General features: G+C 39.1%; 3 protein-coding genes across 5 annotated transcripts; 2 read left to right on the top strand and 1 right to left on the bottom strand.

Moving 5' to 3' along the window:
- The first annotated feature begins 19010 nt into the window (after nucleotides 1-19010).
- On the top strand, nucleotides 19011-25817 carry LOC131253012 (receptor kinase-like protein Xa21). Of its 2 annotated transcripts, none has more exons than XM_058253833.1 (2): nucleotides 19011-22474; nucleotides 25107-25817. In XM_058253833.1, the coding sequence occupies exons 1-2, from the start codon at nucleotides 22372-22374 to the stop codon at nucleotides 25541-25543; spliced, it is 540 nt and encodes a 179-aa protein (XP_058109816.1). In that variant the 5' UTR covers nucleotides 19011-22371; the 3' UTR covers nucleotides 25544-25817. Both variants share the same exon structure in this region; 1 of them encodes a protein (XP_058109816.1).
- Nucleotides 25818-34712: 8895 nt separating this feature from the next.
- On the top strand, nucleotides 34713-42242 carry LOC131253010 (psbP-like protein 1, chloroplastic). Of its 2 annotated transcripts, none has more exons than XM_058253831.1 (8): nucleotides 34713-34857; nucleotides 34945-35023; nucleotides 37793-37873; nucleotides 38063-38145; nucleotides 38766-38888; nucleotides 39033-39104; nucleotides 40822-40918; nucleotides 41941-42242. In XM_058253831.1, exons 1-8 carry the CDS (start codon nucleotides 34792-34794, stop codon nucleotides 42051-42053), a joined length of 714 nt encoding a protein of 237 aa, XP_058109814.1. In that variant the 5' UTR covers nucleotides 34713-34791; the 3' UTR covers nucleotides 42054-42242. The 2 variants fall into 2 exon arrangements, with proteins under 2 accessions (XP_058109814.1, XP_058109813.1); XM_058253830.1 differs by having other exon boundaries at nucleotides 34719-34857; nucleotides 34933-35023.
- A 1036-nt stretch (nucleotides 42243-43278) lies between these two features.
- Nucleotides 43279-56574, bottom strand: LOC131253011 (large ribosomal subunit protein uL23-like). The gene is made up of 4 exons (XM_058253832.1): nucleotides 56461-56574; nucleotides 54035-54078; nucleotides 44789-45155; nucleotides 43279-43554 (listed from the first exon to the last, which is right to left on the bottom strand). The coding sequence occupies exons 2-4, from the start codon at nucleotides 54051-54053 to the stop codon at nucleotides 43470-43472; spliced, it is 471 nt and encodes a 156-aa protein (XP_058109815.1). The 5' UTR covers nucleotides 54054-54078; nucleotides 56461-56574; the 3' UTR covers nucleotides 43279-43469.
- Between the last annotated feature and the right edge of the window lie 15515 nt (nucleotides 56575-72089).

The raw sequence follows: 72089 nt of genomic DNA, 5'->3' as shown, positions 1-72089 counted from the left end.
GGCGTGGATTAGACCCATACTTCAAGGTGGGGCCTATATAAGTGGCCCACCCCAAAGCTTTGAACCAAGCTAATATTTTTGTAGTTTGCACGTTAGTGCACCACGCTGTCAGTTCATACTTCACGATGTGGCCACGTCTAGTGTCCTTGGACGCTGGACGATTTGAATACAACAATTCTAAGGTAGGCCCTACCTACAGGCATGCTGCCTAGGTGGGCCACCAAATGGTTGGATGGTGTGGATAAGACATACATTAAAGTGGGGTCCATCCAAGTGGGCCACATGGCCACATCATCACACACAAAGAAAAATGAAAGAGAGAGAGGGACACGTGTGATGGAGGGCTCCGCCACTATGAGCCCTCCCTTGCATTCAATCATACATCAAGTGGGTCCCTTTACATATGGGCCCACCAAATCACAAATCAACAGTGGAGATTCCTTCTCCACCAAAATGGAAGGTCTATATGACCTTATTTATGCAAGAAAGATAAACATCATGATGGGGTCCATGGAGAATGGCCCCATCATGGAATGATCATGAGAATCAAGGTGGGCCATCGACCATACTTAGGGTCCAAAGTGAGATCCATACCATCAATCGGTAGGCCTTACTTGGCCCATCATCAAAGCATTAAATCTAGGCCTATAAAACACCCACCTTTGATCATAGACCTTTTCTTCCATCAATGCATCCTATGCTCTAAGGGATGCATTTCAATGGTGGAGATGGTCTTTGCATGGTGGGATTGAGTGGTAGGAAGGTGGGCCACACTAACTTCTCCTCTCCCCCATGAAAATGCTGGACGTTGGTTGCTTAGAGAATGAGAGAGAGAGAGATGAGAGAGAGAGGGTTGTAAGAGAGTGATGGGTGAGTGATGGGGAGTGATGGGTGGAGAGAGAGAGAGTTGACTTTGGGGATGGGAGTTGTACTTAGGGATGGGTGTGAGTGATGGGAGTGATGTGTACTTGATTGAATGATTAATGGGATTGATGTGATGGATTCTCTCGAGATTTGCAACGCGCGGCGTTTTTCTCAAACTGAACGCGGGCTCACATCTCCTGCCCTGGGTATCGCCTCAGTGTTCGAGACGTGGCATAGGAACCGCGGTGACGGCGTGGTCACAGGGATACAAGTCTCGGGTCGAGCCAACTCTAATATACGGGACACGAAGCAGGATCATGCGCAAACGCCGATAATAGATCGCGGGTCGCCAGAATTCGACCGGGAGAACCGCGGAAGCATATAGAACGGTACGGGCTAGGATACGGGTCTCACAACTCAAGAAGTCATTTGACTAGGAGCACGTCGACTGACCGACCTACTCGATAAGGATGACCTCCATTCTCAAAGGGAAAAAGGTGCTCGGTACACTACTGTTATTCTACTATCTATTATGCTTGTGCATTCTACAATAAAAGAACTTCCCCAGGTCAGGGAAATAACTTTTCTTTTAAATGATTTCTCAAATATTCAAATTACACGATCTACTACGAGAGCTTCCCTTAGTGCAAGGGAAGAAAGTCTTCCACTATGAATTCTACTATGAAAGAACCTCCCTATGATAAGGGAGGAGAATTTCTTTCAAAATCCTACTATCCGAGCTGTACGATCGACCAAAAGGACTTCCCTAAATGAAAGAGAAGAAAGTTCTTAATGCTTGCCCTACCACCACGTCTACTATCTCGAGGCCGACCTATTAATTCTATAATGCACAGCCTACTACTATATGATCGACTAGAAGGCTACATGATCGACTATTGTATCTACTAAATCATCATACACGACCACCCACACATAAAGGTAATAACATCGAGGAACATACATGGAACGAGCTGACCTTCTCATGCATTAGTTCAAAAGTTACTTCTCAAGCTCATAAAGTATAGAACTCGAAAGTAGGGAGGCTATTGTTATAGGTAAAATGAGACTAAAACAAACGTATAAGACAGATGAGCCGAGCAGCCAAACTCGATGACTATGGATTGCTTGAGGGCCGAAAAATCACCCTGACCTTTTGTGCCGACCAATGACTTTAGAGGTTGGTCTTATTCGCTGACGTCAGGAGATGACCTCGACCTCAGGTACCTTAGAGGTCAGACACAGATACTGACCTCGGCCTCTGGTACCAACCTCGACCTCGGATATCGGCCTCACATACCAACCTCCACCTCGACTTCAGATATTGACATCGGCCTCAGATATCAACCACTAGGTTGGAATAAAAATACCCTTATAATATATAAAGATAAAATTATCCTCCAAGATCTTCGCCGAGGATCACGCTGATCGAGTTAATGATCAAGGGTATTCTTGAAGATAGAGTACGACTCTAATACGGTACCTCCAGTTAGCAAATCAACTTGGATACGATACTCTCTAGAAAGCCTATAAATACACCCCCTGTCATGGGTAAAGGTACACAACTATCCTAATTCTGTTATGTCTACTGTGAGTTCATATCATGACTTAGGTATCAGATGGTTCCCGGCCTTAACTGACACCCCTAATGTCTTCTCTTGTTATTCATTAAATCATAGGTACTCCGGCTAGCACAAGTTGATGCATGATCAACCAAATTTCAACATCAAACATGTGCCTTACATCAATGCTCTCCATCCATTTTGATAACTCATTTTAAGGAATGATCCTAGAAATGAAGCAGATCCAAATCTCAAATGGACCACACCACATGATACATTAAAAATTTCTTGTGGGCCAACAAAGCTTTGGATGAAGCTTATATTTATGTGGTCCCTTCATGGGCTTTGTGAACTTATCAATAGTTTGGATGGCAACAAACATTCCGGTGGCCTCTAAGAAGTTTTTAACGGTGAGTATTCAATCACCATCGGTTCCTGTGGTATGTTCCACCTAAGATTTAGATCTGCTTCATTATTGGGATCATGCCTAAAATGATATGTGGAAATCTATGAACAGCGTGGATATAAGAAACATACATCACAGGGGGTCCTCATAGTCAGATCCCGATAAGCTACATCTGACTTTTACAAGCGATAAAGGTCAGTCGGTTCTCATCATTGGACCTAGGCAATCCAAGCTGGGGCCCACTAAATGTACGATTTAAATGTATAATAAGAGGGCTCTTCAAAAAAGCATTAAGAAAAGGTACTGTATGTCTTTGACTGGAGGCAAGTAGCTTTTTTAGAAAAAATTACAAAGAGCTACCAAATTAATATGAAATTTAATTTGTGTATCTTAAAAATGTTTTCAAACATCTACCCCATTAATCAGTATTATTGTCATCCCATTGCCAGCAAATGGGTCGACTGCTTGGTTGGGCCCCACCATAATGTTTATATAAAATCTATCCTGATCACTAAGTGTGTCACCTCATATTAGGCAAAGGGTCCAAAAATAACTTCCATATATAATTCAGGTCGACCACGTGATTGGAAATAGTTTATAGGGCAATGATTACCCTCCAAATTATTTCCCTTGATATGGCCTACCTGAATCATGGATGGGCCTGAATTTTAGGCCCTAGACTCAAATATTTGCATGGCATCTAATGTTGGAGTGTATTTCATATAATCATCATTGTGGGCGTAATAAAAATAAGGCGGGCTTCTGTCTTCCAACTGTTTTCTTTGGTGTGGCTCACTTGAATCACGAGTCATCTTAATTTTTTGAATTTGGGCCTAAACTAGGCTTATGCATATAATGGTTGAAGTAGATGTTACATTAACATCATGGTATAGTCTTGTGCATCTCTTAGTAACTGGACAATGAGTATTAAGAGAAAAAAAACACTTACATGGGACTCCACACTTGATTATAACATGACCCATAATGATGGGTATGTAAGATCTACTCTAACCATTAAATATCTAGTACCATATGAGGCCCATGGGTAAAAACTCAAGCTCGATGGGCCACATTTAAGGAAATAGTTGGGAGAAGGACATCCACCTCTGATTTTTAAGGGTACACCATGATAATTATATGAAATCCGCTCTAATCTAGGGTTGTCAATGGCCCAGCCTGCTTCATTGGGTGTAACGCCCCGTAAATCGGCACCTAAGTAAATAGACTCCGATCTCGAATTCCCAAGTGTTAGCTTAATAAAATGCGCATGAGTCTTCATTCAGATTCACATAAGAGTAACGCAAGTTAACTTAGCAGATACAAAGCGAGGTAGAGATAGCGAAAAATCTAAAAATATAGGGCTAAAAGTCAAAAATACAATTCCATTGGTGGTGATTGCCCAAAATAGGGATTATACAAGGCACAACGAACATACAACAAAATTTATACATAAAGCATGCCCGATCATGGACTCTAACAAATACATACATAAAATAAAAATAAAAGCAAAGTCTTTTAGCTTCGCTTAACGCTCCTAATACATCATGGCGAAAAGCATAAGTCAATTCAAGCCTACTCGCCGAAGGCCTCAATAGAACCTACATCAATAACAATGCCTGATTGGTGTTTTAAAACACCGTCCTAGGTGAGAGTGTGTAGCTAACTCAGTGGTTCCATTAGTTCTAAGTTACACATGTTATCAACCCAGTTGGCGCAGGTAATGATAAAACAAGAAAATAAATATTTCCTAAATACTCTTGTTAAATGCATGAATGAGATTATGTAATGATGCATGCACCTTTTAATCCAACAGTCCCTTACACACAACTTCAACACCTATTTCACAAAAGCCAACACTCCCTCATCACACGACTCCAACGCCAAATCGCCACGTCCTATTTAATGCAATGTAATTGATGCGTATGTTAGCCGAGTAATTATTAAGTTCTATTCATCCAGCATATTGACGAATTTAGGATATCGATATTATATCACGAGTCCTTATCCGGATCACGTGACTCGTTGCCTCACATAGTGTAACGTCTTGGAAAAATCTGTACAAAAGCCTGAGTACCACCTCAGGCAGAAATCCCTAAAGATTGTATACTATGGAAATTAAACAAAAATTAATTAAGTACTAAACTAAATTAATTGGTGAATTAGCTTGAACCACTATCTATACAAACTGCAAGACCTAAAACCATTAAAATCACTAACTCAACATTACTTGAAAACTTCGAAGAAATTTCAAAACCCAGTTACTCTCGGTAGCACATTGAAACTCCGTATCAGACCTGAACCGCGCGTTGAAAGTCTGATTACCGCAAAACTATAAAGTTATGACCGTCTTATTGGGTTTGACAACCATCATGGGAATCGAGCCCAAATAGTATCCAGAAACGCACAACTTGAGCCTGGAGCGAAGTGTGTGAGAAATGCGAATATCTTTAAAAAATGAACTCAAACTCAAGTGAATTGGACCATTCACTTGCGGGCGAAATTGAGAACTTCAGACCGTTAGTTTCTGACCCAACTACACCCATGGATCAGAAAAATTTCCCTTTACCTATTGGTATACCTATGGCCTTGATCGAGTAATGATGACCGTTGATCTAATGCAGGTCCTTCACGGCCGATCAGTTTGTCAGATCGCACCATAAACACAGCCCTGACATAGATCCATTGTCAAGAAACTTGCTCCATGACTTAGTGAGAAATGGACCTTCCTAAGGGCCCTACTTGTCCAAAACAGGCTCCCTTTGGCTATAACCTAAGTATACCATGGCCCTAGGGCCATTTACATCACTTCTGAGCCTATATAAGGCCTTTAAACCACCCCACCCCTCTCTCATACGAATTTCTCAAACCCTAGGTGAGAGAAGAGAGAAAAGAGGAGAAAAGAGTAAGGAGCAGAGAGAGAGATCAGGAGATCGTTGTTGGGATTCTTTCCCACAACTGCATACGCCGTTTCACCTCCCCACCATCGCTACACCATCAATTCTAGCTACGATTTGGGTAAGGAATCCTAACCTTAATCTTGTTTTAGGAATCCAAATAGAAGAATTACCGAAATAGCTAACCTATTTCAATGTTTAGGTATCGTTGTTCTGTATTCGGGTGCGCAGGATTCGAACCGAGTTCGAAACGAGGAATCTGACAAAAGGTGTGGACTATAAACGTTTAGGTTATGGTTTTTAAGGCTTTCAATGTCAGCAATGATTTATGTCTGACTTGATTGCTGTCATATGATCTTAGTTACGATATATTCGATAAACTATACATGTGTGTGAACTATGTGAATATAAAATGCATTTCATATGTTTGTTGAAATGTTTGAATGAAGGTGAAATTATGATTTATGCTTTCCATGACTATTAACCTAGAATACATGTTTGTTGTATGTACAACAGCTCCTTTGTGAAAGGACCTGCTATAATATATTCCATAACTAATTTAGTTTATGTATATAGTATTATGTAGTCTAAGTGTTTGATAAAATGTCTGAATGAGAAGTTGTTTGATAAAACATTTCCAATAAGGTGTTGAGATGGGAGTCTCAACTACCTTATCTATATTTATAGTTTCCTTCATATAATGTAAATTGCTGCTATGTGATTTATGGATGAATGCATATGTATAATAACTTGTCCATTGTGTTTGATAAAATGCTCAAATGGGAATTATTCTTAAATTGTTCATTAAATGCTGTTATGATTAACATATGTGATTACCTCTTGCATTTGAGTATGATTGGGACTATTACGCAGTCCAAGCAATCGGTAACGGTTCCCGATTAAGTGGCCGAACTAGTTTCATCACGCTAAATACGTTCGATGAATCTGAGCTGTGCGGTGATTGTCAACAGTGGTTAGGCCACGCGGAGTGCTTACGTGCTCTATGTTGATCAATTTAATGTGTGCTCGTACCAATCGTACTTGTCAAATAACCCGATTAGCCTATTATATGTTTACTATGTATAGACACTGCTGCTTGAATTTAAGGTACCACTTACCAATGTAAAGCCCGTTTAACCATGATACCAAGATCCGCTACGACTCATGAGCCGGACATGGTAGTGTATGCGACACCGTGGTTTAGCTGTCAGCCTACGTTGGGGTGACGAGCCTCCTCGTAGTGACCAGTGAGTAACCCAAAACTTGTGACCTAAAATGGTGGTGTATGGGACATCGTATTCGAGTTGTCGGCCTATGTTTAGGTGACGAGCCTTCCGTAGTGACCTCGAGTATAAATTAGGCCTACGCTGAGGTGACGAGCCTCCCCGTAGCGACCTCGAGTATAAACTCTTGAACTTACCTATCCACTGTTTTCATCAGGGGTGATGCCCTACAACTTGCCTATCGTATGTGATTAAGTAGGATTGACGACCCTAGATGGATCCCTGTTTGGGTAAATGATAAAAAGGGAGGTACCTTAGCTTCTCGAATCTACTGTATGAATAAACCTAATAAATTACTTGGCTAAAACGATCATGCACCGCATTGCATGTGCTTTGGCAAGGAAGCGCACTTTTTGAGAGTTTGCCATGCACGATTATAAGATGAAGTCGCTAAGGGAGTGCAGGCAAAGGCATGCATCATTACAACATACCATCCCCGCATTAACAAGAACACTTAGGATATGATTGTTATAATGCCTTATTATTACTGCTTGACTGAATTGATAACATGTTAACGTTTGCCTTATAGTACCATTGAATTGATCACTCACTCCCACTCTGGGACGATGTTTTAAAACACTAACCGGACTCTGATTTAGATGTAGGTTACGATGAGGCTTTCGCGACGAAGCTAGATTTCATTGATGAGGAGGAGGAGTTCTCCTACATTCAGCTCTCAAGCAGGTCTGTGTAGACCTAGAGCTGCGTCGTCGGGATTACAGGGATATTGGATTAGTGGAACATTCACATTTTGTCATTTTGTATATTTTGAAATAAATTATGTATATATTCAGCCTGATAACACGTTCATACTCTGGAGGTTATAAAACACGTATATACTTTATATATTTAGTTCAGTCTTCCGCTTGCTTATTTACATTAACTCTGGAGTATGATATGCTGATTTAGTGTAATCCCACTCATGTTTAATGCACTAATATGGACAACATTTAAACATCATTATCGATGTTGCATAAGTGACGCGTTGGAACTCGGGAGTTAAGCTTTGCTCGACCCTCGATTTTCGGAGTGTTACATGTAGCGGCTCCTTACCAGTGTTCCTTGATCCAACTTTAGGTATTACTCGTTTATCTCACCAATCAACAATTTTAAAGGTACGATGTAATACTCAAAGGTATGAGGATCAATCCAGTATGGGTCGTTACCCAAAAATTGAGTATAATCACTTAGTTTTGAGGTACGGGATTGTCACATAAAACCAAACCACTATAAAAGAAAGGGCTCGTCACCCAATTCTAATGATGCCCGAGTCATTCGAACGGTACTCTGACACGCAACCATTGGCCGAGTAATTTGACAGGGGCCATTCGAACAATAGTCTATCACCTCTATTAGTGCTCGCCACTCCAGTATAGGCCGACAACTTAGATATAGTGTCTTATACCACCATGCCCAGCTCATAAGTCTTAGGGGAATCGTATTGCACTAACGGTTATGAATGGACCATCCATTGAGAATGAGGTATCCTATATTCAATTTGATCATGTCATACATTGTGAACATATATGATCAGTTGGCTAGTAAACTAATTTGATTGACCTTGGAGAACCCCGGTGTAACTGGCATTGGGTACAAGCATCTCGTGTAGTCAGCTACTGTCGGTCATGCGTGTTCACTCGGGTCGATCAAACAAGCCTAAGGTGGCCGCCCTAACTCAAGCCACCCCTTGATTTGGGCGATTTACCGACTGACCCAACATTGTAGAAATCCTAAGTATCGCTATGAACTAAACACTACATCATGCAATTATAACATACATACTACTACGCAACGACCTAAGCATTTCATTGAACATGTAAGCATCAACATGGTACTGCATCCAGTAAAGGATTAAATCAAACATATGAACATGTATAAGGTAACATAACCACCTAAGCATTTAATCAAGCATGTGAGCATCGATAAAGCAACAAATTCCACCACTCAGACATTTCATCAAACATGTGAACATCTATATCCAACCAATAACATATATTATAGACAAATCAAAATGTTAATATATTAGCATACACAAATTCATCTACAAGCATCTAATCATTAACTAAGACCCTCAAGGGTCGATAAAAAGTAACCTAGATATAATGGTCCGCACCTTATGACGTTTCGCCCAATTCATGACGCTCATAGGGTCAGAGTTTTGAGAAAATTGTTGAAAGACCTAAGTAGCATACAAGCTTGTGAGATTATGGACAAACAAATATTAAAATCCTATATTACAAGTGAGATTCAATACTTACCTCCATTTATTGTCGGGAAAGCTCCGACAATGGCTCTTGTTATGGCGAGGCGACTAAAGAGGGGATGAAAGGGCGGAGGTGCACCAACACCCACACCCTAAGCTCTCTCTCTTCTCCTTTCTCCTTTTTTTTTCTCTAGGGCATGAAATTAGTATAGGAGGAGGGGGTGCCCAAATAAGGGCCTTATATAGTGCCAGAAGTGATGCAAATGGCCTCATTGGCCATTGTTTCATTTATTGGCCCTGGAGGGGGTTGTTTCTAATCAATGGGATCCACTGAGAGGCGTTTAGGTCAATCTAAGCCATGGAATGAGTGTCCCAATAAACGATCTATGTTTGGACACAACCCTTCCATAATTGGACGTGTCGATTAACCGGGAAGGCCCTAACTTAGATCGATGGTCATCAATGATCAATCAGGGCTATAGCTATACAAATGTGTAGGGAAATATCTTTAGTCTGTATCCCGATATGTCCTTGAATCGATGTTCCGAAAGTCACAACTTCGTGAAAGAACAAAGTGACTAGTTTCACTTAAGTTCCAGATTTAAACCTAGGGGATTCGCGCGTTTAAAGCACTTATATTCTAGCCCAAGTTGAGTAATTTTAGGCATTATCTTGGTTTACCACCCTCGATGGGCATCAAGCCCAGTGAGACAAACATTATTCTATAGTTTTGGGTTTAATGGGCAACTAACGAGTGGTTTAAAGCTTATTCGGATAATTGGAGCATTTTTTGAATGAATTAGGTATCGAGATTTCTTGTGCGCAATTATTAAGATTTGGATTAGTTAAGTTTATAATGTGACCAATTTATAATTAGCAAAAATGGCGATTTGATCCTAATAATCCCAAACCATTGGTTATTAGGCTAAATACCGGATTATTTTGATTTGTTAATTAAGATCTGACCCCTATTTGTTTCGGCTTTTGGTAGATCTTTATTTAGTTACGGTTGTCTCAATTAGTTAGTGATAGCACGGCTAGATTTAGGCCCCATGTGAACAAATCACGAGGCTAAACTCGATGTTTAAGTGATTGGTCGGATTCGTTGGCTTCCTGCGGTTGATTAATCAGATTTGTGCAGTTCTTTATTCGTACCACCCGCATGTAAGCTAACATTGAGTGTTAATGGTCAATAAGTGACAACAAAAGTTAATTATAATGAAAATTTTCAAGGGTTTTTAGAAATACAAAATAGCGAAAATCTAGGACGTTACATTGAGCTTGGGCCGAAATATCAAGCCTACTAACTTAGGGGTCGTTTGGATACCACCAAATAAGTTACTTTTTCTACTTACAACTAGTATTCAAATTATCGCCGATATTATCAAAATATCTCTAATATTATTTTTACCTCTAGTTCAGCAATACCGATAACGTTGGTAACGATACCGATAACGCTGATAGTATCAGAAATTCCAAGTATTAGCAATGTATCGCCAGCGTATCAATATCGCTAATGTAATCGTCAATATTTTCAACTATGTAAATTTTAAGTGTTGCTTGTATTGCTAATGCATCAATATCACCAATATTTTTAACTATGTAAATTCAAGGTAATGCTTGTATCATAAGTGTATCGATGATATTTTAATAATATCGGTAACTTATTGGTATCATCAAAATTTTGTTTATTATAAAAAAATTTATTTCATTTTTTTCATGGGCACATGGTTTTATGTGGTGTTCAATTTGTGATTGATAATATTAATAATATCTCAATATTATCGATATCGCAACATGCACAATATTGAGACCACAATCTTTCGTTTCCTTTCTAATTGTTGATGATTTCTTGATGAAATAGCATGTATTGTTGATATTTAACAATATCGATGGATGTTTGGATGGTTAAATAAGCTGGATGGAATGGTTGGTCTGATTTCTTACAACAACACATGCTTTTAAGTCCCAATTAAATGAAAACTTGTTATGTATGCATTCTTTTTACAATTTTGTTAATTTCTAAATATGAAAATATGTACATTTTAACATCTCCTGAAGTTTTGCTGAAAATTTCACTTTTTCCCCATGTTTCCCCGCATTTCTAGTTATTAATGATATTATCGGCGATATCGGTATTGTTTCCATATCCCTGGCTAGCGAAACTTGTTGCGGTATTGATACTTTGAACACTACTTAAAACAATAGATAAGTAACTTATTTCAGATAAGTTTGGTTTATGATTAGTTATAAGTAACTTTTTTACTTGAAAGTACTAAATCACTTTAGTTAATTTTTTAAGATTTTCTACTTTTCATGAGTTGCTGAGGAGAGGCATCGGGAGAGATGAAAGAGTGGATAAGCTGATAAGTAGGTTGTTTACCAAACTTACTTATCTACTTAATAAGTAAAAACTAAGATAAGTTACTTGTGGCATAAATAACTTATCTTAAGCAACTTATGATTCAAATGGGCCCTTAGTTATCCAAAAGTCCATCAACCTGGCCAAGCCATTTATATTTAAAAATTAAAAATTAAAATTTTCCCTCTTTTAAAACCATCTTTAATGCTTCTCTCTCTCTCTCTCCATTAATGACTCTCTCTTCTCTCTCTCCTTCCCTCTGATCCAAAAGCATTGTAAGATCTCTCCATCTCTTCGCACATACACCACCCTCCATCCACACATGTGCCAGCTCAACCGGTCACATGGGATGTCATGCCCTTTCCTCTTCAATCTATGTTCTTCTCTTTTTTCCTTCGACTGTTAGGGTTTCTTGGGAGGAAGACGAAGAAAAGCATTGATGGGTTCTTTTACTATTAACGTTTCTTACGAAGAAGATAGAGAAAAAGAGGAAAAGAAGCTTTAATGGTTATTAGGAGGAAGATAAAGAAGAAGTGGAAGGGGTAGAAGGTGTGACATAATGAGAAATGGTATGTTTGTTAGGTATGTAAATCCTATTATGAAAACCCATCTAAGCCAGGTTCGAGATGGACTTTTTGGGCCAATCACAAGCCCAGGTCGAGTTTGGGCTTAGATTGAAAATTGTGGGTCAGGTTTGGACAGAGCTTCGCCTGGCCCTAGTCTGGCACATTAACACCCCACTCCAATCATTAGATTTCCTAAAAACATTTAAGCATGTGTCCCAAAAATCATACCCATCCGTGATTCATATGGGACACGATAATGGAAACAGTTTGGAGGGCAAGCATTGCCTTGTACACTATTTCCAATTATATGGTCCACCTAAATCATAAATGGTGCTGATTTTTAGGTTCTTTGCCTAACGTAGGGTGACGAACCTAGTAGTTGGGGGGATTTTACGTGAACATCATGTTGTAGCGGTGGAGATACACCTTCCTGGTGCTGATGTCTCCTAATGGGAGGCATCTCTCCCTTCTTTTCTTGTCTCTTTCTATCTCCCCCCTCTCTCATTCATACGTCCATGCATACAACCATGTACATGATGTGAAGCATGTTTCCTTAGGTTTTAGAGATTGCTCTCTCCATTGGTATAGTTTATATATAATGAGGGTCATTGGTAGAGAGAGTTGTTTTATTCTATTAATTCATTTTCTAGAGTATTCCTTGGCGTGAGATTTTTATATGAGTTTCTAATAAAGGAAAAAATATTTATGTTGTTGCCCTGTAGAGTAAACATATTATTGAACCACATAAATCATTATGCCTATTGTCTCTCATATTTTATTTAGTCATTTGACCTTTCGCTTGGTCTTTTCTTTTGTGTTTTGGCTTCGCCTACATTAATCACGTTCTAATTTATTCTCACCTAAGGGAGTGAATTGACAACTAAACTGATAAATGAAGTAGCTTTTTAAAAACTATTTTAGAAGAAGTATTAGAATATAAGTCTCGTATTAATTAGGTTAGTTTTTTAAAAATTTCGTCTTTTAATTTGGATTCCAACGTCCATAGCCACTCCCTTTCAAGTAAATGGACAGAGATTGGGTACTACACTCATTTGTTCAGTGCTCTGGGGCTCTGAGGGGCCATCATGATGTATAAGTTTTATTTGGTCTATTTTTCCATATCATTTTAGGCCACAAACCAAAAAATAGCCACATCCAAGGCTCTAGTGGGAATTGAATGCCTATTGTTGAAACCTTTCTAGGGCTACTCCCAAAAGTTTTGGATGAAGCTGATATTTGTGTTTTCCCTTCATCCATATCTACCTAACCTTATGAACAAGTTGAACAATAAATAAACAGCAAGGTGGGCCCTAGGAAGGTTTTATCCGGGACGTTGTTATAATCACTGTTGTTTCTATGGTGTGGCCCAGCTAGGGATGCCAAGGGGGCTGGACGTGGATTGCGTCCTACCCCCGCCCGGACAGTAATTCGTCCGGGCAGGGCTCTGTGGGGCACGCCGTGATGTAAGTGTTTTATCCATGCTATTAATCGCTTTTCTCAAACCATTTTAAGGTATGTATCAAAAATTGAAGCAGGTCCACAACTGCAGTGGACCACACCAGTGGAAGCTGCAGTGATAATGACACCAACCGTTGAAACCTTTCTAAGGGCCACCATGATGTTTTTTTTATTATCCAACCTATTAATATGGTCATGTAGACGTGGATGAAGTTAAAAAACAAATATTAGCTTGATCCGAAACCTCTCCAGCTCCCAAGAAGTTTTTTATGGTGGACATTAAATCCCCACTTTGTGGTCCACTCAAGCCCTGTACCTTACTTAGTGTTTGGTTCATACTTGAATGATATAAGAAAAGAGATTAACAGCTTGCATAAAACACTTATATTACAGTGGGCCCCACGGAGCCTTGCCCGGACAGATTACCGTCCGGCCGGGGGTAGGATTGTCCGGCCGGGGGTAGGACGCAATCCGCGTCCAAGGGGGCTACCAATCCGTGTCCTTAGCAAAAGCCAATCTTTTTTGCTTTGACCAATTCCATTAATCACCGGCAGAAACCAGATACTAGGGCTCCCTTTTATGGAAGGCATAATACGAGGAGAGAGGACCTTATAAACAAATGGCATGATGAGGCCCAAATTGTACAAGAACAACACTCCATCATTCATCCATTTGGAGTTTCAACTCTGAGGTGTGGGGTTCAAGATCACAGCCCACCATTAGGTACTGATAGACCAACCAAACTCTTGATTTCCAAATCAGCAAATTTCAATTTCTAGGGCACATTTATCAAGAGCGGGTTGGTGCGGCCCTAGCCTCACCTAAGACGATGAGGGCCTTAATGTAGGCCCACCTTGATATATTTATTTTATATTTATAATGCCTATCAGTTTTGTCATATCATTTTAGGGCATGCTTGATTTTTTTGAGTAGAGGTAAATGAACGGGAAATGGGCAATATTTATTTCCCCGTGTAATTACTGTGCAGTTCTCGATGGTTAATTTGACTCTTACTTTTTCTAACGCTAAAGTTGAGGATGCTGCTAAATAAATGTGGGGCCCACCATGATGTATGTAGATTATCCACACCGTTCATCCATCATGCCTAACGATTTTAGGGCATGAGCCAAAAAATGAGATGGATTCAAAGTTCAAGTGGACCACACCATAGTAAAAATGGTCTCACCGTTTACTTTGGTGTGGGCCACCTGAATATTAGATTTGTGTCATTCTTCGGCTCATGCGTCAAAATATTTTGGTGAAATGGATGGACAACGCGGATATGTTGTATGCATGATGATGTGGCCCAAAAATTTATGTCAGTCATTTTGAACTGTTTTTCTAAGCACGAATACGATCGTAATTTCAAACATGTGAAATTGTAATAATTGACTATTTATGGGGTATTTACACTGAATTTGGGCCCTTAGGGCATAAGCCCGAAATTGAAGAAGAATATTCAAATATCATGGAACCATATCATAGGAAACATTGAGGATTGAACACCCTTTCATTAAAAACTTTTGTGGCCCATTAATGGTCAAACTATTTTTTATGGTAAGGTCCACCTGAGATTTGGATATGCTTCATTTTTTAAGGTCATGCCCTAACATGTACATGGACGATATGGGGTGCGGCCTCCATGGATCCCTGGTTGCATTGAGGTGGCTAGCTCCGGCCCATAGGGCCTACCTTGATGTATGTGCCTTACATCCACATTGTCCATTCATTTTGAAAAATCATGTTAGATGATCCCAAATACCAAGCGATCCACATCACAAGTGGACCACACTACAAGAAAAAGTGATTATTAACCTTTAAAAACTTATCGTGGGCCATAAAAGTTTGCAATCAGGCTGATATTTGTTTGGTGCCTTCATATAAGATCTTTGTAACCCTATCAATAGATTGGATAGCAAATAAACATTCCAGTGGCCTCTAAAAAGCTCTTAATGGTGGGTAATCAATCACCAGTGGTTTGGTCCACCAAATATTTGGATCTACCTTATTTATTGGGTGCATGGCCTAAAATGAGCTGTCAAAAACATCCTGGTTGTAAGGAACATACATCACAGTGGCCCCCACAGTCAGAGGGATTCACTCACAAGGGGATCCACCGAAGTTGCTCCGGACGGCAAGGATATAGAATACATTCATCGAGGTGGGCCCCACACTAAGGCTGCATCTAATGGGGTGAGGATTGGCTGTGATATAGCTACTGGATGGTCATCTATGGCCACACTATGATGTAGGTATTTTATCACCGGTCCATAGTTTTTCTAGATCATTTTAAGACATGAACCCAAAAATAAGCAGATCATCCTTAGAAACTTCCTAAGGGTCACCAAGTTTTAGATGAAGGTGGCATTTGTGTTTTCTGTTGTGACCTAATAAAAAAAGGTTGGATTGAAAATAAACATCAGTGGTCCTTATAAAGTTTTTAATGGTGGACATTCAATTACTACTATTTTCTTTTGATGTGGTCCACTTTATATATAGATTTGCCTCATTTTTGAGCTCATACCCTAAAATGATATGAAAATATAGATGGACAGCCTTAAAAAAATATATATCACATTGGGTCCGTCCTGTAGCCAGTGTAAGTAGGAAATCCGGTTCTCATAAAATTGTATTTAGTCCCATGCAGTATTTATGTGGATTTTGAAATCCACTACACATGTGGGCCTCACATTGATGCATGCGTTTATCCATGCCGTCCATCCATATACATTATTTACACGTGACATTTTGGTTATATATGTGTACAAGTGAATGACATCCATCGTAAATTTGTTCAGTGGATCACAATTTCATGGTCGAACACAATTTTGTTTCAATCAGGTGTTTTTTTTTTCTCAAATATGGGATTGGATGGCTACAATATAATGGTATTTTCATACATATAATCATTGTGTAATAATGTCATTAATTCCATTTAATACAATTTAATACCATTCAACTACACTGACCAAACACACCCTAAGGGTCACAAAGTTTTAGATGAAGGTGTTATTTGTGTTTTCCCTTGTGGCCTAATAAAAAGGGTTGGATGGAAAATAAACATAAGTAGACGTTATAAAGTTTTCAACGGTGGACATTCAATCACTCTTATTTACTTGTGGTGTGGTTCACTTTTGATAGAGATCTGCTTCATTCTTGGGCTCATACCCTAAAACTAGGTGCAAATATAGATGGACGGCGTGAAAATTTAAAAAAAAATAAAAAAATCACATTGGATCTGTCCAGTAGCCAGTGTCGGTAGGAAATCTGCGTCCCACCTAATCCGCTCCCACATTTATCTTCTCGAGCTTTTCTGCATTCACCAATTCCATGAGCGGTTTAGGGCATTTTAACCATTTCGACCTCTCTCTTCCATGGACGTTCCAAGGTTGTTGTGATCTGCTGCTAACTCCTCCAACGAAACGGATCGGCTTGCTTTTCTCCATTTCAAAAATCCGATTATCATAAAGATGGACTCCGATTTCCTAACAGAGGGTCAGATTTGCTTGAAGAAGCTGCAAGCGGAACAAACGGCCCATCTCTTCGTGAATCGTCCCGTGGGAGCTGTTTTCTGTGACAATGATTATCGAATGTCTGGTGATCCTATGAAGATGACGGCGATTACATGTGACTCTATGACAGTGGAAGAAGTGGAGAATATGGTTTCAGGATCTCAACGAATGGAGAGGATTGTTCCTTTATCAGATATTTGAGGTGGAGCAAAGCAAGGCGATCGCAAAAATGTAGCAGATCCAAATCTTAGGGCCTGTTTGGATGCCTGTAACTTTTCTAAAATGTAACAAAGTTACAGGTGACTTTGTTACAATTGGTGTTTGGGGGAGGAAAGTCACAGGTAACTTTCTCTCAACCTGTGACTTTCTTACAGGAGAAAGAGGCGAAAATCTTACAGGCGCTTGAGTCGTTTTTCAAGTTACCTGTATCTTTGATACAGGTAACGGTTGAAAATTTTGAAATGAAAATCGTTGGGAAGAATCGCACATGCATTGAAGAAGCGTCCCTCTCTCAAGTCTCCTTCTCCCTCTCTCAGTCTACTTCTCCCTCTCCCATCGAGCTTCCGCAAGGTAGGAAACCCCTTTTCTCTCTTTTTCCTTTCTTTCCGTTTTTTTTATTTTTTTTATTTTTTATTTTTTTTATTTTTTGCTTCTGCGTTGACGGACGCAGCTTAGTGAGGTGGCGTGGATAATGGCTGATGATCTGTGGGGCCCACCATATTGTATTTGTTTTATCCATGCCGTCCATCCATTCTTTTGGATCGTTTTAGGGCTTGATTCCAAAAACGAGGGATATCTAAATCTCAGGTGGACCACACCACCGAAAACAATAATGATTGAAAGTCCACCATTAAAAAACTACTAGGGCCCACTGTAATGTTTGTTTCACATCCAAGCTGTTGATTAGGTCATAAAGACCTGGATGAAGGGAACAAAACAAATATCAGTTTGATCGAAAACATTGGTGGCCCACCAAAAGTTTTTAATGTTGGGTTTTCAATCAACATTGTTTCCAGTGATGTGGTCCACCCGAAATTTTGATGTACCTTATTTTTGGGCTGATGACTTAAAATGATATGGAATAATGGATAGATGGTGTGGATGAAACAAATACATCATAGTGGGCCCACATAACACATCACATAGCCTTCATGGCTTACTTATAGTGATAGCATCGTTTAAAAAAATTGCAAATCAAGTCACTGCTGGTTTATGGTTATACTTGTTGTATTTGGCTGGTCTCCTTTGTTAATGAAATCATTACCCTGAGCTTTGCTAATCCCACACATGCAGCCATACATGCCAACTTGTCATGTATGGGAGAACCAGGCCGTGCATCAAGCGGGCGCCCTTGTGTAGATGTATTGGCCCAAACATAGGCCATTTTTCTCGGCAGATGGATTGTTTCAGTGGTCCACGTTCAGTGTACAAGTTGGCCTTCTAATAACTGGACCATTCTAATTTTATGGGTTAGTCATGGGACACAGTGGACCCATCTGATGGTCAGCTAGGATGTCAAAAACACTTGTAGCTCAAGTTTTTTGTCCACATTACTAGCATTTTGAAAACATGGGCCCACTTTTATGGCCCACCTGTTGATTAGTTTAGCCTAAGAATCGGCCAAACTATTCATTTACATGGGCTTAATAAAATGGAATAATTTTATCCTATCTTTTTTATGTGTCAATTTGATTTTTCAACGATTCCCTATTTCAACTCTATCTAGTGTGAATATCCAACTTATTACCTGTAACAAAGTTACAGGTTATCCAAACATAAAAAGAAAGTTACTGTAAGTAAGTTACAACTTACCAAAGAGGATTACCTGTAACTTACTTAGGTAAGTTACATGTAACTTTCTTACAACTTAAAAAAGTTACAGGCATCCAAACAGGCCCTTAGGTGCACGTGGTGAAGTTCTAGGACATGATTCCAAAAATGAAGCAGATCCAAATCTCAGGTCGACCACAAAACAGGAAATATTTGTTTTTGTTTTTGTTTTTTTTTGTTTTTCCTTTTATCCATGTCTGTGTAACCTTATCAAATGGCAGATAAACATTATGGTGGGCCCCAGGAAGTTTTCAATGGTGAGCATTCAATGATCAGCTTCATTTGGGGGACGCGGATTAGCTACTGAAAGGTTGAGTAGGCAGATTCGCTACTGAAGTTACGTAATCAAGTTCTATGAGCCTTACTATGATATATGTGTTGTATCCACACCATCCATTCATTTGAAGAGATCATTTTAGATCATGAGCCAAAGAATGAGATAGATCCAAAGCTCAAGTGAACCCCACCACAGAAAACAGTGGGGGCAGTGACACCCACCGTTGAAACCTTCCTAGGGCCCACCATGATGTTTATTTGAGATCCAATCTGTTAATAAGTAAATACAGACATGGACGAAGGTAAAACACAATTATCAGCTTGATCGAAAACTTCTGAGGCCCCCAAGCAGTTTTTTTATTGTAGGCGTTCAATCCCTACTGTTTTCTATGGTGGGGTCCACTTGAGCTTTGAATCTTTCTCATTTTTCGTCTCATGCCCTAAAATGATCTGTTAAAATGGATGGACAGTATGGATATAACACATACATCATGGTGGGGCTCACAGAACTTGGTGATGCCACTTCAGTAGCAAGATGCCAAGATGGGTACTGACCTTGTCAATAGCTAATTCGCGTCCCATTTGGGGCTCGTACCATAATGAGCTGGCAAAACGGATGGACATCATGGATATACAATAAATACATCAAGGTGGGCCACAAGGTCAGAGCCTCACCGTGTTGGGTGAGGCCGGGACCACACCTAACCCTGTCCACCAGGTGAGTTCAATCAATTGGTAAGCTTAAAGGTTCTTATCATAAGTGGAAATGAATTGTCAGGTAGGATTCCACTCTCGCTGTACAATCTCTCGTCTATTAATGCTTTCGACGCGGAGAGAACAAGATGCATTGAAAATCTTCCAACTAACATAGGCCTCACTCTTCTTTATCTCCAAACATTTTTTGCCGGAGGAAACCTAGACCAGTTTCATTATCCAATGCTTCGCGACTTGCATATATTTCCCTTGCAGCCAATCATTGGGCCTGTTTAGTTTTCCTATTACAATGGTAAATGGCGGTAAATGGGTGATCATTATTTACTCTTGTAATTGTGTGGTGACATCATTTACATTTGACTGCAATTATGATTTTGCTATATTATTTATTTCAACCACGGATCACTGTAAAAATGATAGTTTTATAATGTGAAAATATAATGATTATAATTTACTTTACCTACTTCCTTTGCAAGTGTAACTTGACTCTCGGTGTACAGGCCATAATTCTTGTTTAAACAAACACCTGAAAATGATAATGCTGGCGTATTTACTTTGCATTTTATAAAAAATTGGAAACCAAACAGGTCCTTAGCAGATCCGTGCCTATGAATTTTGGAAGCTTGAAGGGCCTCACCAGGCTATATTTGGGTGGCAATCAACTTGGAATTGGGAAAGCTCGTAACTTGAGTTTTCTCAATTCGTTGACCAATTGCGGTAACTTACAAGAATTGGATGTAAGCAATAATAGTCTCAGCAGTGCATTGCCCGACTCCATGGCTAATCTTTTGACTCAACTGAGCTTCCTATAATAACAGGTACTATTCCCATTGGTGTTGGGAAGCTTAACAAGGTGAAGGTACTTTGCTTGGGGTGAAATGAATTATTAGGGCAAATTCCATCTTCCTAGGGCAACATTTCCCGATTGTACAGACTTAGGGCCTGTTTCTTCACCAATTACTACAGTAATGTGAAGGAAATCTGCAATGATTACAAATTACTTTACCTGTGTCTCCTGAAACATCTGCATTTGACTGTCCATTCCCGTGTTTGGTTTATTGGTGGCAAGATTGTAATGATGACATTTTTGCATTAGTTTGATGTCAAATCATCACCAAAATACATTGATGTTGCTGTTTGGTTTCGAGATTTTCACGGTAATGCTATGAGTAGTACAATGATTACAAATTCCTTGTCTCCCGAACGCATCATCATTGGACCAATGATTCTCGTGTTTGGTTTGTTGGTGGTAAAATCATAATGACGACACATTTCAATTACATTATTGAGGTAATTGGCGAAACAAACAAGCACCTAGTTTATTTAGAAACAATCTATCGGGAGCATACCTTATTGTCTTGGAAATTGTACATGCATGCAGTTCATAAGCTTCAATATTAATAATCTTAGTGGTAGCTTACCCAAACAACTTTTCAGCTTTCTCTCTATAATTGAAGTTTATGTTGGAAAAAAAATAAAAAACTCTTTTACCGGTAATCTGCCATTAGAAGCCAGTTACTTGAAAACTCTCTCAGTATTGATTGTTTCGGATAACAAATTGTCAGGCAAAATTCCAAGCTGGCTAGGCAATTGTCTCAGCCTAGGGTATCTCCAGTTGGATGGGAACTTCTTTCAAGGATCAATTCCTCCGATGTTTAGCACTATAAGAGGCCTTGTATACTTAGATCTTTCACACAACAACTTGTCTGGAAAGATTCCACAATACTTGAAGAACCTTTCTTTGAGGTATCTTGATCCATCTTTCAATAATTTAGAGGGCGAGTTACCAAAACAAGGGATCTTTAGAAATGCCAGTGAAGTTTCAGTACTTGGAAATCGTAAGCTTTGTGGGAGTATTCAAGAATTGCAATTGCCAGCATGCTCTAGCCAAGATTCCAAGAAATGGGTGATGTCTCTTGATTCAAAAGTAAAAATCTCAGTAATTGGTGTTGTCATGTGTCTTATTGCATTATCATGTTTCTTTACTGCTATTTATTGGGTAAGAAAATCAAGAAGGAAATCTTTTTCTTTTCCTTCTGTGTTGGATCCTTGCATGAACTTGTCATATGCAGAGCTCTTTAAAGCGACAAATGGCTTCTCTTTTGCAAATTTGATTGGCACTGCAAAATTTGGTTTTGTATATAATGGAACATTAGATCGAGATAGAACTGTTATTGCAGTGAAAGTCAACCTTCAACAACAAGGAGCTCTGAGGAGCTTCATGGCCGAATGCAAAGCCCTGAGAAACATTAAGCATCAAAATCTTAACTTGTTGCTCAAGTATTCATTTTAATGGAAACGAGTTCAAGGCTTTAGTTTTTTAGTACATGCCCAATGGAAGTCTATTGATGTGACTTTTGCACTGGATTATCTGCATCACCAATTGCCAAACACTAGTCGTTCATCGCGATTTAAAACCGAGCAACATTCTCCTTGATAATGACATGATTGCTCATGTGGGTGACTTTGGGTTAACGAGGTTCTTATCTGAAGTTGCTCAAGCTAGCTCTGTTGGCGTGAAGGGATCTACTGGGAACATCACTCAAGGTAACAATTTCATCTATTTTCTTTTCTTTTATTTTTTAAAGTATGTCTTTTGAAGTTGTCAACTGTTTCCAAGTGGTTTTCTAGCCCCCCACACACCTTGTGCCAAACTTGAGTGAGTGGAACATGGTATCGAACCATGTGGTAGATTCATGTTGTGGTCATTTGCGAAGTGAGGCTGTTCCACTCATTGTGACAGTTTACAAAAAGTACTTATTCAAATTACATATCAAGCCTGCTTTATGAGTAGTGGGCTGCCTGACTTTCGCAGATCGTCTTCTTCAGGGACCTGTCACATCTCCAAAAACTTGCCATGTTAGCACTGTTTTGTACCTGGGATAGCAAACTTCTTATTTTAAATACTTGGGACGCTGATGAGGCATCAATTAGCATAGTTATCAATTAACTTAGTCAACATATATTTAAAGGAGAAATGTTCATATTCCGTTGTTTATACGGAGCATCTAAGAGAACAGATTATTAGTATCGCTAGCTTATCTGAAGATACTTCCATGGGAATGCTATCCCAAATCAACTACCCTTAAACGCTCATGGTGTGTGGTGGGAGATTCCCACCCACCCCCGAACTGAATTCCATTTTCTATTCCGACCCGGCATCCCTCCCCAACTCAACCTTGCCGCAGGACAGATATATCCGTGAGGAAAAGCCTACCCAACCGGAGGGTGCTGCCCCTTCAGGCAAAGCCCCCGGAGGAGATCGAAGATATAGTAGCAGAGCATTGGAAAAGGGGAATAAAACCGGGTAATCGGAAAAAGAATCTACCCAAGCGGAGGAACCAGGATTTGGGATTGACCCCGAGTTTGCTTTGGAATGAAAAGGGCCCGAGGGGTCGGGTTCGCCAGTCAAATCCCATGATCCTTCCACATCGCATGTGAACTTTCACATGCGGTGCTTTCTTTCTCACCAATGACCTTTCAAATCTCATAAATGTATTAATTGTGTAAAACCTGAGCCATTCAAACAGCTAAACATCACTCGGGTGAATCAAATTGGAACATTGAGATGTTAGGTGAGCCACGACCGTACTGAGTCAAACAATTCGAATGTTCATTAATTTCGACAGTTCAGGCTGCCTAATGAGTGGATCATCCTAAGGGCCTGTTTGGGCAGTGGGATTAGAAGGGATTAGGTGGGATGGGATTCAAAAAAACATAATTATTACCCATGGCAGGGATTGTCCCTGTTGCCATGGGATAAGATTAATGCCCTGCTTTGTTGATAATACGGTGGTACATTGAATGGATATACCCACCATCATTTGAAATTATTGAGAATAACACACGTGTTATATCTAAACTGTTCATTTGTTTTGTAACCTCATTTTATGGCATGGGCCTAAAAATGAGGTAGATCCAAAACTTATGTGGCCCCAAAGAAGTTTTCAACGGTAAGTATTCAATCCCGTTGCTTTCTATAGTGGGTTCCACTTGAGCATTAGATTTACCTGATTTTTTGGCCTATGCTCTAAAATAATCTTGATAAATGGGTGGACGGTGTGGATATAGCCCACACATCATGGTGGGGCCTACAACAACTTGCTCACATTGAGGGAAATTAGCACGGGACCAAATAAAATTCCATTTAATGTAATTCCAGGCTTTTCCCTTCTTCCCAGACACTGAGTCAAACAATTCGAATGTTCATTAATTTCGACAGTTCAGGCTGCCTAATGAGTGGATCATCCTAGCTTTTGTCCCTTGTTATCTTTATGGTGCGTCCCACCTTCCTCGCGGTGGATTTTCTACATAGGTAATGCATTGGTAGGAAAAAAAAAAAGTGTTGTATGTAAAAGTTCATATAAAACATTAAATTTCTATACTTACAGATGTATGGATTATCAGATTGATGGATGGATTCTCTTGGTGGCACATGTACAACAATAGTAGACTATGCCATTGTAGCACGCATTCACAGAATCAGAGCCATCCATCCACTGAGACCCATTTCAAATATGCACTGGGTTAACATCATGCTTCTGGGTTGAATTGGTATACCCATGTACATTGATCAGCTACATGTACATTGAATATCAAACATTATTCATATAGCTCCGAGTTTCCAATTTTTCTCATACTCATGGCCCAATTGATTAATGGAACTTCTTGTCTTAGTCGGTCCCTCCTGTTGAATGGCATAGGATTATGCCCTCCACATATGATGGAGGCCTGTTCTTTAGGTGGGTTCTGGCTGGTATGTTACTTGGCCTGATTGTTCTGGTGATCAAGTAGGCCACTTCTGCATGTTGAATGTAGACTACTGCTAAATCCTCTAATTGTCCTTTTTCTTTTTTCCTCTTTTTCTAGTACTACTCTAGCACATGTTTATGGTAAATCCTCCAATCATCCTTTTTTCTCATACAACTCTTGCACATTTAGATAAGATATCCAAAATTCTAGGCCATAGCACATTCCTAGACATAAGTGAGAGTATATTTCTAGTGCAAATTCCAATAGCTAAATCAAGTAATTAAAAATAGCATTAATAATAAGATCGGAAATGAGTACCGACTCTCTGACCAAAGCTCATAGCACATTGATTGATGTTAGAAATTCTGAACTTCAGGAAAAATAGAAATGCTAATTACTTCCATTCAAATTGATGTGTAAATTACAGAGTATGCAATGGGCGTTAAAGCATCTACACGAGGAGATGTTTACAGCTATGGAATCCTTCTATTGGAGATGATAACTGGAAAGGAGCCAACTGATGACATGTTTAATGACAATCCAAGCCTTCATAACTTTGTTGAGTTGGCATTGTTTGAACAAGTAATGGAGATTGTAGATCCATTTCTCTTAGAAGCTGAAGTCACTCAAGGCAGCGGAAATCATATCAATACAAGAAATAGAATGGGTGGCTGCTTGATTTTAACGGTCAGAATCGGTGTGTCATGTTCTGCAGAATCTCCAAGAGAACAAATGGAGATGAAAGATGTTGTCACAAAAATGCATGCAAACAAGGACTTGTATCTCAGGGTTGGAATTCACCAAGACCAACAAGTTAGATCACAGCCGTTAGGTGAAGGTCCATCTTACTTGACTCATTACTGAGATGTTATTGGTAGTTATGTTGAAAAAGATTTCAAAATAAAATTACTTTGCTGAATACTTTTCTTGACAAGCTTTAGATATGTTGTCTTGTCTTAGGAGTGTGCTTTTATTGTTGGCGACCATATGGGAAGATATCTTTCTTTTTCTTTGTTTTATTTCATGTTAGGCAAAGGGAGATTGTATCGTCAATATATTAAGACAAAAACATCGTCTTGTTACAATAAGAATACTATTGGCCGATTGAGATGTTTAATCTCTAAAGCATTTTATTCAACCCTTTCCAAAATGCCATTACAATCCAATGGAAGTGCTTTACCATTTTATTAAAGGATTATGTTGTTTTGCAAGACGAATGTGAAACATTGCTCTATTTTCAAATATTTGTTGATGCACTACCTATATGACAGTTAGAATTGTCGAAACATAGTAATGTCCGACAGCCATGGCAAATCAATCCCTTTATCTCATAGCCTTGCATTGGAAGATTGATGTGGGACACACAGGATAACTAACCACTTGCTCTAAAAGCTTGAACTAATAGAACGTGGCGAATCAATCCCTTTATCTCATAGCCCAGGCCTAAAAGCTCAAACTGATAGAGTGTGTAGTGAATCAATCCCTTTATCTCATAGCGCAGGCAAAATGCCCCTGCATTAATCACGATTCACCCACCCTCAATCCCTTAATCTCATACCCTGGGCAAAATGTCCCTGCATTAATCACGAGCCACCCACCCTAAGTGTGCTCTTGCCTCACACAGGCCACCCCACTCAATCTCAGCTTCGGATTTCGTAACTCGAGTTTAGTACTCGTTTTCCAAAATCTCACGCGAGACAACTAATCACTTGCTCTAAAAGCTCAAACTGATAGAGTGTGGCAAATCAATCCCTTTATCTCATAATTCATGCCCAACTTCACATGAGTCAAGCCCTCGGTCGAACCCACTCGTGGGCCCCACTTCACATGGGTCTCGCCTCATATGAGCCACCCGCCTCACACAGGCCGCCCACCCCAAGTGTGCCCCTTCCTCACATAGGCCACCCCATTCGAGCCCGGTGTAAAGATGCCCATGCATTAAAGATTTTCACTCACTAAGCCCATCAGATCATTTCTCATTGGTAGTTATGACTTACGTGTTTTTTAAGTTTCCTTATTGAATGGAATTGGCATGGAAGATGGTACCAATAGAAATCAACAAAACTAGAACTGCATGTTCCATCGGCCCTTTGCAGGATGACGCATCTTTCTATTCCAGATGCTTCTTGATTTGCGGGTAAATCAATGGCTCGAGTACTACTACCATAGGGCGCAAAAATCAACTAATGATATCAGATGATCACCCGTCTCGCTGGCTGGCTTGGGAGAATCAACCTTCTCTCTCACAACCAGCATCATTGTCAATTTTGCTGCCTTCCAAACTTTGGACATTGTTACTGACACCCTGCGCAGAGCTAGCGTTGCTGCTTGTGGCAAGAGGAGAGCAAAATGCTGGCTGCCCAGCTTTTGGTCGGTCCTGATCTCACAGTGTACATGAGGAAGCCGGAATGTTCGTCAATGATCATAAACTACCAGTATTAACGAATACCAAAGTTATCAAAATACAGAAAATTATAGAATATTGAAGGATCCATTCTTGGGTAAGCAAAACGAAGAAAGAGATGAATATACCATATGCCTCATAGCCATATCTAAGTATTTCTTTGATAGTTCTTCTGAAGCCCGAACTATCTGGCGAAGATGACAACTTCCCTGCTGAGTTATTATAGGAAGATCATGGTGGTCATCTTGTTTTGGAGCTGCCAATCTTCTTATGTTTATCACCCTTTCAACCATCTCGCTTCCAATTACCGCAGGGCTCTTGCTGTCACTTGTACCATTGGAATATGATCTGCTTGTCACCAGGACAGAGCTTCCACTGCTGTGAATACTACCATTCGGTAACTGAAAGAGGACCTGATGGGTGGGATGGAACTGCTGGGTGCCCGGTCGATGGGCATCTAGCAGGTATGGCAGACCTTGACGAAACTTGAATGCGGTTAAATAGGGTCGGGCTATCGGTTTAGATGATCTTACGGCAGGAACCAATGATCTTGCTTAAGGAGGGCTTTGTTGAAGGTACAGTGGCCCTTGATGTAGGTGTGGAAGGTCTGGAAGTCTGGTTGTGGATGGTAATGTAGAGCATTCAATAGGTGTTGCTGGTCACGATGCAGATGAACCTGGGCCTCCAATGATGAGGGCCGACATGTCCTCATCATTGGAGGATATGACTTATGATTTTACCACTTATGATGAGGGCCGACATATGACTTATGATTTTACCACTTACTGAACAAATTGGATTGTGAAAGTGTCAGGCTTTCAGCAAACTGAACAAAGGTCCCGTTTGTTTCACCAATTATCTTGATAATGTAAATGAAATGTGTCATCATTATGATTTTACCACTGTTAAACCAAACATAAGAATTGTTGGTTAAAATCAATACAGATGTATTTAGGAGACAAATGAATTTGTAATCATTGCACTTTTTTTAGCATTACAATGAAAATATTGAATCCTTGACAGCAACGTCAATATATTTTGGTAATGATTTGATATTAAAGTAATATAAAAATTCTATTATTATGATTTTATTATATCTGAGATTGATAAAATAATTTGTAATCATTGCACATTTCCTTCATATGTAATTATTGGTGAAACAAATAGGCCCCAAGTAAATTGTACTTTGCCAACAGAGGAACATGATGGGAGGAATGGCTAAAACAAAAACAGAGGAGGATCTGTCAAATCTAATACCTTTATCTCTTCCAAAGTATGTATCCTAGCCACAGCTCTATGGTTTTAAATAAATTGATGATCATAATCTGGTATTGGTTTTAAATAAATTGATGATCATAATCTGGTATCAACTATTATAGTTGATCGATCACATCAAGTGAATTTCAGCTTTGATATTTCATTGAGATATTGAAAATGAAGTTTTGTTCATCCAAAGAAGAAATTCACAGAATTTGTAGTATCAGAATGTAAAGATCGATGCAAAAGCAAGCAATTTGTCAAAACTAACAAGAGAGCCTTTCACGTTTGCAAGAAAAAAGAAATACCATGAAGTGTATCAACACAGTGATTTTCCACCCCTCATCCTATTCATTGAGTTAACGAAAACCAAAAATCGTCTATGCCATGGCAGAATACAGGTGAAGTTCTCAATTCTGATTGAACAGAGCAGTCTACTGGAAACATGCAGGACAGGGAAAGGGGGGAGTGATTTGCCTATTTCACACAGGGAAATAACCACGTGCAAGAGAGCAGAAGAATCCAAGAATTGCTATATTTTGATATATTCATGAAGAAAGCATAACATCCATGCATAAAATGTAGAATCATGCACTTTCCTTGCAATCATTTCTATATTGCCCAAGTACAGAGAAGGACTTTTTCTAATTACCTCACAGTTATGGTCAACTAAATAAATATCCAAGTATAGCATGCAGGCTTGTTGCAATAAAAGGTCGTTTGGATGCCTGTATGCTACACTTGGATAGCATGTTATTGTTTATATGTTATTCTGTTTGGCTTTTAAATGATAATTTGTTTACAGGTAAATAAATTATATGTTTGGCTAAATTATAAAGTATTTATAATGTATAAAAGTAGGTATTCATGCTATATAGAGCTTGGGGCAGTTAATCCTAAAAATTGACAAATCGCTTGAAAAGGACTTCAATTTTATTTTTTTTGGGCCTTAGGAGAGCATCAAAGCATGCATGCACTAGATGAATTGGATGTCCTCCACCCCTTACAGTGGGCCCAAATGTAATCTAGAAGTTTTTAATGGTGGACATCTCATCCTTCTCTCGTCTCATGTGGTTTACTTGATGATCAATTGAGCTGTTTTTTGGGGGCTATAGGAGAGCATTAAGGGAGGCATATTGTGGACAGATTGGATGTACCGTACACATTACAATGGACCCACACATCATGAGTTTGTATCAAACATTGTATTTTATTATGTATAATATTTTTAGCCATGTTTCAAATTACAACTAAAAGCTGTAATGCATTTACAGCCTCTAGCGGTCGTTTGGATGCCGGTATAGTCGTAAACAATTTAATTGTAATATGAAACCCGGTAAAAAGTCATATTTCAAATTATAAGTAAAGTCTTTACAATTAAAAAGGCATTATACATGTTAGAGCACAATGATTAATATACACTCATTATATGAAGAGCCCATCGTAATTTTTATGGTACATCCAATATATCCATCATGTACTTCCCTTGATGCTATTTTGTGGCCCTAAAAAACATCGTGTCCACTGTCAAATGGACCACACCAGGGAAGGATGGGACGTTCACCATTAAAAACTTCTAAATTGCATTTGGGGCCCACTGTGATAGGCGGAAGACATCCAATCCATTTAGTGTATGCATGCTATAATGCTCTCTTAGGGCTCTAAAAAAATCAAGTCTTTCACATGTGATTTGTAAATTTTGGAAAGTTTACCGCCCAAGCTCTATAGTGTGAATACCTAATTTATTCATTATAAACACTTTATAGGTTAGCCAAACAAACAATCTATTTACCCATAAACAAATTACCACTTAAAAGCCAAACAAAACAGCATGTAAACTGGTTATACCTAAAACTCTTTTAAAGTGTAATGTGTTTACGACTAAAAAAATAACAAGCATCCAAATGAGCCTTTACAAGCAAATGCAAGTATCCAAACAACCCATGCGATCCGATTACGTCTATTCCCTCTACAACTTGAGAATTTTATAGCCATCCATACAACCCCTAAGTTAATTGCACAAGACAGCTGCATGAAGACAACAAGAAAATACGCTGAGAAGATAGATTGATTTTTATAGCATTCAAGTTAATGCAATTGTAAGGATTGATAACAAAGCATCCAAGAGAAGGAAAAAGAGTATCAGGTGGCGTAAGAAGCCTGGTTCAGAAAAGAACCTCTCTTATAAGTATCAATACATATCCATTTCAATTCACTCACATCAAGCATAAGCTATTAGCATGTATATTTTCTGTATAGCTATTGAATCTAAGAGCCCCAAAGCCAGAAGTTTTGTATCTAAAGGTCCAACCAAGCATCTGAAAGGAATGATCCTATCTACACCATTCAGGTTAGAAATCCAACGGCCACAAGTTCAACTTTAAGAATTGTGTGGCTAGAGGTTTATTTGCAATGTAAGATCAATGTTTAAGCGATCATATCCGATGATCATGTTATGAATCCAAAGCCCACAAATTTTTACCTGTCAGGATGAATTAGAGGAAATTCTAATTGCACATACATTTATTTTTCGTCAATCAGAGCCGTTAAAAGATGGCAACTCATCAATCATTTCTGCAGGAATACGTTGGGCCATGATCAGCGGGGCTGAAATCATCAATCATCCCTGTAGAGGTATGGTGGATCAAGGCCAATTAATCATCCTCCAAGATATATATTTGGCTGATTAATCATACTGCAGAGTTATTGATGGTTGGTAAAAGGAATAAGGGGTCCAACTAAACGGTGGGGATGATCAGATGGGGGAGATTCTTCAGCATTTCCCGTCCAAGGGAAGGTCCACCAACTATTTGGATTGGATCATCAAAATGCCAACTCCATGTGTACAGATTTTTGGACTGAGCAAATTCCAAATGAAAATCCCATTCTTTTGTATGAGTTTAGCTCATATGACTCATCCATTGCAGTTGTTGCATCTTGTATGAAAACCCATGCTATTAAAATTGTGGACCCCATTGTAGATAGAACATACCCAAAAATCATGCCAATCAAATAATCTTGACCGTAGAAGTCAATGGTTAAAAAGAAGGTGGTAATTGCTCCAAATTTAGTAGGAAAAATAAGATGATTAATCAGCCAAACAATATTATTGTTTTTTTTTTTTTGGCATGTTGCTCAGTATCCACAATAGGAGTCCACTCTGATCATCTGTCCCAAACCTGAATAAAGGAAGAGGTTTCAAATACATGGTGTTTCAAATCCCAGAAAAGAAGGTGTTTGAAATCCAAGGTGAAAGCTTGAATTACATCTAAAATCCTTTCAAGAGTTGCCTGTGTAACATGTATGTCACAAAATTATTAACTGATTGGGCACATGGCCCACTGATGATATCCCAAAACAATCATATTATCAATTGCATCACTATAATTACTTTAATTTAATGATCTGTGCCGTCCAAACATTGTTCATGTAAATCATTGGTTAAAAATCGTTGGTTAGTGACTCAGATGTGATCTTGTGCTTGTGACTCATCCGAGACTTGAAATTTCATCATTTTAGGGCAAAGTATATATTTCAACGGGCTTATTACAACCACTGTGTCAAACATTACATATATACACTAATTGGATATATTAAAATTGATTTAGTAATTAAATTCAAACCCCTATAAATATACTATGCAATACCACTTTTAGATCACAAGGGATTTTGAATCCAAGGTGCCAAACACAACAAAAGTATTTCAAATCCAGGGGTTCCAAATGCACGCTCCCAAATAGGCCCTAACTTGCATTTGGAGCCTGTTGGTGTATTTTAAAATAGGTGAGATCTTGTTTTTTCCGGAAAACCTTTGACTGCAAAAGTTGTCTTACATAGGAAAACACCAATCTTTTTTTTTTAAGCAACGAAGATTCTCACTTTCTTAAAGGTGTAAAAATATTTATATTTTCTCTAGCTCATTCATGCGCACGAGGCTAGTCTAAATGCCTAATGACAGGAGCTAAATATACAATCACATCCATCTAGAATTGGAACAGTAGCTCAAACGGTCTTGAGTGTCGTCTACTACATATGCACAAATGAATCCCCTCCATCTGACAATCTGACATGGTGGTACCAAACACACCATACCACCCTATGTTTTCCATTCTGCTCATTCTTACTGGAAAAAAGTTAAAATTGATCAAAGGTTTAAAATAGTATTTAGTATTTTTTTTTTTAGTTTTTTTTGGAAAACCTTGTTCAAAGAAATCCTATCATGAAGTAAGGTCCACCGTAGTTGGCAAGTGTTATTATATGTGCACATGAAATAGAAGGGTGTAGATTGGGTATTACCCTTGTCTGTGCTGAGCTAAGCACAAATCTGCCTTGGTGGGATTTGATTTGAGGAGGTTGCTGCCAAAAGGTGGAGCCCATTGGAGCAAGTACTCAACCAAATCACTTTCAAACATACTTTGCCTGGCTACCTAACTTTGACAAGAGCCTGCCATCTAATCAAAATATGCTGAGCTGGCTCACGCTGGGAGGTGGATTGTTTGTGAAAGGTTTTCGCATAAACTTCCCACAATAGGATGCTAGGTGGAGCCCTCCATGATGTTTGTGAGAAATCCACATGTCCATCTAATTTGCTAATATTATTAGGATATGAACCAAAAAAACGAGGCAGATTCAAAACTCAAGTAGGCTATATGATAGGAAAAAGTGGCTAGGGAAATGCTCTAGGTCCACGGTGATATTTATGTGTGAATGCCTCCCGGCAGGGGCGTGTGAAGAGCACATGCATGCAGGCTGCACTCAACATTTGTTTACTGTTTGCATTTTAAGTGCTCTGGCTAGATGTCTTAGATCAATTTCAAACTCAGAATATCTTAAGATTCCCAACTCCAAATGACTTTTGGGATGCAGTTGCAATTGCGGTCATAGATTATTGGTTAAGGATATAAGTTACAGAAAAATAAGAGACTAAGCACCCCTTTCTCCTGCATACTTGTGTGATCTTTACTTTATAGGGTTATTCGACTTTGGGGGATTCAAACAATACTTTAGTAGATATCACATTCGACTCTACTAAACAGGGATTTAACCCTCCAGGTAGGTGAAGATAAAAAAGAAAAATGAAGTAAACAAAGCTGAAGTTAAGTAAAAAAGAATACAATAATTGTATCGATCTTTAGAATTGTGGAGTTGGAATTGATTTAACTTAAAGAGTCAGGAAAAAAAAAAAAATCAGACACTCTTTTATGCAAAAGAGATAATTGGGCATCCCCGATTGTACCTCTACTCGCCAATTAAGCTGCTTCGATGATCGATCATTCCTTGAGTTATTTTGATTGATTTGTACCATTGGAATTTTGGCTAGTATGCTGGATTTCAATCTTTATCATTTTTGGGTCTCAGTTGTACGTGCAAATAATTCTAGGATCGGGGGTATCACAATGTGTGGTTAAGATCTGCTTTGCTCATTCAAATTTTAAGCTGATTGGATACGGTACTTGTATTCAACAAGTACCGAGGATCCAATCGGACTCATTTGGGTGGCCCTTGTTATCGTTGGAGTGGGGGAAATGCGATTCACTATTTCCTTCGTGCAACCCACTTGAGTTTTATATTTGCTTCATTTTTGGACCGATGTCCTAAGGGCCCGTTTGGGAGCATGGATTTGATACCCCGGAGCCCTTGGATTAGAAATCCTCTTATGTGTTTGACACTTGTATTCAAAATCAACTTTAATCCAAAAGTAGCTATGCATGGTATATTTATGAGGGTTTGAATTTAATTACTAGATCAATTTTAATATCTCTATTTAGTAAAGGTATGTAATGTTTGACACAATGGTTGTAATAAGCCCGTTGAAATATATACTTTGCCTGAAAATAATGAAATTCCAAGTCTCAATGGGCCACAAGCACAAGATCACATCCGAGTGAGTAACCAATGATTTTTAACCGTTGATTTACATTGACAATGTTTGGACGGCACTAATCATCATATTAAAGTAATTATAGTGATGCAATTGATAATCTAATTATCTTGGGATATCATTCATGAGCCATGTGTCCAATAGATTAATAGTATAGTAACACACATGTTACATATGCAACTCTCGGCAGGATTTTATATGTAATCCAAACTTTCACCGTAGATTTGATACCCCATTTACTTTCCCGAAATCCCCTCAAATCCCCCAAATCCATGATGCCAAACGAGATCTGGCAAAATAGATGGATGGAATGGACTTTTTACAAACATGACAGTAGGCCCCACCTAGCTTCCCCTGGTAGGAACCCAACGGCCAGGTTATGGGCCAGGCCCAGCCCATTGCCAACCCAAAAATCACCAGCGACGATCCCAACCGTTCAGAAGAAGAAGGGCATTTCCGTCATTTTGACCCAGAGAAAATAAACGGACAGTGGAGAGATAAGGTGTCGTCCTCACCACACAGACACATCTATCTATTCTCCTCCTTTCTCCTAATAATTAATAATAAAAAATGGCGTCTTTGAGAAATCCAACATCGGCAATCCACCGGACATTTTTCTTGAATCCTTTTTCTCAGGTTCTAATTTCTCTTCATTTTCTCCAGCAATTGAATTTCTCGTTTATTTTCAATTTCAGTTTCAATTTATCGCAGGTGGGAATCCAGACTCCAGTTTTCTTCCCTTGTTTTAGAAGAAGCATTCGTTTCCTCGTTAAAGCCGCAGCGTCTGCATCTCCTCATCCAGGTTCCAACTCTGCTTCTTTTCTTGTAGGGTGTGAGTTTTCCACCATTTTATTAAATTGTGGTGGGTCGCTTTTAACAATGTGATAGGCATGCATACGTTAATCCAGACCGTTGGTTCGTGGGTTCTACTGTGGATTGAGCATTGCCCGAGAATTTGCTGTTATTGGACTATTTTAGGCGGTTGATACAGACCGTTCTGATTATTTTCTTTTTAAACCGTTGGATGGTGCGGATTGTCCGTATAGAGTTCCTTTGGGAATGTGCGTCATCCAAGATGATACCCATGATTTGTGTGGTCTGGATGGACGTACCGCATGCCACATTTTTAGTGGACGGCCACCACCATTTGGGAAACATGGTGAACAGGTACTGTGGCGTAGACCATTTTTATTTAAGGTACTACATTACTTGATTTTTGTATAAGTGGGTCCATAATTCAGTGATCCAAACGCTTGATTTTTGGGCGCCACTCTAGATGGCTAAGCACCAAAAATCCTCCATATTGGACGAATTTTAATCTTTCAATAGGCGGGCGAAAAATAGACGGTTGAAAACACAGCAATGGTTCACATTAAACTAGAACCATCATCGTCACCGTCATCATCATGATCATCATAATCGCTGAATATTACACCACTAGGATATTCAAATTTGAGTTATTTTAAGTGTATGATCCATCTAAAGCAAGATTTATCACGTCAACAGTTTGGATCACATGGGCCCCACTTGTACAAACTGAAAACCCAAATGCTACTGTACAACCTTTTGTACAAAGCATTGTATCATGGGAAATGATATAATAGAGCCTACCTCTATCATAATATTTTAGAGCCCCCACTTACATGGTCCATATGGTAAACAGTGGATCCAGACCGTACACCTAGTGGACCTACTATGGATGACCACCTCTCACTCATGTGCTCAAATGTGCCATGTGTTTGAAAATCCAAACCATTCATCAAACCCACATTACAAAAGACACACCCCAATGAAAATTTCAAGCCAATTGGATACCTGGTTCGGCCACAATCTTAGGTTCATCCCAGTCGCTGGTATGCTCTCAATAGGTGCTGTCACAGGTTCCAGTCCCTGCTTAAGAGCAAGACTGAGTGCTTTCAACATTGAGATCTTGCATTTGAGTCCATACCAGAAGAAGGCATTTACATCATTCTCAAAGCTTGTTGGAGAAAAATGTGTTAAAATGCGTTATTAGTGGGACCCAAACACATCAAAGTGTAATTTGCAGCATGCCATTCACCATTTTATACCCATTTTTTAAAATGTCATACAAACCAAGTCGTATCAGTTTCGGTCAGGACAAGTCATTAGACTGAAATAGGGATCGACACAACCAAAAGGAACAAGTTGGGGTGATGCAAGACAATTAACCATTGCTCTAAAAGCTCGAACTGATAGAGCGTGGCAAATTAATCCCTTTATCTCAAAGCCCAGGCCCCACATACATGGGTTTTGTCCCCTAAATCACATGGGTTCCACCTCACACGTCACATGAGTTCCGCCTCCCACAGGCCCTAAATCACATGGGTTCCGTGGGCTGCCCACCCCAAGTGTGCCCCCGCATCCCATAGGCCACCCCACTCAAGCCCGGTGTGAAAATGCCTCTGCATTATGGGGTGAGTTGTACCGGTTTAAGTTTTGGAACAAGCCACACTCCGAAACTGTTATTTATAGTTCTAGTTATAGCATCATAGATGGGATTGTTACTTCTCTCAAAAAAAATTCATCTGTCCCTTGTTGAAATAGATTCTAGAAATGCTATTGTGTGGGCATCTGGAAAGAGTGCGGGGCCCATCAGAAGCGGGCTTTTATAGTAAATAGCATCCTAGAATGATGTTAGTCATGTTCCCGAAAAGCCATCTCCATTGGCCATTCTCTAGCTTAGTAGTCTGTCTATCGGATCAATGTATCATATTGGATTTTTTCATCTTTTGCCCTTTCTAGAAGTAATGAAAGTGGCACATGCAATGCACTTGGAGAGAGTGGAAGTGGTTTGCAAGTTGTATTAGGGGATAAGAAGTGGAAGTAATAATAGATCTTTTTTGGTAGAGAGAGGACCATGATGCGGCTTCATCTTAAATTGCTTAGATGCCCTTTCTATTGCTTAAAAATGTTTCCCATGTCTTTTTATCTTACATGGTTCAATTGTCTTGAATGATTTAATGAGCAGGTTTTTGTATTTGGCAATTCTCAATATATATAGTGAAGATGTCTGCTAATTAATGGAAGCCAATGAATGCTTATGATTCCCAAAACTAGGATCGCAAAACGCACACATACATAGCATTATCAAACTGAAAACCACAATTGGGATGGAGGTTCAGACCTCTTGAGCCATGACAAACCGGTGGTGCATGACACACATCTACGTGCTTGGGATTGATGATGGACACTCTTCCCAAATCTCTCTCTCTCTCTCTCTCTCTCTCTCTCTCTCTCTCTCTCTCTCTGTGTGTGTGTGTTTGTGTGCGGAATCTCATATTTATAGGTGTTGGTCCCCCTTTACCATCATAGAAACCTAGTCCTATTTAGACTCTATTTCTTTTTTCACATTCTAGCCTTTTTCATGCAAGTTTTCCTAGTGCATTTGCAAAACTCATGGAGATTCATTTGCGCACACAGGTGTGGTTCACCAACCATGAGGGCTAGCAAGTTTATTTGCTAGATTGTTTCATCCATCATAATATAGAATTGAGAAATTGAATGAGATTAGGTCAAAGAAATTTATTTGCTAGATCCATTGGCTTTGCAGATAGATGTGGGAGGCGCCAAGCACTTGCGGTGGGGACGTTTGCAACTTGCATTTCTTTGCTTAATGTGACTTCCACATCATGTGAGTGTTCTAGTTCTTATCTTCATTGAGCCTCTCCTCTCTTCTAATTCCTCAAAAAGCAGCAGATTTTGCCTTATGTTATCCTTATCACTGCTAAAGTAGCGTTGAAAGCGCACCTGCTGATTGTGCAGTGCGTGGTTCCTTGAATAATGATGGATGTTCTAAGAGAACACCCTTGATATGGCTCAGTTGCTGCAGAAGCTAAGAAGGGATTTCAAGCAGTCTTGGACAAGAAGGATGGATATTCATTCCTTTACCCATTTGGGTGGCAGGTTTGGCCTTACTAGCATTTCATCAGCCTTATTTGAAGACATGTTATATGATCCCCAATCCAAGGATCTGAATATTATCATCTGGTTTTCAATTTGTACAAGTAGGGCTCATGATTAAATGATCCAGAACATTCATTGATGGACCTCATTGGGGAGGGATCATGACCCAAAATTCTCCCAGACTGTCTTTGGCTTTCTTTCAGTTGAATGTAGACTTTGTGCATTTCCACAACTGTTATGCAGTCCAATGGAATGGTTAGGATTTGCCCATTGGGGATTTTTTAGGTATGGTCCATCCACTGTGGGGACCATGAGATAAATGATCCAGATCACCAAATCTGTGGGATCCTTCTAACTAGGTGCCACTATCAATTTGAATCACACTTCGGACTTTCCACTCCCGCTTCCTAGCCATTTATACTCGATAATGTTTTGAAATAGACGCCCATCTCCACCTGCACCTGAATATTTTGCTACTTTGCTTCATGCTTCATGCCACTATAAATCAACCAGTGGGCCCCACTTGTACAAGCTATGACTGGAGGATCATATAATACCCCTTTAGTTCATGAAGGAATTGGTAAAAATCTCTTACCGAGTCCATTTTTTTTCTACATCAGGAAGTTGTTATTGAAGGACAAGATAAGGTATTCAAAGATGTGATTGAGCCATTAGAAAATGTGAGTGTCAACCTGGTCGAAACCAGTAAACAGAGCATTCGAGAACTTGGCTCCCCGCAAGAGGTTTGCCCGTATTTTCTTTGTTATTGCATGATATTCTTGTATGAAATGCAAGGGGTGGCATTTTCTTTTCGATGTTTGTCCTTTCCGAGTCATTGGATTCTGTACACTTGCACACCTGATAGAGATATTATTCAATGATCTCAGGTCGCTGAGGTTTTAATCAAGAAGGTTTTGGCTCCACCTACACAGAAAACAAAGCTAGTTGAGGCAGCAGAGGTCAGGCTTCTTGTACACCCTTTGTATCACTTGGTGTTAGTTTTTTTTTTTTTTTTTTTAATTATTATTCTTTTTTCCCCCCTACTATCTTAGGGAACCCCTATTCAGACTTATGGTGATGGATAACACTCCTTGTCAGAAAAGTGGTTCTTATTTATCTCATCATCAATGATTTTTGAGAATTTTTAGCTCATATGAGGTTTCTTCAATACTTCTGTGTTGAGATTAGTTACCAGTTCCAATTTGATACAAGATATGCTCCAGTGGTCTCAAAGTACTATAAGTTACAGTGCTCTATTTACACTGTGAACACTTGGACAGTCCAATCCATTGTTCTAGACTGTTAATTACGTCCAACATGCATTTCAGTTCTACCATGAAAGCATGAAAGCGTCACGCTGATGTGAGAAATTAGCCATTTTATCAATGGCCTTAAACAAGGACGGTCAAGATTATTTACACAAAAATAGGTCCAATCAACATTTCGATCCATCTTTTTATTAGGGATCATGATGGATTGCTTATGTTCTTATAATAGCTTTTGTTAGACAACTGTAACCATCCCCATCCATGACTTGGAAAAAGGATGGCTATAGAAAATAAGGCCAAATCAAGGATGGATTAGATAATCCGATCAATGTATTTTTTGAATGGGAGGCCATGAAATGTGTTCTGAACTTAATGGACATTTTGTATTGATCAATTGGACTATCCATGTATACCAATGCAACTAGTAGCACTATAACTTACAGTGCTCTTAGAGCATTGGAGCATTTCTCTTGATACAAATTCTTTTATTTATTTATTTATTTATTTTAATTTGGGGAACTGGTGGGAATGTGTTCGTATCTTTTAATAGGTTTTTGGGTCACAGGACCAATTGCATCAAATGCTTGTCTAAAAGCTTTTGTAACTAATCGTGTAGGGAATCTTGGTTTATTATTAGGAATCTTAGATTTTTGTTGGATAATAGGTAGTTGCTAATGTTGGGATTTGTTCAAAATCTTCAATAACACCTTTTGATTTTGGTAATACAATAGTAACATAGTTAAAACTCACTGGGTCGACTCAGTAGATTTCGAGCACACGGTGACTCAAAACAAGTCACTAGGTGATTCACAGTATGAATTAATAAAAATGTAAATAGGGAGGGAGGGAATCAAACCCACATCCTCTCTCTACAAGAAAGATGAACTTGATCAGCACATTATGAAGTGGTCTGATGACAATGTTTGTATTTTATATTTCTTGTACTTATCTTAACAATGTTAAATATATACTCGTATCCCTAATTTTTAAAATTTATAATTATTAAATATGTAGTTAGGGAGTCTTCGAGTCAACCCAACCCAGCTGAACATCGAGTCAAGTCGAGTTTTCGGGCTTTCAAACTATGAATAGTACAAAGTCATATTATTGCCTTAACATGAAGTAGATAAGAAACAAAGTACTTTGGTAGTCAAGCGGGTGTTGATATTGATTTTTCCTTTTATTATTGCCTTCTCTTATGAACTCATTGTGAAAATTCGTTCCATCTGTTACACCCCGATTATCTTGATCAGATTTATCTATTTACCTTACAAGAGCATCTTCTCTCTTTTTTTTCTTTTTCTTTTTTTTCTTTTTTTTTTCTTTTTTTTTTTTGTTTTAAAAAAAATAAAAAATTGCCCAAGTAATAGCTCTACCTCATTGATCAGATGACATTGTTGCGATGCAGCATGAGGCTGACGGAAAAACATATTACACATTTGAGTTTATAGCTCAGGCTCCAAACTACACACGTCATGCTCTTGGTGCCATTACCATTGGAAACGGTATGAATCTTATTACTTATCTATTGATCTGTGCTAACTCTTTAGCAAATCTGTGCCACATTTGTCGGGGATGAGTCGGCAAGGGAAAGAGTCCCAGTCCTCTCGCTTAATGGATAGAGACAACTCCGCAAGCCAGTCCCTTATCTCGTAGTATTGAATTGATTGTTCGAGCGTGGCAGTTGGATTGGAGATGAAGTAGGAATGACCGATCAAGACCAGTGGCCTGATTCCATCATTGATTCGGGCAGAGAGATATTCGCCTTTGACTCCTCATTCTCATTGGGCGAGGAAGCCAGTGCCTAAAGGGGGTTGGTAGGGGCCAGGCCAGGTTTTGTTTCTACTTACCGTCCCGTCCCTGCTTGGGTGGCCTAACCAGTCTTCTTTCCTGACTCCTCCCTAGACCGGCCCACCCACCTGCATTCTTTTTCAGCGTTCATCGAATTTTGAGCATGAAATTGCCCACGGACTAGACCCAGGCTTGATGCGATCTCTTCTCTATGGCGGGAGGTTGATTTCGTATCAAGAGTTTGTTGGGGAGGCCACACACACCATATTCAGACGCAAAAATGAATGAAAATGAATTTTATCATATATACAGCCAAATGTTAATTCTTTGTTCTTTCTGCCCTTGTGCACTTCTGTTTCTTTCGGGAAAATGCTTGTTACATGCACTCGTAAAAAAACGTTTTGCTAATTCCATACGCATGTAATACATGCTAGCACTTGTATGGAATATCTGAGCATCCATCAAGTGGGCCCACCGATCATCCTTACCGAAAATCAGGCTCGTTTCAGGCCACATTGTATGCAGTCAGTGGATGTTAAAAAGAAAAACTTCTTTTGGCTGTCTTTTTGTTGTTACACCGGGCTATCTGATGAGGGGACCGGCCTGATTTTTCGGTACCCACCCAACGGACAGCTTTGATGGTCGACACATGTGGCAGCTCAGGACATATGGGAAGTAATTGTTTTGTTCAATCTCTGTTTTTATGTTTCCTGACTGTGATTTTGGCATCCATCAGGTAAGTTTTACACGCTGACGACTGGAGCTAATGAAAGGAGGTGGGAGAAGATGAAAGACAGGTTGCACACTATTGTTGATTCCTTTGAAATTTTCGAAGTTTTCAATGCCTGAGGTTTTTATCATGTGGGGCAGACAGGCAATGCAGCCTTCAGATCATCATAATGCCTTTGTGCTGAATTATTTTTTTGACCTGTTTGGTGGGACCAAGCTGCATCATTCCATTGCTTCAAGTGTTTTGTCTAAGTGTGGCAATCTGTAGATAAGCATTTTTGAGTTCCTAATAAAAAATTCTGATTTATTTTTTTTCGCCATACGGGGCACGGCAATCTAAGTTTCTTATCTGGGGGGCCCAACTGAATGGGGATGGCCAAAAGGCATCCTTCATCACATTGGTCCCAATAATCTGATTTAGACCTTTTCACATTGCATCTGAACGGTTCACAATATCTTTTCAGCTGTCCATATGTTAGTCAAGTACATGTGTGGGTTTTTCTGATAGTGGAGCATTACATGCAATCACCCATCTATGGCGGGCCTCACAGGGCCTGTGGTCTGAGTCACTGAAAGATGGCCCCAGCAGTCCCAATCCCAATGAAGAACAGAACAGCATTGTATGTTTTCTCTTGAACCGGTAGGCCAGGCGGATTACCCACTAGGCCCACATAGCTGGACGGTTGGATCTGGAATACCTGCTTGTGGGCTTATGTAGAATAGCGGATCACCTAATGGACCAGGTGGTCCAGCTTTATGGCAACAGCCATTTGGAAGGCTATTTCCAGGGCAAACCAGTCCACAACCCATCGCTTGAAAGGTCCCATAATCTGTTACGTGTGGTAATCCTAGGACCAACAATGATAAGAGGCCTTTAAAAAGTAATGTTCAGCGCCTTTCCGGCTGTCGATTCCTGGCCCTACTTGGGCGGCAGGTATCCAACTTTTCCTTCAAATCCTACTCATCACCACGCAGACGTCTCATTATTCCAACTGAGCTGACCGGTTTCTGTGATTTCTCAACTGGGTGATCCTACTACAGTGATTTCTCACCTTGGAGCACATTCGAGTGGTTGTTTCCTTTGTCGACAGCAGATGGTATGCACTCTCATAAAAATCAATCGAGAGAAGAACTGTATGGTTTCCATCCAGCCCAAACACTCCGTGGATTTTGCTAAGCTCGCCTGATCAATAAAAATCTTCCCGTACACGTACATCCAAACAGCAAGCTGGAAGTATCGGAGCATTGAAGTACAGGAAAATAAGAACAGGGAGTAAAATGACCCACTGCATCTTAATGTTCAATGTAACTTCAATAGCTGGGCCACAATGCTAATTAAAAAAAAAAAAAAAAAAAAACTGATTGGAAAGATCATCAAATCTGGCAAAAGAAAAAACAACATTTTCTTCAATAAGTAAACCAATCTCTCTCTCCGAAGGTTCCAACCAAAACTGCATAAGACTACTTAAAAAACCAAATTACCAAAAATAAAAAACAAGACCTCTAAACCAAGAAAGATGACTCGAGATCTCAGAATTAGATGATGCCGATCTTGTTTGCTACATCCAAGGCATCGTAGTCTGGCGTCAACCTCACATATGCCTTCTTGGTTCCATCAGGCCTGCAAATCAAATAAACACAGTGACATGGCTGTTAGGGCAGACAGTGGCATCCATTTACCAGTGAGAAAAAAAGAAAAAACATGTGCCATTCCTTGTGGCTATCTATGCTGTCCTGTGGTAAGCAAAGAGAAGTACAGGACCAATCAAGGGTATCATGAATCTATGTATTTATTTCCTAAACTCTGATATAAAGGCATACTAACTACCATTTGTGCATGGACTGAGTCACACGAAACTCAGGTTTTTTCCACAATGCTGACCTGTACATGACACAGCGCTTGTTAGGGCCGTCAGCAGTACCAGGAACTGCAGGGATCAGATGGATTTGTCAATGGGTTGGGGTCAAATTTCTTACACCCATTCAGTAACTGGATCAGGTTTGGGCATGCCGAAAAACTGGGTTTAGTTGGGTCCGGGTCCATCTTGGACCCGATTAAAAGTAGTTTGGGTTGGATATGGGTCGGGTCTAGTTATTATTATTATTATTATTTTAAGCATAGTCGGGTGTAGTTAATTTTATAGTATATTTACATATTAATTATTATAGACACAGAATGAGGTTTGCCAATCAATATCACCACACGTGTCAAACTATCACATGGTCTGTCATCTAAGCCATCCATTCAAGTGGGCTGACCATGTGAAAGTCCCTGTTTGATGTGAGCACCACCAATCAGATCCAAGTTCAGGTCCTAGAAAACAAGACTCGGACCCAAAGGGAAACCCAGCAAGACCTGGGTCCTATTAAAAGGGTCCAGGAACACTAGGACCTGACCTGAACCCCATTGACAGCACTAGTGGTCATTCTGCAGGTCCCACCACCAAATAGCCATATCCCCAAAACACAGGTTAATCAGACAAAACCCTAACTGCTTCATTGGTCAGTTTTTCTCTCAAACGTCCATTTTCTCAAATCTAACAGTTGTGGTTATCCGAATCATGTGATTTTTGGCCATGACCCATCTATGGAGGAATGAGCGAGATGAGAGGTCCAGATGTCATACATTTCTGCCACATCTCTGTGGAAAGTCCAGTTACTTTGGCCATGTGCCAGTTGCATTCCTCTAACGAGAAATGAAAATCCTCTCCAAAATATCAAATCACCCTATAATAAGAAAGACCACTGAGATATTTCGATTGGTCTGTGCACTCTAAGAAGATGTTTCCATCTCAAACACAACAGTGCAGAGGGGAGGAAATAAAACATATTTAAAAAGCAACTTAGAGATTCACCTGATCAGAGTATTCACTTTCTTGGTCTGAATGTCGTACATCTTCTTGACTGCGGCCTTGATCTTCTTCTTGTCTGCACGGAGGTCAACAATGAAAACCAGAGTGTTGTTGTCTTCAATCTTCTTCATGGCAGACTCGGTCGTGAGGGGATATTTGAGAATCTGATAGTGGTCTAGCTTATTCCTCGGGGGCGCACTGATACGAGGGTACTTGGGGTTTCTTTCTTTCTTCAGGGTCTTTGGACGATGAAATGTGACGGATGTTCGGATCTTCTTGGTCTTCTTCTTTAAGGTTGATCCACCCGATTTCACTGCCTTGGCAGCCTTCAAGGCCTGCGCCTTGGGATCAGCCTTCTTTGCAGCACCAGCTGTACAGAGTTTTCATGTTTTTTTTCAGATTTATAATCTTTTTTTTTTATACAAAGGCACTCACACCCCACACCCACACCACAGATTTATAATCTTTTAAAAGTGGGGTATCAGCACACAATTGAAAACAAAAGCAGACATCATTAAGGGCCCATTTGGATACCACCAAATAAGTAGCTTTTTTAACTTAACGTAAGTTAACAAGTTGCTTCTTTAAAATAAGTTAGTTTGGTTATTAAACTTAAATAGTTTGGTTCTTAAACTTAAATAAGTAACTGTTTAGAAAAAGTAAATTATTTTTATATGTTATTTTTTGATTGCTTTTAAACTTTCAAAAGTAACTTATTTCCTTTATTTTCATTAGTGACACAACAAACTTGGGAAATTATTTAAGGGAATCTGCTCTCTGTGGCCATGAACCCCTTCTAATTTCATGAGATTGGAAAATCATCCATTGAATGGGTAGATGGTCTAGTGGGCCCCACATGATGATGGGCCATACCGAGTTGGCCCCACATGATGACAATCCACATCAAAGGTCCACCCCTAATGATGAATGGCCCACATCTATAGCAAGCCCCACATGATGGGCAGCCCACATTGAAGGTGGGACCCACATGATGGGCAACCCACATCAAAGGTGAGCTCCAAATGATGGGCAGGTAATAATGGTGGGCCCCCACATCATGGATGATCCACATCAAGGTGGGCCCCAAATGATGAACAGCCCACATCACAGGCCGGCCTAATGATAAGTGGCCCATATCCAAGGTGGGGCATGCATGATGGACGGCCCACATTGGAGGTGGGCCCACATGATGGACGATCCACATCAAAGGTGGGCTCCACATATGGGCAGTGGATATTGAAGATGGGCCCCACATGATGGATGACTAATATCAAAGGTGGGCCCTACCTAATGAACTGTGCACATGAAAGGTTGGCCCCTAATGATGAATGGCCCACAAATAAGGTGGGCCCTGCATGATGGATGGTCCACATCAAAGGTGGGGCCCACACAATGAACAATCTGCATCAAAGGTTGGCCCCACATGATGGACGGTGGATGTGAGGGGGACTAAACAGAATTTCGGGATAATTACTTATGATGTTGGAAACCAAATATGATTTTCTACTTTTTTTTTAATGATAAGTGTGTTGTTTACCAAACATACTTATCTGCTAATCAAGTATAAACCAAGATAAGATACTTATGGTTTCAAGAGGACCATTGCCATGCGCTCTATGATTGGCTGCCACCACGCGTCAACCTTCCTCTTTTACTAATATGAAAGAGTGGGTGGTGAACCATAACTTCATCCCACTCCCTTCTCTTATCTTCTCTTTCTTCTATATTCTATCACTCTTTCCACTATTTTGCATCGTCTTGGAAATTCGTCATTTCTTATCCTTTTTCTCCTATTCTTCTTATTTCTTCTTTCCTTTTATCCCTTGGTGTCCTTTATCTTGCTTGTGCTGAAAATTCCTTAAGAAACCTAGGTTTCTTTTCTGTTTCTTTTATATGCTAGGCCTTTGTAATGGTTCATTTTTGTGCATGGGGGAATGAAGACAGACATCGGCTTCTTGAATGATATTACCTCACGTGTGATCGTTGCAAACGTGTGGGCTGTTTGCCCATGTTAGATGCTATGTTAGTAACTATATTTCTTCATGACCGGTTGGAAGTAATGGATAGGAGAGCTAATTCTTCTGTCTAAGGTGATGTGTGCACCATGTGAAGTGTTCAAGTGCGGTGCTCATTGATTGTGCCAGGCAGCCCGCATTTGTGCTTGTGATGTACTTTTCTTGTATTCGTTATGTAGATAAAAAGTTACCCAAAATCTGAATTTATAAACCCATCTGATTTTTTAGGGGTCCAAATAAACTCTACTAAGTTAAATGGAGCAATTTATTTACAGTGGTCTAAGTCAATCCAAGTTTTTCTCACAGCCAAGGAAAAGTTGAAATATTTGACACAGAGAAACCCGAAGAAGAATCCAGTACTTATGAATCATGACTAATGGATCCAGGAAAATGCTCATATTATGACATGGTTATGGAATAGTATGGAACTCTTCATAAGTGCAATGTTGTATTTTTCTATACGGCTCAGTATGGGATGCTATACGAGAGATGTATTCATCTGATAAATATATCTCTTATACTTATCAGATATATGAAGAAACAATCCATCTAAGTGGGCCTATGTGGCCCCATATCATATTCATTAACAGGGGTCATAACGGCCGTTATGGGGCCAATACAGTTTTTTTTTAACAGTCATAACAGCAGTTACGGGGGCCATAATGGTCGCTACGGCCTATATCATAACGGTAATTACAATGGCCATTCCAACCACCACTACCATTATTGAAATCTTAATTTTTGTCATCCTGGAAAAGGCCCACAATCATTAATGGGACTTAGCCAAAACTATTGGAGGTGCTATTTGCAATAACCAATGATAAATAATAGGGAGTGTGGGCATTTGCAAACCTGAATTGTTTATGTGGTTATTTGAAAATTCTCCATTATTGAAGAGGGAATTTGCAATACCCCATTGTTTGCGGTTTTTCAGAATGAATGCCATGGGTGACATTAATGGAGGCTGCAAGTGGCATTAGGAAATAAAAAAAGAGGGTTGTCGGGTGGGGGTATTTTCGGCATTCTGAAAAAGCCCACAGTTGTTAACGGGACTCTGCGACAACTAATGAAAGCTATTTGTCATAACCAATGATTAATAACATGGGCATGCGCAAACCCCTTTTTTTCTGAAAGGTACAATACTTTTATCATATATATATAAAAAAAGAACCAAAGGTGACAATTTACAACCACCACCCTATCAATTCTAACCAATCACTATGGTTAGAGGCAAAATTACAACTAATCCATTCTAAAGCATCAAACTTTGCTCTCTTAAAAACATTCATCGTCAACCCCCGGGTGTCCTAGGAGATCCGATTGTTCCTCTTCCTCCACAAGGCCCACAAAACCACCAGCAAAACTAACCTCAAGACCACCCTTCTTCTACCACTAACTCCCCCTCCCAATGTCATGCTAGGAAGAGAGCGTCAATAGACCCCAACATCATCTAATGAATGTTGAATATTGCAAAAAGCTATCCCAATCCACGTGGGCAACCACACAGTGAATGAACAAATTGTTCAGCGACTCTGCATCCCTCACACACATGAAACAACAATTGAGAATCACCAAATCACTCTCTTCTACAAATTATCTATAGTGAGCACTTCATTCCTTCCTGCAAGCCAAGCAAAAGTCGACACCTTGGAAGGTGCCCTGTAGGACCAAACATAGGCCGTAGCACCACAGCCTACTCTTGATGAGTTCAATGACAACTTGTAGAAAGGATGAACCGAGAAGCAACCGAGCTTACTTTGGCCTATACTATGGAATCCTTAGCACCATCGCCGGTATAGTACAATGGATCCTCAATAAAAGCCCAATGAATTTTTCTACTTCCTCGTCGATAGATTCGTTCTACAAGACAGACTATTGAAAGAAAAATGACTTGAGATAGTGTGATGGGCCCAGCCCACAAAATAAAGCACAAGAGGGCTACATGCATTGTACACACGCTTAGGTCTTACAAAAAGGAGAGAGAGTTAGGGTCTCCTCATCTCACGTATTGCAACCATCATCTCCATCTCTTCACTCTAAGGGCCTGTTCAGTAGCTTGGATTTGGAATACATTGGAATCCAAATCACAATTACATTGGAATCAAGGTGATTCTGAATTTTCATTTGTGTTTGGTTGAAATGCACTAGAATCCAAATCTTCCATTTGGGAGCTTGTATTTGGAGGGCATTGGAATTCTTCGGTATAGTCACAAGACTTGGATTTGATTAACTAAATCAAATTTCATATCCCAAATTAGTATGTGTGTGTGTGAGAGAGATATTTTATAGAGTTATTGTAATAAGCCCATTAAAATATATACTTTGGCCAAAAAAGAGGAAATTATGAGCCTCAGGTGGGCCACAAATGCAGGGATCACAAACAAGTGACTCACCGATGTTTTTTAACAATCCATTTAGATGTCCAACGTTTGGTTAGTTCAAATCAAACTATTGATGTAATTTTAGTATTGCGGCCAATAATTGGATTGTTTTTGGATATCATCAGTGTGCAATGTGTTCAGTGGATTAATAGCCTACAAACACCTTTGTTACATGAACAACTCTCATATCCTTAAAAAGGAGGCAAAATAGACATTTCCTTTGGATTACACCAGAATCTCAACATTTTGTTGAGATTTCAAAACACCAAAAATGTAATTTTGAATTACCTATAATTCCATTAACCCCCAAATCCAAGGCTGCCAAACGCAAAAAAGAATATATTTGGATTTGAAATACACCCATTTACCACCAAATCCAAGGTGCAAAACGGGGTCAGTGTAATTGTCTCTCTCCTTCTTTCCTCTCTCCCATCTCTCTCCTCCATTGTAGCTTCTTCATTGGCCCCTAAGAATGGCAAGATGTAGTTGTTCAACATGGTATCAAAGCATGCCGATCCCGATGCTGGATCTGACATCAACTCAGACTCTCACTGTTGCGGCGAAGTTTGTCATTCATTTTGGCAACTGGAAACCCATCACATTCCAAATCCAATCTCGGATTTGCCAGTAAAACCCATCCTCTATCAAGAGCGTTACATATCTAGACCGTTAGTGTTGCTGCCTTCATGGCCATTTGACAAATCTATCTCTCAAACATGGTCGTCTCATGGATCTTTGAACAAAGTTACTATTTTTCAAACCAGTTGTTGCGATCTGCTACATGCAATTCTTGCTGGAGAAGAAGAGATTTGTTCATCTTGTCGAGCTGTAATCCATCGTCCATCATCTTCACTTGTGTGATCTTGGCCCATCTTTTAGATATATTCTCCCCCAATGGTGGTTGATGCATCATTATTGGAAGTCGTCATCCAACAACTACTGTTGTGATTCGTTTATCAATGATTTATGCATGTTGCTTTAATCTACATATATTGTTGCTTCATCATATTAGACATGTTTTTCCTACAAGGCCCATTACACTATTTCCAATCATTTTTCTTTCAACAGTTCCCTCAAGCTAAAGCATCCTGAGGAAGCCAACTTAGAACAATGGCTAACATAATCTAACTACGAAAGAAATTATTCAACATCTCCCCTCAAACTCAAGGTGCTCTAAAAAGAGGAACTCGATTTTGGAGAGGCACCTAAAACATTTATTCAAAGAACCAATAAATATAACACAATAGTCGAGATGAGAAGCATAGGCTGTGATGAGAGGTGAGCGAGTGGTGATGCGACAAGATGACGACTATCTTTAGGCAAGTGGGCACTTCTGCAACTTAAGCAACCAAATCAACTATCTGACATAAATGAGTTTAAAACAACTATACAACTCAAACAAGGTTGGACTTATTGCCCAACAAAACCAAAAGTCTGAACCAGCCATCTGACACAAATAGGAATGAGCCAAATGTCCAATATAAACAAGTGGGAGTCAATTACTTAGAGTAAACAAGTTTGGGACAACAACCCAATCGAAACACGGGTATGGGCCAACTGCACGGTACATAAGTGAGCTGGGCCAACTACATTGTATAAGCACTAGTCACATCACACATGCTACTAAAGGAGCGTCTAATATAAATAAGTTACTACATCGTCGAAGAAGGTTGTGGAGAAAAAAAGGCAAGCTCGTGTCACACAGTCTCAATACATATAGGAAAGCAATGATAATAATGTTTGAAAACATGATAACCAACTTGAACCAGGAAGCAGCCAAAATTTGGGCCAATCAGCAATCGGACCCACTAACTTTTCACTATTGGAGTGGCCTTCTGCAAATAAACGTTGCAGATGCTATTATCACCATTGATCTACCATTCATTGTTGACGTGGAGGTTTGTTGCTGACCCACCTCCTCAGTCGTTGTTGCTCCTGCGCTCACAGTTTTATCAGATTATGGGCCCGCCTTGTTGGAACAGATCATCCATTCAAAACTGGGCTATCTCATTCACGTATCCCATCTCCTGCATTTTATATTTGACTATTCAACCATTACGGATTTGTCGTAACGTTGTTTTCCCCCATTAATGTTGTTATTCCTGCTAGGGCCCACATCGTTATAGGATATTGATTAGACCTGTAGTATTTAGCCAATGCTAGAAACATCTTGCTATTTCCATCGTCCATCTCTGATCAAGCCCCACTTTCTTTGCTTCCACCCCATTCTCTGCATTTGCCGATGGCCTGTTTCACATGGATTGATCACTTTGCACTGCTGGAGTTGTTGATCCAAGTTGTTGTCCATCTCTAGATCTTGTTACCATTGTGGCATGTTTGTGGATCATTTGTGAATTCTATGGGCCTCTAATCTACTAATCGTTGGTGGTGTTGCCCAGGTTTGGTTGATTGGCGGTCACAATTAGATCATTTCATTGAGAAAACGTTAAAAGATTAGTAAACCATCATTGTTTCTAGGCTCTTATCGTCTCACTGCATCAGGACTCAAGATGGTCATCACATGTGGCAGGGTCCACATTGCCGGTTCCTGCATGTTGTGGTGTAACTCCCATGGGTGGTGGGTTAAATACGTGCAAGTCTTGATGTTGTTGTTGTTCTACGTGGGCCATTTATCATTTGTACTGAAAAGTGGGCTATCTATTCAATTTCTGAACTGGTTCATACGATATTGCTGGCCCATTTTGATTGTTTGTCTAGGCCATTCAAGACTCATTGTGGGCCAGCTAGAATTTTGGGGCCCAAAACCACCACGGGACTGGCTCACTGGAGATCTAGATTTGTTGTTACCTAGACACATTCATTGTTGGTTTGTTGAACGAGTGGGCTTCATCTATTGGAATTTGTTTGTGTTAGGCCTAAATATTTGTTAGCCCAACTATGGCCTTCATCTCTTGTTGGGCCGCTTGATTTTATTGTTTGACTTGTAGTTCTTGGCCCATTAAAACACATATTTGCCTCGTTGTCGCTAGTAGGCCAGTTTTGATGCGATTGAGCCTGTTTGGCTAGCTTGATTTTGTGCTCTTTGTTTGGCCTATCTTGCAGTTCAACATGGCGTAGTTCATTGTCGACCAAAATCTCTACGCGGTCCTGTTCTTCATCAAGTTTGCATGGGCCCAATTGTTAATTTGCCCAATTTTTTGTTGCTTCATGGTTCAACCCAATTCTTATGTTTTAAAGCATTATTATTATTGTTGGCCTAGATGTATTGGGATTGTGTGATGCAGGCTTTCCTTTTCTCCACCACCTCCTTCGACAATATAATAACTTCTTCGTATCAAGCACTGATTTTTTAGCATGTATGATGTGACTACTGTTTATACTGGACAGTTGGCCTGACTCAGTTATATATCGAGCAATTGGCCCAGACTCGCATCTAAACTGGGTCAAGGTATTCAAAATCGGTTCCGTAACGGCTGTTACGTAACGATAACGGTCATAACCGTTACGCGTTATGGGGTCAAAATGGCCATTACCAAAAAAAAGGCCATAACGATCCTGTAACGGTTTTTCCAAAAAACAAAAAAGGGCCGCAACGGCCATTACAAGTTTACAACCCGTATTATAATGGTAACGATGGTGGCCGTTACGGCCACCGTTACCTTTTTGGAACACCTTGGACTGGGTAGTTGTCCCAACCTTATTTACTCTGACTTGTTTACTCAAACTTGTTATTTATATTGGACAAGTGGTCTATTATTTGTGTTGAATGGTTGGTCCGGACTTTTGTTTTTGTTGGGCAATTAGCCCAACCTTAGTTGAGATCGATAATTGATTCAAACTCATTTGTGCTTACTTGCATAAAGATATTCGTCGTCGAGTCGCCTCCTTACTCACCTGCTTGCTTGCCTCTCGTCGCAGCCCAAGCTTCTCATAACGACTAATGTTTTATCTTATATTTATTATTTCGAATAAATGTTTTATGTGCGTCTCCAAACTAAGTTCCTTTTTTCATAGCACCTTGAGTTTGAGGAGGGATGTTCAAAATTTTATTCCTTTATTAGATTAATATTAGCATTTGTTCCAAGCTGGACCTCGTTAGGATGCTCCAACTTGTTGGGAAGTGTTGAAAGAAAAATGACTTGAGATAATGTAACGGGCCCAACCCATATAATGGCACACATTGTACACACAATTAGGTGTTATAAAAAGGAGAGAGGGTTATGGTTTGAACCGCACTTCCCAGTTCACATAGTGCGACCCTCATCTCCATACCCTCTCTCATTATCTCTCTCGCTCCTTCCTCTTTCTCCCGTCTCCCTCCATTGTAGCTTCTTCATCGGCTCCCAATAATGGCAATATGTAGCCGTCAACAAAGACCTGATACTTGAATAAAAATAAAAATAAAAAGATAAATGGTGACATTCCGGTCTGTGGCAAGACTCACAAGCCATGGGGAATTCTCATGAAGAGACTACTCCACAATCCAAGGATCATCCCAAAACATCCTTCACTCGCCACCACAAGCAAAACAAACCACTTCTTTAAATTCATTCTTCAATCTGCATGTTGTCTTCCACACCTTAAAAACCCTATAGGTTGCCTTCCATACCGCCCTATAGCTTGCAAACCCAAATTGTGTTTACATGGTTATTTGTAAATACCCCATTATGGATGTGGGAATTTGAACCCCCTCCCCCTCTTTTTTTTTTTTGTTCAACGGAACCGGGTATCACCACAATTATTACATAGCGTATCATGTAGACTAATATTCTTAGCCCGTGGTCGCAAAGTAATGAATATACCACAACATGGAATTCAAAAGCACTTCCAATGGAAGTACAAACATATTGAAATGATAACGCATGCATGAATGGCAATGCGAAGAGAAATACCTTTAGCAAGAGGAGCCATTGCTTGCTCAAGAAACTCAATTCACCTGTGAGTCACATAGTCATAATTAGTAATGTAGAATGATTAAAAGGAAAGTCAAAAATTCAGATGGTATGCCTATAAATTTTTAGACATTAGTAGAAGTTAATGTTACATCGAATATAAGACAAGCCATGCTTTATGTGATTGGGCAATCAAGGAACAACATATTCATAGGATGAGGATGTTGAGATAGATAAGTAGCAAGACAAGTACAGATGAGGAAAAGTAAACTTAGATGGTTTGGCCGTGTGCAATGGAGACCAATAAATGCAATAGTTAGGAGTGAGCAATTGAAGTTGAAGGCTCTAAAAGGGAAAGGGAGAGGGAAAGGTCCAAAAGGAGATGGATGTAGTGAGAAAAGGCATGAGGACTTATGGTGTAACTGAGGATATGGTCAGTGATAAAGTGGAGTAACATAACAGGATTCTTGTAGCTGACCCCAAATAGTTGGGATAAGACTTGGATGATCATCATCACCATCTATAACCAGTTGTAGGTATACATAACGGATAAGCCATTTGTAATATTATTTTGCCATTGAATAAATATTATATTTCCCAGGTAACTAGAAAACAAAAATTGTGAAGGCCAAGGGTGGTTATAACATACAGGCAGCCAAAGGCGACCATTTGTCCACTTTAGAAAATATGCTGCGGTTGATATAAAAAAAACTTTCACGGTTCACATGGTCGACTCATGAGTACGTATTTAGCAACTAAACCATCCTTGTCTTTAGATGAGATCCAAGAAGGTAATGTCATCGAACCCTTCTTACACAATTCGACTGTCAATTTTGAAAGCCTATCTCAATTTTGTAGCTTGTTCAATAAATAGAAGAAGGAAAAAAAAAAAAAGATGACAGCTGCTTAAAATTAAAAATATTCCACTTTTCGATCACCGACTTGCACTCAATAATTCTTATTTGCCATGTTTGCTACTCTTTAGTAATGAGTGAATGGGCCAGAATGATTTAGATTATAATAGTCCTTTCCTAGTCAAAAGTTCCAAGAATGCTAGCATACTGCCTAAGCTTGTAAATGACATGTGAGTCAAATCATAGATATAACTAGTCAATTCATTCCACATAGCTATGGGCAAGCCATGATGCAAAAACAACTCTAAACAGATGATTCTGATAATGTTTATCTTTTTGTTAAAACCACCAATTTTAAAAAGCCATTGGTCTATATGGTTGGAATCATCTTAATAAAGTGCTTCTTTCGAATCACAAGCAATCCTCTGCATGACACCTAAAAACATTTTAACAAATCTTTGGACAGGCATCATAGGTGGTGACAGCGCCTGTTGAAATTCCTGGCACTGGTTCAGATTGCGTCCACGAATATGGTCCTCCTATTTATCTGACAGGCCTAATTTTTCCATGAATGCCCTTTCAAGTGATGGTGCTTCATGTGCACAGCTTCGATCCATGGCACAAGTGCAAAATCAGCACCTTCCCTAAATGACTTCTGTGAAAAACAGCAAGAGTGCGCTTTTTTCTGGCATGTCAGAGGTGCAGGTGGGGACTTGGATTGGGTACTGCCCGCACCCATATCCATAGAAACGGGAGGCGACATGACGGAATTTGATTGGACTGCATGCCATGTCAGACATGGGCCCACGCAAAGCATGTTTGAAGTTGCCCGGTCGAGTCTGTACTCGACTGGAACCCATCTCTGACAGTGACCTGTGGGCCAATCAAATCCTGCCACGTCACCACCCGTCCCTAGTGGGTACAGGCGGAAGCAGTACCCAATCTGTGTCCTGCAGGCGGAAAGGAAATGGAACCACTGTTGGGAGTCATCCAAACACGCCCTTGGTATAGAAGTTAGTACCCCATCGACTATAATTAATTAGAAAATCCAATTCTACAAAACCATTCAAAATGAATCAAACCATCATTCAAATTCTACAAAAACCATTTAAAAATGACCGAATCATGATCCAAAATCAGTTTAAACGAATCAACCCATCATTCGAATTCTACAAAGCCATTCAAAATGAATCAAATCATCATTCAAATTCTAGAGAAACCCATTTAAAAATGATTCGAATCATGATTCTAAATCACTTGAAACGAATCAAGCCATCATTCAAATTCTACAAATCCATTCAAAACGAATCAAACGAATCAAACCGCGATTCGACAAATCACTTCAAATGAATCAAAACACATCTTTCAAATCCTCCAAAACATTCAAGATTAATCAAATCGTGATTCAAAATCACTTCAAATGAACCATTCAAATTCTGCAAAATCGTCCAAATGAATAGAATGGTATTTCATAAGCATTGCTGAGATTGTAAAATACCGGAAACAAAAGCAAAACCACCAACCAATCCATAAACATTGCTGAGATTCATGAGAGAGAGAAAGAGAGCTGACCTTTGGCGCGGCTGTTTTAGGGTTTTGGAGGAAGTTTGGTAGTTTTAGGGTTTTGGAGGCAGCTGATATATACAGACAGGCGTCAGGAAATTACGAAAATAACCCTGACTGAGTCAGGCCCGAATCTAGCCCGAACAGGACTGAGTCCAAAGCCCAACCCAAACCATAAGCCACACGTATTCAGATTCAGTCCCAGAACAGTGGGCTTGGATCAGTCTAGGGTTTGATCGGGCTTATACTAAAGGCTAATGATCATGGCCTGGACCCAGTATTTTAGGCCCCATGAGTGGTTGGTCTGGGTTTGAGCGCTCTATCAACACAAGCCGTTTAGGGTTTAGGGTTTAGGGTTTAGGGTTTAAGGCACATTCCAGTTCAATAACGAGAGTAAGCTCGTTCGAGCCTACTGGAACTTAGAAGCACCCAATCTGGTTCGATACCACAAGTCACCCCCGACTTGGCAACGCTGTCTAATCTGCTCCTATCTAGATGAGACTTGACTCCGGATTGAATGAGCCGATTGGAGTCGCCGAGTCCTTTACCCCATGGCCCATGGCTTGGATTCCCTGACTCGAGGAAACCTGTTCAGTATCAACCTAGAATTGTTGGCACAGCCAGCCATTAAACAATGGGCGTGCCGTGTATTGCTTTCGATTAGGCTTGGACCTATTTTTGCTTGGCCCATGAGCAGAACTTGGGTTTGCCATGCAAGACGGGATTTTGGAATGGGCCTGACCTGGACTGGTCCAGCTAGCTGGACCCAACTTCACACCCTTGATTAGGCAACCTATGACATTGATCCGGTGGATTCGGTAGTGTTTTACTCATATAAGCATTTTTGTCATTTTCATTTCTTTATTTTAACTTAGGAAAACATTATTGTTGATTTGTTTTACTCACGTATTTCAGTTATGAACTGATTTGTACCGTAATTTCTATGGGTTCTTCAAAATTAGTTTTATATATATATATATATATATATATATATATATGGGGAAGAACAGACCGACCTAGATAGGTAGATCAAGTCAAGATTTGGTACAGCTCAATGCTCAACAAAGGATAAGGAATCCTACCACCGGGTTAAGGAGAAAAGTTGGCACAACATAGGTTAGCACGACCGAGGTCAGCCTGGAGGTAGGCATGATCCATGATGAATTCTCCGAGGAACGACCTTGAGAGGCTATTAGGACTCATGAAGGAGTTAAAGGCTACATGAATTAGACATTACAAAGACCTTCTGTAAAGATGTACTTCCTAATTGAAAGGACAGGTGGGCAGTCAGGGAGGAGCTCGTCTGACCTTATCCGTGTCTGCAGTCCGACCTTATCTAAGGGAGCAGCCCAAAGTCTTCTCCAAAGATCGTGGAACCTAATCCGCGATAAGCTCGGGATCCCGAGATCTCCGCTGAGGATCTCAAGAGACTCTCCATACACTATGAATCTTATTCCATCTACAACACGCATCTATTAAACCGGGAGGATCCCTCTACATCACTATTCCTCCTCAACTATAAATAGGAGGGATCTCCAATGGTAAAAGGTACATGCACACATACTGTCTCTACTTTCAAACCACTTCTACAAGACCCAGATTCCTGACTTTGGCATCGGAGGGTCCTCTCCACTAGCCAGGGTCTTCTTTGTTTTGTTTTTTATACAGGTACTCTTGTGCACATGCTTAAGGGTCCAAAAAGGGTTAACCAAAAAACTGCATCAATATACAGGATTAGCATTTGATTTCCTTCTTATAAGTGTCCATGTTTATACATGTGTGGCCCACTTGATCAATTGATAAATTAGAAATATTTAAGTAGGAAATAAGAATTTTATCCATTTGGGTGCCAGGCCTTATCAATTTTTCGGGCTCCAGTTTTGGGCCTGTTGTGCTAGGTCCCTGCCAGGTTCGGCATGGCTCAGACCTTTGGCCTTAAGTTGGGCCATGGTTCAGTAAAGTAGACCGTTGATCTGTTGGCTATGACTATGAATGGACAATCTATAAAAATAAAATCCTATGTTTGGAAGATGTTGGTAAGAAATATCAAGACTTTTTTTTTGTTTGTTCAAGTAGACACTTATTGGATTTCACTTCTTAGCCATCTATATGTGGACCACAAAGGGAAAGGTTCACACCGAAACTCAAGGGATCAATGGTCCGGATTTCCAAACCATAAGGCCCATTTTTCACATTTAGGAAACCTATTTATACCATGGAAAGATGCAGGCCACGTGGACATCATTTTTTGAGTTGGTGATTGTGATTCTCAAAAATTATAATACCTATGTTTGGCAAAATTATAACATTTGTGAACCACAAAAGTTTTGGATCAAGCTAATATTTAAACACCATGGTGGACCCATGGAGGTTTCAACTGTAGGCATTTTCTTGTCCACTTTTTCCTGTCCTGTGTCCCTTTGAGTTTTGGATTTGCCCTATTTTTAGGTCCATATCTTAAGATAATCTAGCAAAATGAATGGACAAGATTAATTTCTCACACATATAACGGCCTCCTTAGCTTTCCGTTGCATGAAGCTCTTGTGAAAGGCTTGCGCAAGCAATTTGCATCAAAGGTATTGATCATATATGGTATGATAATCATGGATCAAGACATCCATCACATGGGTCCTACCCTTTATTGTCCATCTCTCTTAAAATATCACTTTTTTCAGTGATCCGACTGGCCATCAATGGTCAAGAATCGCTAACATAACAATTCAAACCATGTAATCCATGGTTACGAAAATGGTGTGGTCTATATCATTATACTTAGAAGAATATTTTGGACAGTTTATCATGAGGGCTCCATAGTTAGTTTTTCACGCCTCTAAAAAGTTACTTTGATATTAGCCAAGGCCTGTTTGGATTTATGAAAAGGAAAGCATTTTTCTCTAGATGTCCATCTAGTGTTTGATTGGTGCATTGTGTGGATTGTTAAAGTGAGCCATCAGGTGGCCATCAATTTTTCAGTTGATGACCCATTCCCAGTGGGGCTCACGTCTTCAACCGTCGTGATTGTTGTATATGCGTGCCTTGAATCTACATTGTCAAGGACATGGGTAGAGGTGTACACGAGTTGAATCAAGTTGAGTTGTGACCAGCTTGACTTGGCTCGGCCACTAGCTTACCTTAGCTCAAACTCGGCTCAGCTCTGTCCTCAAGCTTGACTGGCCAGCTTGGCTTGGTTTGGTCAACAGCTTGGGCCAGTTCGAGCCGAGTTTGCTCGTGGGGCATTTTCACAAAAACATGTAGTGCACCCTCAATTTCTCACTGTATGTAAAACAGAAGGAGCAATTTCCAAGTATTTCATCAAACATTCAGTAGGCAACATCAACATCAAGATATAAGGGTATTTGTTTCATATCCATACTTTTCTCGCCACCCGCCGACACTTCGTTGAGTCATTTCATCAAACACTTAGTGTGCAACATCAATATCAAAATAACTGAGTCACCGAACTAGTTCAATCCGAGTTCGATTCAAGTTGGGGTTTGATCCGAGTCAAGTTGAGCTTGGGCAAGTTCAAACTCAGTTTGAAATTTTACGAGCTCAAAAAATCTGCTCAAACTCAATTTCGAACTGAGTTAAATTGAGCTTTTTCGAGTCGAGTTGAGCGAGCTAACCAAGCTAACTTGGTTCATGTGCAGCTCTAGACATGGGTCAAGGATGAAATGTGCCATTGCCAAAACTTTCATAGAAGGGTTAATCAGAGGGCTTGATCAAGCCCATTTTTTTGTGGGCCATTGCGCATAACTTTTATGATGAATGGTTAGGATCACCCTATTTATGTAATCTTTATATTGGCTAGTTAGAAACTTCATAGCTAAGCCCAAAGCACTAAATGCTTAATCTAACTCAATTTCCGTTGGGATAGATTAGTACATACAGTTTGTAAAATAAACTAATACATAAAATCAAAGATATATATTATGGGTATAGATCTTTGACATATGTTCTACATCTCACGTGAAAGGCCCATTAGAATCTATAGAGCTTGATCATCAAATATATACTGTTCATCCAACCAACGCTGTCATGGGCAATTTTATAATTTCATACGGAGTTTCATATAAACCATAGTTCATTTAAGATAATACATATTATATTATGAGAGAGATGCGTCATTGTATTGAGAGATGCTTCTTCATTTTTGTCTTTGAAAATAGTGGATCGGAGTGAATTTATGAACATAGTGAAAGGAAATCATGTAAATCTTTATGTTATGGTTTACATTGTTTTTCTCTACTCTCTCTTAATTTCAATGTTGATGTGTATGTGGTCGAGAAAGGATCTCTTCTCCAAACAAAGCCCTCACTGAGTCATGACACTTGCTCAAATGTCAGTTCCTATTTAGCTCTGTGACTCGACATCCAACATACTCGCTAGGCCTAAATGATGAGATGCGTTGATGATTTAATATGTCCAAATTCTCCTGACGATCATAAATAAGTTATTAAAAAATAATAATAATAAGAATCCTGAATTTTGAATTTTAGAGATGAATGCAAGCTATTGAAAGTTTATGTTTTATGCTTAAAATTCATTTAAAGACCGCGTTGGTAAAAATCATTGTTCAACATATATTTATTGTCATGGCCTATGTAGCTTAGAGTCTAACATTGATGGCTCCGATCATTAGACCACCGAGCGTGTGGCCCAAAAGTCAATTCTCACCATGAACCCAATCTTGCATGCATAGATGGGTCCATTTGAAAAATGGGTTCTCCTCGCAGACTATAATTTTTAGTGTAAATCATGTATATTAGTCATGACTCATATATATTACATATGAGGTTGAGTTTGCGTTGGTTTTGATTGCTCAGAGCCTCAACTTGAGCCCAACCCAAACCTAGCCCAATTGGGATTGAACTCAACCCAAGTTGTAACCCTCCAAATAATGCCCAATAAATATTTTGGCTAATCCAAACCACTAGGGCGTATGATACCTGATGCAATATGCACGGTATATGAAACATGGGCATGACACATGAGGCAATATCAAAGGTTAGGATTCCTCACATGCTTCTGAGATATGCAGTATTTCCACGCAAGTGGTGGAATAGGGACAACGGTTTATCAGGTTTGGGTTGAGCTAGGTTATTCCAAGTCTAACCCAACGGCATAAGGCCCAAGCCCAATATGGACTGGGCTTGGGCCTAAAATGCCTAAGCCAAGGTAGGAAAAAATGATTGGACCCAAGTTTGATCTAACCTGGCCTAAAAATTGAAATAAACATTTAGAAAAATAAAAACGAAACGAATACATGCAAGATGAATGTGCAGACCATAATCTCAAGCGGCCAAGCTAATAGGTCCAAGCCAGTCAAAAAATGGGCCAGCTAGCCCCCTTAATCTCCTGTTCTTGTATTGGAGGTGTTTGAATTCATTCTCCTCCCAACACTTGCCGTTGCATGCAAAAGGTTTTTGAGGTTCCAAAGGGTGTAGGTGATTGGACAGGGTTTGTTGTTCGTGATTTTTCGGTAATGGTCGATCAAATTCAATAGTTGTCTTGTCCCATTTGGGAGCTTGTAAATGGAGGTAAATGGGACATGGAATTGGAGGTATATGAATTAGGAGTAAATGACTTATTGAAATTGTGTTTGGATGAGAGTAAATGAAATGCATTGAACTTCAAAATATTTTGTTTGGATGGGAGTAAATGGGAGGAATTGGAATGCATTTGAAATTTTCAACATATTCACAAGAATATATGTGATAATTTAAGTTTTAATATTCCAAATTAGTAAGCATATATGATATTTGAAAGAATAATTATAATAAGCTCATTAAAATATGTACTTTATTTAAAAATGAGGAAATTCCAAGCCCTAAGAAGGCCACAAATATAAGGATTACAAACAAACGACTTGTTAACATTTTTTAATCGTCTATTTGGATGGCCAAACTTAGACAGTTTAGATCATTCTACTAGAGTGATTTTAGTGATGTAGCTGATAAGCGACTGGTTTCGGCGTATCGTTAGTATAGCACATGCATGGTAGACACATGTGTGGGGACACCTTAGTTTACTCATGCGACTCTCTAAGGGAACCCAAAAAGTCATTCACCTCCGTTTACGCTTGAATCTCCGACATAAGGAGGATTTCATTTGCAGCCACATTTACTCCAAATTCATTGAGGTAAATGGTATTTGAGGTGTGTTTGAATAAAAGTAAATACATGTAAATGAAATGAGAATAATTGTGTATGTAAATAAATTTTTCTCAACGAGAGATGATTTAGAAGTAAATGGAGATAAAATGCCTTTTCGAGATCTTTTGGAGAGTCACACCTTTAAACAAAGGTGCCACTATACACATGTCTATCATACACGTGTGGCACTAATAATACTCCAAAACAAAGTAAATATTGGCTACCTAACTAAAATCATACCAAAAGAATGATCCAAACCATTCAAAGGATGCCCATCTAAATGGACGGTTAAAAAATATTGTCAAGTTTGTGGCCTACTCGAGACTTGAAATTTCCTCATTTTTAGCTAAGGTATATATTTCAATGGGCTTATTATAATCATTTTATTAAATACCGCATATGTACACTAAGTTAAAATATTTAAGATAATTAAGAATATCACATTAATTCCTATGAATATATTAAAAAATTTAAATGCATTTCAATTTCTCCCATTTGCTCTCATCCAAACAGACTATTTTGATTTCAAAAGCATTTCATTTACTCTTATCTAAACACAACTTTGTAAGTCATTTACTCCCAACTCATTTACCTCCAAATCTATTTCCCATTTACTTCAATTTACAAACTCCCAATCAAGCTCCCGTGAATTATAATACTACATATATACGCTAAATTGGGATATTTATGTCTATTTACTTCCAACCACTCCCAATCCTTCCCATCTACTCTCATCCAAACGGCCGCAGCAGTGCCAAAGATTAATCTTTTGCAACCCTATTTGAAATGCATCCTAAGATTGCTAGATGGGGCCAGACATGCTCACCAACTTGCATGCATCCATGATAATCATTCATAAATATTATGAAATTTCTCAATCTAATGAAGGAATTGGATTATTTGACCTAATCTATCATGGTTAGGTTTTCTGTCACAACTTACAATACAGTGCCATCTTTTCTGCCAACATACCTTTTAAGTGGTAGGTCCCAACATGGAGCTTACCCCATATTTAAGTGGGAAATTTTCCATACCAATAATATTAATTAAACGTTGATATTGATATATTTGGATCCTAAAGCTGATGAATGGGGTCCAAATCCATGACAAGAGTTTCCATCCAAGTTTCAGCAAGATATGGTTATTTACATCTAGCTCCTCTCAACCACATATGACAAATATACTCCACTCTATTTTGGATTATTACAGTAACCTCCCAATTTGATGGAAGAGTCTGTACCAAATGACAAAAATACGTTTGTCAAAGTATTTGTTTTTCACAGTGTATGGCCTGCTATTATGCATGACTGGCTTCTAACTTGTCCAGCAATGTTGCTCCACTGTAAAAATAGATGTAAGAAAAATCAAATTAAGTGGATCAGACCATAGAAAACAATGGACAAGCACCCAAAAACATCCAAATTCACATTGTGGGCCACATAATGGTTGAACTAGCGTGAATTTTGGGGTGTCTCATTTTCATGCTAAAGTGATGACACCGAATGGTTTGGATGACATACATGCACTCCTGCAAGCCAACAGTTTGGGTGGCATACATGCACTGCTCCAAGCCTGTATATTTACAATGGGTTGCATATGAGATAGCGGTAAAATAGTCAACCTCTAAAAAATAATGCTGCTAAGGACCCATTTGGCAACCCTTATCTAATAAGAGCTAGAGAATTAAGAATTTTTTTATTTTATTTCTTGTTTTACAATAAGTTCATCTTTTTCATAACCAAAAAATAAAAATAAAAAAAATCTTTGAAATAAGCACGTTTAGTAAAACATTTAAATAAAAGCCTTTTTTAAAAGTGATTTATTTTACTAATTTTTCTGGTAATATAAAGAAAACGTGTCATTATTATGATTTTTCAATTGTTAAATCAATACACAGTAATGACTTGTTGAATGCGAATATATTTAGGAGAAGTAAAAATTTCATTGTACTTTTTTATATATTTATTGTGAAAAACATGAATCCAAACAACGACATCAATATGCTTTTGCGATGATTTGTCATTAAAGCATTGTAAAAATGACATCATTACTTTTTACTATCAATAAACCAAACTCACGAATTAATAGTCAAAAGGATATGTTGTTAGGAGGCACTAATTTGTAATCATTATACATTTCCTTTACAATTACAACATTAAATGATTGTAAATGAGTAATAATTATTTAGCCAATTGTATGGTGACATTATTTACATTTGACTGTGATGATAATTTTACTACATTATTTATTTCACCTAAAATTTACAATAAAAATGTTAGTTGTATGTCGTGAAAATGTAATACCATTGCATTAGACCTTCGATTTATGAGTAATAATTCTTACTTAAACAAATATCTAGAAAAGATAATGATGACTCATTTGCTTTGCATTTAATATAAAATTAGAAAGCTAAATAAGCTTTATGAGAGTTGCTAAAAATTAAAACAACTCTATTATGAGCAATTTAGATTGTTCACTTTTCTAGATGTTGATTAAATGACTAAAATCATCCAATCAAGTAGAATTGCAACCAAAGTGGGACCCACCTTTAATGTGGTACATTACTGCAGTAACTGATGCAACAAATAGGCCTTAAGGGTATTTGTTGTCATTTTTAAAAATTAAAACAACTCGATTACTATCAATGCAAATTGTTTGCTTTTCTGGATATTGATTGGATGACTAAAATCATCCAATCAAAGTGGACTTGGCAACCAAAGTGGCACTCACCTTCGATGTGGATTGTCTATCATGTGCAGTCCACTTTTGACATGGGCCATCCATCGACCCACACGGGGCCACCTTTGAGGTAGACACTCCATTAGCTCACCTTTGATGTGGACCATCCATCATGCGGGACCCACTTTTATTGTCCATCGTCTATCATGTGGGGTGCACCTTCAATGCGGACCATCCATCATGTTGGGCCGCCTTGGATATGGGTTGTCCATCATGTAAGACCTTGGATGTGGATTGTTTATCAGGTGGGGCCCACTTGATGTGGATCATCCATCACACTTTGATGTGAGTCATCCATCATGTGGGGCCCACCTTTGATGTGAACCATCCATTACATGTGCCCAGCCTCACTTTCAATATGGGTCATTCATCATGTGTGCCTACCTTCAATGTCAACCATACATCATGTGGGCCCACCTTCACATCTACCATCCATCATGTGGGTCCTTCCTTTGATATGGACCATTTATCGTATGTGGTCCACTTTTAATATGGGTCATTCATCATGTAGGGCCCGGGTTCGATGTAAATTGTTTATCATGTGGGTCCCACCTTCAACATCCACCATCCATCATGTGGGTCCCTCCTTTAATATGAACCATCTATCATGTGTGGCCCACCTTCAATAAGGGTCGTTGATCATGTGAGCCCACCTTCGATGTTAATCTCCCATCATGTGGGTCCCACCTTTGATGTGGACAGTGTATCATGTGTTGCCCACCTTCAATGTTTGCCATCCATCATATGGGTCCCACCTTTGATGTGGATTGTCTATCTTGTGTGACCCACTTTCATTATGCGACATTCATAACGTGGGCCACCTTTGATATGCCAGAAGAGATGCAAGGAGAATAGAAGAGAGTGATATGGAAATTTCTTTAAAAAATTAAGAACAAACTTATACAAAAATAAATAAAAATTCTAACTGCTCTAGGAAAATAAGCTCTTTTAAAAAAAAAAAGAAAAAGAAAAAAAGGGTAAACACCCTATACCTAATGATAAGAGGTAAAGTCTCTTACCTCTAAATTAGTAGATGTAAAAATTAAATCATTGCCAAATATTTTAATTTCATAAAAGACTTACTTGAAAAAAAAAAAAAAAAAAAGCAAAACAACTCTTATTTATAAAGATGACAAATGGCCCCTAATATATAGTATTTTTCTGTATGGGAAAATTTTCAACAAAACTTTGAAACATAAGGAAGGTATCTATAATAATAATAAATAGATAGGAGGCATGTATTATTGTCATATAACTGATGGAAGGTTGGTGCAATCAATCCTAAAAGATATGATCATCATAATTAGGTTATTTATACACATTCCTCGCTTCTAAATTACGCAATGTTCATCGGACCAATTAATGTAAGTCAAAAATCAAGTTTGGGGGAGAATTTATTTTAAAGGGGAAAACCAACATAAGATGGTGGTTCAAGATATATAAGAGTAGTTAAGGTTTTGTTAATTTCTTCTTAATTGTGAATTGGGACGAAGATGAAGATGGATGATTTTTGGAATCATCCATTCATTTACCTCATTCGGATGTCATCAAGGAACACTAATCACGGAGAGAATTTTAAGTAGGTAAAAAATATCATCAACAAATAGTAAGTGTGAGAGTCTCAACCCTAAATGGCCATATCTAATTATTGTAATTTTGCATATCAAATTGGCTTGTTGGAGCATTGCATATAAGGTTTTGGCACACATAATCAATATAAGGTGGGAGATGGGTTCTTGGCAAATTCATTTTCCTTTATCCCCAATGGGTAAGGACGGACATTTAATGCACTTTATAAGTAGAGATTGGTGCTAGGGGCCTTAATCCCTCCCAGAGATTATGCACAGAGGAATATGGAGTGGATGTTTCATACACGCACGCTCTTTATTTACGCACTCATACCACAGTAGGATTTCACCACAATGGGTCCTCAAACCCATGACCTGGTGTTGAGACTCTTGTGAGTCTACCACCCAAGCATGAATAAGGACCTACGCACACCAGGTTTAAGTGTGGGTGTGGTGCTTGCTTGTCCCTACTTGTATTAACTTTTTTACCATTAATTAACTAATCTAATTAAATAATCTTTTTAGTTTCTTTCCGTTGCATTATATTTGAATTAATCATGTAAGTTACTTTTGTTTGAATTTCAAATTTTACTTTTGAAATTATTAATAAAACAACTTTTTTTTAATGCAATATCTCATGGTGGTTATGGAGAAAGAGAAAAAAAAAACCATAACGACCACTTCTTTTGTCTTCTTGCTTTTTACAAACAGTTCTTCCTTGTATATTAGATTAACTTTTTTTTCTATTTACACACGCTTACACATAGGCGCACACACCACATGAGCGTTCAAATATAGGATCTCAATGTTAAAATACACTGTCTACCACTGAGACATGTGTTAGATCCCACATTAAATTAACCTACTGGTGAAAACAAGGTCAATTTTTCTAACCATCTTACGTGGCTAATCCCTAGTGACATTTATGCTTTTAACATGCCGTCTAGGGTCGGAAACTGTCCTAAGCTACAACCACATCTTCTTGCAAAAGGTGTTGGTGATAAAATTACAGCTCAACTTCAATTTTTGTGAGCTTCAATCAGTTAGACATTTTTATAACATGTGATGCATTCCATGATTAATTAATCCCATTTATCTAAAAATCCCTTTTCTTCATGATATATTTCTTTATAAAAGGTCATTTGAGTCTATCAAAAGCTTTTTGGATATCTTAATTCAAACACATGTCCCATCATTCTATCTTTATGTTTAAGCTAATTAATTACTTCATGAACTATTAAAAGATTGCCCTGATTAATACGTCATTAAAATGATTACTTATTCAGAAACAATTAAACTAGCCCTTTAAGAAAAACACAAATTACAACTTGAATATTATATATTTTATCTTATGGCTTGAAAAATATTTTTAGCTAGAGCAAGAACAGCTATGAAAGTAAAAAATGACTTAAAACATATATCAAAGACAGATTTTAAACCTTGGTTTGGTGTACCGTTTACGCATAAGATATTTCTTAAAACTAAGGCATAAAAAATGGCAGCTAGTCATAGAGACTAGAGTACATTGATAGCTACCAACCATTTTTTAAAAAGAATTTTACATAAAACTACCTAACTAATGTCAAATTGACACTCCAACACCTTTTTCAAAATAGATTTCAAAAAGTTACCTCATTGATGGATATAATTATCTTTTTACTGCATTCCTTCGGCCACTGTGGGGTAAATGGGTAGGTGGCTCAAGTGGGCCCCTCTATGATGTTTACATAAAATCTACCCCAACCACTAGGTGCATCATTCCATGTTAAATAAAGGGTCTAAAAACCAGCTATATCTATGATTCAGGTGGACCAGATGAATGAAAATAGTATACAAGGCAAGACTTACACTTCAAACTGTTTCCACTAGTACGGCCCATGTTAAGAACCAATGGCTATGATTTTTTAGATATAGGCCAAAATTCTTTTGTTGAATCTAAGGATTGGAGTGGGTTTCATATAATTATACCAGTAGGTATGGTGTTATATATATAAAAGGATGAATGGCTCTTTCTTAATTGTTTCCTTTAGTGTCTCCAACAAGAATCATAGCTTAACCCTATTTTTTGTCTATAACCCTAATACGTGATATGGATTCAAAATCTGAACTTTTCATGTGAATCAGCACCTCCTGAAACCCCCCTAGCTCAAGTTTTACTTTGATATGAAACTTTGGTGGGCCATGAAAAATGAAAACAATTTCCTCCCTTGATTTTCATTTCTCTTTGCTATGGCCCACCAGAATATTAGATCGGGTTGAAAAATTTTACCATAAGGTTTTATGGGATTCCGCATCACATAGAGTGGGTTTCATATAATTATACCAGTAGGTGTAGTGTGGGTGTGTGTGTGTGTGTGTGTGTGTGTGTGTGTATAAAAGGATGAACGGCTCTTTCTTAATTGTTTCCTTTAGTATGTCCAACAAGAATCATAGCTTAACCCTATTTTTTGTCTATAACCCTAATATTGTACTAAATATCTAATGGTCAAAGTGGATCTTGCATAAACATCATAATGGGCCCCATCAAAATCAAGAGCAACATAACCTACAATTCCCTTTTTATCTAAATTCTGTACGGTTTGAATGTAATTTTTAGTGGTATTCACCATAATATTTATATAATATATACTCATAATTTAGATGGAACACACCATGGAAAACAATTGGAAGAGGGATATCCACCCTTGAATTTCATAGAACCAAGTGTGATGATCATATAAAATCAAGTCCAACCATTAAAAGCCACACGAAATTTAGGCGTAGAATCTAAAATTCATGCCCATTCAGGATTCAGGTGGGTCACACCAACGGAAACAATTTAGAGGATGAATGTTCTCCTATACATTGTTTCTAATCATGTGGTCCACCTAATAAATATGGGTAATTTTTGAGCCATTAGATAACACACTTGATGGTTAGGATGGATTTTATATAAGCACCAGGGCGTGGCTTCACAAGAAGTCAACCCATTTGCTGTCACTGTGACATGTGGTTAAAAATTATAATGAAAAGTAGTGGAATGATAATAATATCTACTAATGAGGCAGCGGTTGGAAAACCTTTCAAAAAAAGGTAACGGAATGTAAATTCTATATTAATTACGTAGCTTTTTGTAAAAAAAAAAATAAATAAATAAATAAATCTTTTTAAATTGTGGCAATGTAGACGGTGGAATTGCAACCCAATGGTGGATGAGAATATTCCAGATTTGATTTCATCCGTTGAATTTTGACCACTTAAAGTTTTTGTAAAGGACCTTTCAATAGCTACTAATTGGTTGATGGTCAGGATCGTCTGATCGTCAACCCACAGTGGGCCCCCGGATGGTGGATGGCCCACCATCATTTCCAAAAGGGTGGTGAACCATTCCAAGAAAAATTCCAAATGGAAGAGAAAATGTGCTTCAAACTCCTCATAATGAAGAAGATACAAAATGGATACAGAAAAGGGACCCACATCACTCCAGTCTATAAGACGAGAGGTTTACTCGCACCACACGCACCTAAACATACAGCCACACATGCCAACCTGGCACACGTGTAGAAAATCCGAGCCGCTTATCAGTTTAGACCCAGTCTTTATATGATCTGACCAAATGGTGACCAATCATACCGACCAAAAATGTGGATGGTCCAGATAGAGTTCCAAGTTACCTTTTACCGTCCATATGATTTTTACCTCACTGATCTTTTAGTCAGATAATCTACAACGTGGGTCCCACCCAATAGAGGGATCAGATGGTGGGATGTGATGAAGTGCACGTGTGGCCCATCAAACCTCATGTACATCACATGTGCTAAAAAGAGAAAAGCAACAGATTGAGAGATGGCTAGGGACTTATCTTCCAGGTGGGCCCCACCAAGTCCACACTTTCACAGCTCATGACACAAGGAAAAAGGGGAGAAAAAGCTGCAAATTTGTGAAAATGGACCACATGCAACTTTTCATGCTTGTATTTGATGAGGTTTCTAATCTCACACGCGTGTAAGTTCGACTGAGCCTTACCGTCACGTGGGAGATCACCCAACTCGTGCAACGCGTGTCCAGGTCATGCATTGCACGGTTAGGATTGTTCCCAACTCGCGTGGGAGCGTTTGGATGGTAATTGGTAAGTGTAAGCTTCAAGACCAATGGTACCATCCTCAACCTGAGAGGAAATTATCCTCGGGTTTTTAATTTGTTTAAGTGGGGCCCGTGGTTTAATGATCCAGACCGTTGATATCCACGTTGGATTGACAATGTCGAAGAAAAGTTCTTCGATGGGACAATCTAACCATTAGATTGGTGACATGTAAATCAACAATAAAGAAATACAGCCACAACCCACATTGAACGGTTAAAGGATGAAGATTAGATGGCTCGGATCTTCCAATCATGGGGATTTTCGGAGAACAATTCAATGGCCTACGGATAACAGTCTGATTAATTGATCCCGGCCTGCTGGTAAGTTTCAATCTTGATTATTCTGGAGTGACCCTAATGAGAGAGAACACAAAGCATAGGAAAATGGGATGATCTCAGCCTCTCGAGGATAGGCCCCAACCATTACCAATAGCAGTTCGGCTTGAGGCCGACATAGGCGGTCGACCACAAACTTTCTTGGAAGCTGATCAAAGGGAGACAATCTCCCTCTTCGGAAGCTGACCATCATGAGATCGCCTTCGTGTATGAAGATGATTATTCCTTCAGTGATACGCTATCTTACGATAGAATTATTGCAATAAATGGTGAATTTTTTATTTTTAATAACACAGGCTTTTTTTCTTTTTTATTTAATGCTTGTTAGTATACCCCACTGTTAAGTTTACGCTTCTTTGTTACCCACCACCACTAGATATCAATAACAAGATCTCGGTGTTGAAACGAGGTATCTTTCACTCAGCCTACCACTTGAGATATGGTTCAGGTGCCTATAAATAAATAAATATGAACTCTAATACAATAAGAGGCATGCACAAAAAATTCTAAATCTATTAGACCCTGAGTGTCTGATCTAACTTTGGCATCAAAGGGTCTCCCGTCACAGCCAAAGTCCGCATTGTTATTTAGTTTTGTAAGTACTCGACGATCCAATGAGAACGACCAGATCTTAGCATTAACCTTAACCATCTATTTGGCGGGGTCAAACCAAAAGCTATGATTGATCCATCAGGAAGAATCGAGAAATAGTCTATCC

This window comes from Magnolia sinica, chromosome 8 (genome assembly GCF_029962835.1).
Source record: "Magnolia sinica isolate HGM2019 chromosome 8, MsV1, whole genome shotgun sequence".
In the NCBI taxonomy this organism is placed as follows: Eukaryota; Viridiplantae; Streptophyta; class Magnoliopsida; order Magnoliales; family Magnoliaceae; genus Magnolia; species Magnolia sinica.
The sequence above is the reverse complement of the archived record's forward strand: the minus strand, read 5'-3'. Positions and strand labels throughout refer to the sequence as shown.

Bases quoted from the DNA above. Each gene is read 5' to 3' on its own strand.
- LOC131253012 (XM_058253833.1), top strand. From the start codon at position 22,372: ATGATTGCTCATGTGGGTGACTTTGGGTTAACGAGGTTCTTATCTGAA. The intron at 22,475-25,106 runs GTAACAATTTCA...TGTAAATTACAG, and splicing joins TACTGGGAACATCACTCAAG to AGTATGCAATGGGCGTTAAA.
- LOC131253011 (XM_058253832.1), bottom strand. The intron at 43,555-44,788 runs GTGAATCTCTAA...TTTGATTTGCAG, and splicing joins AAAGTGAATACTCTGATCAG to GCCTGATGGAACCAAGAAGG.
- LOC131253010 (XM_058253830.1), top strand. From the start codon at position 34,792: ATGGCGTCTTTGAGAAATCCAACATCGGCAATCCACCGGACATTTTTC. The intron at 35,024-37,792 runs GTTCCAACTCTG...TTGGCTTTGCAG, and splicing joins GTCTGCATCTCCTCATCCAG to ATAGATGTGGGAGGCGCCAA. The intron at 38,146-38,765 runs GTTTGGCCTTAC...TTTCTACATCAG, and splicing joins TTTACCCATTTGGGTGGCAG to GAAGTTGTTATTGAAGGACA.